Source organism: Neopelma chrysocephalum, unplaced genomic scaffold, assembly GCF_003984885.1.
Source record: "Neopelma chrysocephalum unplaced genomic scaffold, ASM398488v2 Primary Assembly neopelma1_44, whole genome shotgun sequence".
Lineage (NCBI taxonomy): Eukaryota > Metazoa > Chordata > Aves > Passeriformes > Pipridae > Neopelma > Neopelma chrysocephalum.
In genome coordinates this window covers 15,493,249-15,565,337 of record NW_020897703.1, presented here as the reverse complement: position 1 = coordinate 15,565,337, position 72,089 = coordinate 15,493,249, and the positions used below count along the sequence as shown (strand labels likewise).

The following is a 72,089-nucleotide window of genomic DNA, read 5'->3' as shown; positions in this document are numbered from 1 at the left end:
AAGGCCATATAAGATACAAATGAACAAAACAAATTAGCCACTCATCTTCCCCAAAAGAATTATTTATTTTCTAAAAAAAAGATAACTTTGAAGTATTTCCACTGTGCCCACCTATTAATATCAAAATGCCACGTTCTAAGGAGATAGTGCTCAATTTACTCGCAGAGTATTGAATATTGTGTTCATGACCATGGTCATGGCTCCCCTTGGTATTACAGTTCATAATGAAGTGTAAGGTGCAGCCTTATTCCTGAGACTTGTGGGACACCTTTAAAGATGAATTAGATGTACATTATCAAAAACACACACAAAACTAATTTTCTCACTTTCATCTCATGGATCAGATTTCTCTTCAGTTGGATCACAATTGACTACATATCCATATCATCCCAATGACAGTGGGGATTCTCCATTCTATCCTTGACATTCATTTTCCTGGAGCTTAATTTAGGTTAATGTCATATCTTGTGTATCTGGTTTCATGTCCCTTAATGTACAGTTGGAAATGTACGGTCCCTACACTGTTCAGTTGGAAAAAAAAGCCTGACAGCAGCAGCATTCTGCCTGGGAATTTATTCACTGTCTGATCTCCATCCTTTTCTATTCTATACATAAAAGGTGAGCAAGATAACTCAGTTTTGCAGCCATAAACGCAGATTTCATCTAAGTTAATCCTGACCTGAACTGACAGTCTTTGTAACTAACTGCACAAATAGACAGGATTTAGGATGTTAATTAGGTGTCATACTGCAATGCTTAACTCCTAATTCCACAATCAATGGACTTCAGTGAAAATCTGGCTTAAGAGGTTCCCACTTTTCCTTTGAAGCAGTATAACCGTTTGTGAAATTCTGCTGTAAACCATGTCATGAACTGATCCAGGTTAAAAATAAGCCTCCAGAAATACTGTTTCCCCGAATTAGTACGCCTATGCCAGTATATATTTCAACCAATACAGATGGGAGCTGTCTTTTACTACATTAAGGCAGGACCACATGGTCATGGGTGATCAAACCAGCCTCAGCACCAGAGGCCCTATGTCCTGACTTTTAGCCCCAGAGCAGGGGCTTGTCCACCTTACCACCTTGTAAGAGAAGCTTTTGGCTCCATATTTTCAAAAGCAGGCTGCTCACATAAGAATGGAGGGGGGCGGAAGGTCAGCTTCCAGCTTCTATCATCAAATCACATTTTTGGTAAACTGTTGAAGATATTGCCAGAAAAGAATTCTGGAATATGGCATTAGGTCATTCCAGTGTATCTCAATGTGGACCTGAAGTACTGATATAAATTTAAAACAAACAATGGCATGGACTGCACCATGTAGATCCCAATCATGTGCATTTTGCAAGTGACTGGGGTTAAAATGGCAATGGGGGGGTTAAGCTAAACTAAAGAACAAAGTTTGTTCTTGAAAGACTTCCATATTACTTAAATAAGATGATTTTTTCTATGGGCATAAGAGGGAAGATAAAACATATGTTTTGCCTACTCCTACTTATCTGTCAAATATCAAGCATCAGCATTTTTTTAACTTAAAAAGAAAAATCTTGTTACTGCAGTGCACAGAAAAGATGAGGTTTGGAGGATGAAAGCCAGCTGTGGAGAGAACGGCCTTGATGTTTGTAATCCCACTTTCCTTTGCTACAGAAATGAAAGGAGGCCTAGTTCTTATGCTTAAGAAATTAGAGCGGAGAACTGAATTTCCTTCTTAGTTCTGCCACTGATTCCTGCATGAACTGAGGCATATTGCTTCAGTCAAAACTGCTGTGCATTCTGAGCACTCAGTGTGACACACAAAGGCTTCAGTTTGCAGAAGTTTTAAGAATTCATAGGTACAAGTGAAGTAAATTGACTTGCCAGTTTTAAAAACTACAGCTCTAGACAAATATTAAAAATTGTGTTCTTTGAGAAATAAGGTAACAATTATTTCGCATTAGTCATCCAAACTGCTTTTGAGGATATATTACTGTGCCACAGTACCACATTGTAAAACAGAAATAATAACGAACACTCATTTCACAAGAGTATTATAAAATGGAGACAGTAATGTTTGTAGTTTCAATGGAGCCCATCACTCTTTGAGGAAATCAATCGTGTCATATTCAGAGAAATATTTGAATGCTGCAGTGGGCCAGGGGGCCACAAACTGAATGAAGTGCATTTATAAATGACGTTTGCAAACTGCCTATTAAATGAGTACTATCCATCTTTCGACCTGAATGAGGCAGGCAGGGAAAGAGTTGGAGAAGAATAGTGTGCTCTCACATAATTGAAGTCTGCACCATAATACAAACCCACATTTTAGCCCAAATATTTTAAAAGTTTGGCTAAGCTCCTAGCAACTGAATGAAAACTCTTACAATGATAATGAGAAGTTCTGGGAAGTGTAAATATAGCCTTGTTTCCTGTCTCACATCTAACATACACTTATTACAAAAATTCTCATAAAACTAATTAAACACTTTTGCAAACTAACACAAGAACAGTTTGGAATAGCATTCCAACGGTGGAAGATTAAATCTGTCAAAAGGCTTTGTTTTATGTTTTAAGAACTTTAAGAAGAAATTCTCATTGAATGCGAACTTCTTAGTTATTTTTATGCAAGACAAGAATTAGGAATGAAAAAAATCTTATATGGATAAGATCAGTTCATGAATTGAGTCTAGTTATAACCACTCAGATTATGATCTCAGAGTTGGTGTCATTTAATTAGTATTTAAGTGCATGTACTATAGCTACATTTGATTACATTCCCAGATTCCTATCTTTTATCTGACAGATGATTGCTACTATTTGGCATTGAAACAGCTTCTGAAAAATAGAAAGTGAAAAACCTAATATGAATAACAATTAGTGCTCCAACATGCTGTTACACATAACAAGCCTACGATAAATGCTAGATCTCACACACACACAAAAAACTTATTCACCAAAGTACTGAAGTATTAAAGCAAAAGAAGGCCCTCAACTAAGGTTTTATCTTCTTTCTTGAGTGGTGTTTTTTATTTTCTCTTTGTTTAGATTATGATCTCACGTTTCAGTTCTACACATTACAAGCTTGTGTGGTAGTGCCCATGAGACCTTAATATCACAGATAAATCTGAAATCAGAACCGTCAGATACACATTTCTAAGGATAAACCTGAGCACTGCATCCATACTGATACTATACAATATACTGTATGCTGTCAGGCTTTGCAATACATTATGTTATTGCCTGCACTGGTAAAATTGAAGAAAGCCATTAATTCAACTGATATCGAAGACAGGGACAGTAATGTTTGCAATTAAAAAGTGGTATTGCAGTTGAATTATTCTTGCCTCCAATTTAACATACGTACATTTTTTCATATTTTAAGGAACTCTCTCCCCAGTTCCTCCAGTTCATTTTGTCCACACAGGGACCAGGCTCAGGGGGGAAGTATGAATAATGCATAGTAGAGCCTGCTAAATTTATTTGCATTTAAAATTGTGCTTTAAGATAAGTTTCTGAATACCTTCAAGGTAGTTTGTTAAGTAAAATAACAACTGAACCACTAAAAAGAAAGGCCAATATTCGCAGAGATACACTGATATAATGGGCCATGCTCCCATGCCTCATAGGAATATCACAGAAATATCTTCAAAAGCAACATCCTTATCTGTCCCACTGCCCCTGCTCTCTCCATTTGTGCCACTACAGTGTTCAGTATGTATATTAAAACTGATCAGCAGCAGCTATCTAACAGAACCTATAAATACTGCGTCATTCTTTTCATTCCCTTAGCAGGGAAAGTAATTTTGGTCTCTCCTCTACTTGTGCTGATGGTTTTCACAAAGTGTCTGTAGGATCTTTAGGAAATCTATGATTCTTTCAAATTTGTCTGAATTTAGTAGGAAAAAAATTGGTTAGATATTTTTTAAGCATGCGATTAAGAGTTAAAAAGAGAGAGATAATGTGACTGCATAAGACTCATTTTTTCAAAGGGTCGATATAAATTGAAGGCTGAATTCTGCTGTTGTCCATAATCATTGGGAAGCAGTTTGAGGAAAAACTATTGAATCAGGTCAGTAAGCAACAAAAGCAATTGTGTTGGAGTAAGGCAGAGGTACAGGTTTTCAATAGAAAGAAAGAGTTTGCTAGGGAAGAATCTTATATTTTCCAACTTATTAAAATGAATTATAAACAATCCTAATGTACAGAAATAAACACTTTGGCAAGGGTCTTTCTGCTGACTGGCACTTCTTGGTTTTAAAACCACCAGCTGCTATACCTGCAGTTTCAAAATCAAGTGTAAAAAGGTGGCAAATGTACGTGACTATGAAAGCCATATACCAAAATTGTATGTTCCAGGCAGATTTCAGCTTTTTAACAGGACTAAGATTAATGCTGCACACATGGAATAACGTGAAAAAGTATTTAAAGGGTCAGAATGTGGGAAGACCAAACAAAGGTGGACAATTAGTTCAGTTCATGGACTTAAATGACCAAAAGCTCCCTTCTTCACCTGCAACACTAATGCTAAAATCACAGCAAAGTTTAATAATATGAAAATCTTGATATAGCCTATGCACACAAAGACCTTTTATTTTCATCTATCTAAATGCTTCCCTTTGTTGACAGGATTATACTCCTGTGCATTAGAAGTGAACACAAGATAAGACTGAACTGCTTTTTTACTTAGGACATTTCTCTGTTTAGGGCTTCTGCCAGAATTTTGTTTAAAATTTACTTATTCATTGATTATTTTGTTATTTTACCAACAGAAAAGCAGTGAGCAGTACAGTTCAATTAAAAGCCCCGTGTCATTTCATTGGTTCTTTCAACAGATCATAGCTACAGCATCCATCAGTGATATTGTTGTAAAACAAAATTCCATAGGATTTTCCCTAACATCTGGAAGAGGAAATAAAAAAGGACAAATAGACAAGAATCAGACTCATACCCCTAAAGGTCTGATTGTTACCACTTGAGGGCATGTTGATTTACCTCACTGTTAAGAATTTGTTTGTTTTCTTTTTCTCCATCCTCTCACATATGAGATTATCTATTTTTAATGTTGACGTTTACATTTTAAAACAACCCAGACGCTCAGCTTCACTTATATATCTTGCTACACAAGAATAAAATTCAAACTGAAATACCTCAGCTATTTCTGCTGACACCCAAGTTATCTACTCCTTTCCATTATTTCTCCATAACTCTTTACTTGGATTTATAAATCCTGGCACTTCTTTAGTGTAACAGACTGTATTATCTCCATAATTTGTGATTCTGTTAAAAATCCCACAATATTTTACAAGGTATTTTTCTTAGGTTTTCAGATCCTTCAACCAAAAGTGTTTACAAGGAAGTCTTAATGTCTTTTGGTTGGAAATTAGAACTGGACTTTTTGGTGTTACAGGGCTTACAGGTTATTTTTTAAGGCCAAAATACCTGAAGTTATATAAAACCTGAATGCATAAACAGCATTAACAGGGATTGACAGACTACTTTATGACAATAACCTGAAGTGTTAAGTTTAGGCTCATACAGAAATTGTCATCAAAGTCTCTGCTCAACTTCCCTTTTTGTTTAACAGATGAGAGATCTAGTTAAGATGATTCTAAGTCAAGAACTGGACGGATCATGGAATGCTAGAGCTTCAGAAATATGAGTACTGCCTGTAAAGAAGATAAGTGAGCAAAACCCAGAGAGGGATTGCACTGCAAGTGGGTGCTCTAGGAGTAAGAGCAGGACTAAACAGCAGGGATAATATGCAAGCCACAAGGACAAGGTACAGTCGTACACTCCTATGCCGTAGGAGTAAAAACAAAAGCAACCTGTTGAGTGTCCTAGAGCAATTAGTGCAATTTGCTCCCATGGCTGATGGGCAGGCAGCTGGCTATACTACCAGTCTTCAAAAATACTACCAGTCTTCAACCCTGGTAGACCAGTTACACCCAGGTGACTGGCTGTAGTTGAATCCTGAAGAAAGACTGCATGAATGTCTATCTGAATCTTAGAAATATAGGACAATCTTGATGCACAAATATAACCTGGACACTTAAAATGTATTAGATACTGCTATGTAGTAAGTGGCTTCATAAGATCATTGAGAGCTTTGAGTTGGCAGTTTTCAGAGACAGATTTTAGGGAGATCCACAACTTTCCCCCAGATGTAGACATATTGCTTGAAAGAAGTACTTTATATGTGTGAAAGCAAATGTACGTGGATGTAGACAGTTTATTTTATATGCTAGAGCAGAAAAATTGTCTGTAATGTCTATGTGAACTCATCATCACAGAGGTAGAAGAGGTATAACACTTCATCTGCAGCTGAAAATCCTGTCAATTGACAGAAGAGGAGAAGAGGGATGCAGGAAATACAGACAGGTAATGGATATAGAGACAGAAGTTAAATAGCAAGTATACCAGAAAAAAAAGGTATGAAATACATTTGATACAGGTGAAAGATGTCAGCTTATTGCTTTTTATTTATAGACCTGCCTAGATGTGTATAGTGCTTTGTCATACAAAAATTAAATTGATGCAGATAGCTCAAAGAGTAGAGATGTGACATCAGAATTGGTATGAAGAGAGTATTAGAATGAACTAAAAGGATGTCTTCTCAAAGACCAATCTTTTCTACAAACTACAGAAAAGATACAATACAAACAGAACTTCTTATGAAGTGCAAAAGAAGCACCAGTTAATTTCTGCTCCCAAAAAACACCGTAAAGGTATCAGAATCCAGAAATGTTGTCCCAGAATACAACTTTCATATTTGCTCACACTTAATTGTTCTGAGTGATGCAAGAATATTTTATTTACTTCATTAATATTTGAATTCTAGAAGGGAATTGAATGTTGTAAGGATTCAAAGATTCAAGAGCGATTGAAGGGACTGATTGAGAGATAAATCTACAATAATGCATATCTAGCAGAGTTTCTCACATTCAGACCCAAAAATGGGAGTGCATTGTAATAGTTATGACTACCCAACAAGCAAGTGCTATTTGGGTTGCCACTACCTATGATCTATTATAGAAAGGAAGTACGTCCTGTGAAGATTGAAGTAACAGAATGAATCTGATAATTTTCTGTGAAGTTAATTATACCACCATTACTTGTTTACTTTGTTTTTCTGTAAAGTGAGCACAAGGCTTGTGTGAGTGTAATGGATACATGTATTGTACTATATGTAGAAATTCTTTTTCATATTGTATAAACCACTGTAGCAATGCTTTGAAGTTAACGAGCCTTCTCAGTTCATTACAGATAAAAATATGAAGTTTCCACCTTCAATATGAAATGAATGAACTATTAGCTGTGTAAACAACTTCTGAATTTAATTTCTGGTACCACAGAAGCAGCAACAGCAATTTCTTTTTATACATTTGAGATGTATAAAGACAGGCAGCAAACACTAACTCTTGAAAAACTCCCCAAACTGTTTTTAATTACTTTGTAAATTTTTTTAATTGAAGACTTAAGACAGTAACACAGTTATTACCAGAGACTATTTTTACTTCCAGCACTGTGAAACAGTAGTGATTTATTTGTACTTGATAGGAGGATGCATGTTATTTACAATTCTAAGTGATTCTGAATTTTGAAAGTCTCTGATTCAATTTCACAAAGCAGCAAAATGTTTTAGATTGGATGCATAAGCGAATAAGAACTTGTAAAACAGACAACTTGAGAATATTTCTAATGGGAACAGTTTCAGCTGATAGAAAGAATAAAATATATTTTCCTAAAGGACAAGGAGTTAATTTTACCTGTTTTTATTCTTATATAATCATAAAGGAAAAGAAAAATACTTTAAGATAATGAAGTCCAACCATTAATCTAACACTGCCAAGTCCACCACTAAACTTTGTCCTTAAGTGCCAGGTCTACACATCTTTTAAATACCTCCATGGATGGTGACTCAACCACTTCATTGTTCCAGTGCTGGATAACCCTTTCGGTGAATAAATTTTTCCTAATATCCAACCTAAACCTCCCCTGGCACAACTTGAGACTATTTTTTCTTTCAAACAGCATTGATTAAATGCAAATTCTGATACTCCGCACAACACACCTTCCACATAACAAAAAACGTATCAAACACTTCCCATTTGCTGTTGTCTTTTTAACATAAAAATTTATGAACTGTCTCTGAGAATAGCTCACTAGGTCACATTTACATGGAAAACTCAGTCTGCATGGGCTAAGTAAGACTGAATTAATGAACATACTGTTGCTTCACATACTAAATGTCTGTCACTAAATGATAATCTGCAAATGCAGAAGCAAGGACTGGGAGATGCACTGGCTGCAGCCACTGATGGCTCCCTCCACTGTAGTCTCAAGAAGCTAATCTTGCTCAGTTCGGAGGTGATGCCAGCTCAGCTGGTGCTGCGAAAAAAAACTCAGGAGCCGAAAGCTGGGGTGAGATAAGAAAGGGTTTAATTATGCCAAGGCATATAAAACTTGTAAGGTAGAAAAATAAGAAAATCATTATGGGCTTAAGGCATCAGAGGGCTTCATTCATGTTCCTGGGAATGACTCAGGACATGAGGAACAAGATAGCATGTGTCCACATTTAGGGTTTTATTTCTACTCTGCCCTGATTTCCTTCCCAGAAATGCTGTGCTTGTAAAAGGCATAGTGTGACACCCTAAGAGACTTGTATCTTCTCTGCACAGACAGACACGGTCTGGGTGACAGCAAAGCAAAAGCTTCCCTAGGGCATACACTAGGATTATCAACAAGGGAGGACTACTTCTGGATTAAAGCTTTGGCCCACTGTCATCTATGGCAAAACTCCCACTGAAGTCAGAGCAGCCCAGATTTCATGTGTGTTGCAGCAATTTTGACTCCCTGCCTGTTCTGCCTTGGGACTTCCAGCCAGCACAATAAGGGTCTTAATGGTGCCAGAAGCTTTTGTGTTATAAACTGCAGCAAAAGTCCTAAAGCCCTTCATATAAACCAAATACTCATCAGCTATTTAAGAAAAACTGTAGGGGATTCAAACCTGCATCCACAAGTATAATGTTTCAAATTGGCACACCACGCTAAAACAAACCTTATCCTGTTTAAGTGCTTCCTTTTTTTCTTTTTATAGAAGTGCTACAGCAGAGAATTCATGTTTTGATTGAATGCAGAGCAGGCAGCAAGCTAAATTACATACTCAATACAAATCTCATGCAATAATGATGAAATAAGTGTAAAATGGCTGTAACAAAAGCAGACACTTTATAAAGTAACGTCTCCTCTAAATTTCGTATGTGTAGGCAAAATAGAGAAAATGGAAATGCATTAAAAAAAGATGAAATTGTAGATCAGACTGGCCAAAAGTTTTAATGAGACTGTAAAATATTTTGATAAGCCTCTGTTTAAAATATATGTGGCCTTTGTCACTGTGCATAAAACAGATAGAAACTTAGCGAGTGTCAGGAATATAATTAGAAGTCAAGCTGGCATGGAATTACAGTGCTCAACAAACACAAAAAGCCAGTTCTGAGTCCCTGACCTGTGATAAGTTCTGCTGACTTCAGCACAAAGCAAAAATAACTCAAATAATTGTAGGGTGCAGGACTAAACCTTGGTCATTATTTAATCTAAACACAGTAGAGCTCCAGTTTATAAGGGTGGCATGAACTTTGCAATGAACAGCTATTTAAAAAAGAGATCAAAATTCTGCTGCTACTAATTGAAGAAGCAACCACTTCATCTCAGGCAGCATAGAGATGCCCCATTTATGATCTACAGCAGTCATGACAAAAGAAATGGATATTTATAGTTGCATATATTAGCCTTACATTGCCATATACAGACAAACACATACCCAATATGCTATTAGATTAGTTTAGATTAACTTACAATGTTGGGGGTTTTTCCCTGAGCCCATATTTTAACATAAACATTTCAGAAAGGTTTTAAGTTTAGAATTAGGTGTATTTAGAATTCCATTCAGTTTTTCAAGGAAAAAATTTGCGTGAAAGGGTTTCAATTCAAGTTCTTCTAGGAATAAAATTTCTCCTGAAATACATGACATTTCCAAATGGAAATGCCACCAGAATAAACCAAAACTTGAGATTCAATTCTAGGTTTACAGAACCAGCTACAGAAAGTAAGAACACCACCACAATTAATTCTAAAAAGTACAAGTTTAAGCACAACCAGTGGTTTCTAGTTCTTCATCAATAGTTCATCAGTCGTTAGCTTGAAGTACAGTAATTATGATAGTAGTCATAACTATTTTCTGTTTGCTTAAAAATGTTAGTGCTGAAGCTTACTGAACTACTCTGCTTGATTAAATGCATGGCAAATATCAAGCATTAGCCTACTTTCCAATGCAAGGGCGTACAATGGCATGTGATCCTGCACCTCCACCTCCTGGATGGAGTCAAAGGAATAAGGTCATACAAATAAGGTCATCTGCGAAAGTCAGTTGGCATAAAACCAGTCATACACCAGACATCATCCTTTGCAGAAATAAATTCTTTAGTGAGCTGGATGTCTAGGGGGAAAAAAGGGATGTGGAAAATGAATGTGCCTTAAACATGATCTTCATTGTTCTGATGAGTTATTTAGTTATACGTCCCTCTCCAATTGCTAAGTAGGAGGATATATCATGATAGCCATTCTGCAGAACATTCATCATCAGAAAATCAGCTTCCTCACACAAGCTTGTCTGCTTAACACCTTCTTATTTGTGTATGCACACAGTATTTTGTACTTGTAGGAGATTTTATATATATAGAAATTTTAAAAGGAAAAACAACATAACCTATTATACTGCTAATATGGTTGTCAAGAGGGAGAAGAAAGTATTGTCAGAAATTCAGAAATGGATATTTTAAAAATCATGTCGTTCACAGGTAATCCTATAATAACCATATACAGACAAGAAGGTGCTTTGATTCTTGTTTCTACCGCTCAAAATTATTAACACTTGATTGTTAGAGCTAAATATTAAAAAAACTATCCTCAGACTCCCTCCCCATCCTATTTCTTCTTCAATGTTCTTGAAATCATTTTGGATACTGCACCTACTTTTCCCTCTTCACCCAAAACACTTGACATTCCATGTTTCCTGATTAATCACTGCAATTTTTATGTGACTATTTAGTGAGAAAATAAAAAAAAAACAACAAAACCTGAACAAAAAAAAAGGTGTGGAGGATTACAGAGTCAGTCTGGAACAAAAAATATCAGACAGGTGTTATCTTCAGAAAACCTTTCTCTTTTTAGTCCCAATCCTTTTACACTTGCACTGTCTCTGATTTTTGGAGATTTTTTTGCTTTGTGCTCCTTTGTTTTTTGCTATGCTATATATAATAATCACTGTTCTCTCTACAGTCTAAGTTTCTCTATATCTTAATTTACACTTTTCTTCATCATATTCTTGTTTGCCTGTGTTTATTTTTCATTCTATGTCCAAACCACCTCCTCTGAGCTTGTCCCTGTGTTCACTCAAGCCCATGCCAAGGGATCTAAACTGGCTTTAGCTGTGGCTTGAAAATTTTAAAACTTGCCTCAAGCCTTTATACCTCCATCTTTCCCCTCACACAGAAGAGGTTGCAGTTCCAATAATTTCAACAAGAAGAACCAGTGTCAGGAGAAAAAGCGCTTGCCAGGGGCCTTTTTATTTTTTAAAGTATTTTGGAATAAGTAAGTAAGAGTAGTAAGCAAGAATCCCAAAGATACAACAGAAATAGTATTAACAACCACCAAATACATTGAGATTTAAGTTTCATTTTTAATCTACCACTTAACAGTGAGACAGCAAAGCAGAACCAGACTGAAGTAATTTATTTGAAAGGTTTTTCATTATCTGAAAATTTGATACTGACAGTTTAAGTGTAAGATTCTAATTTTATATACAGAATGGAATCTGCTGTTTGGTTGAACTTACTAACTAGTCCATTAGACTAATTCATATATATTGCATATGCATGGAGAACAGAATTCATTTGTTTCAACTGGCAGATTAGATGATGCTCAACTCATTTGTAAATGATCGGATGTCTGACAAAAATACAGGAAGAAACAACTCTTTGGTAAGAGTAATTTCCTTTATGGGAATCTTACTGGACACTCAACTCTTGACAGATGCTTCAAAAGCAGCAAATACACTGGGCATTTATTCCCATTTGTACTTTTAAGAAGATCGTGACCTTTCTTTTGACATGTATGCCCCACAGCTCTTTCACAGTCATCTTACGTTACCCTAATAAGCCAATGCCTGTGGACTCCCACTCTAAGAACAGTATAACCAGACCCACAGGGATGATAGCTCAAGGAAACACTTAAACTAGCGTCCCAGCTTTTGTAGTGGGTAAAAACAAGACCAAGCACTTGAGCTTTGACCACTTTAGAGAGTTTTTCCTCTTTGCTGCAACTTAGATTAGCCTTAGTCCTTGAGTAACCAACCTTCAGCATGTAACAGCTGAGGACTGCCAGAATATCTTTAACCAAGAGCCCTCTCCTCTGCAGTGCATACACATAATTTGTCCCTACACATCAGGGCAAGAAGCCCCAAATTTAGTCATCAGCAAGAGCGTCATACAAGATTGCTGTCTTTTCTAAAAGCATTCCTCCAAGGAATTAAAAATGATCAGACAGTTTGAGAAAGGGCAATCTCAGCCTGCGCTGAATACAAATCAAATATATAAATGAAATCGCACATCACTTAAACTTACTGCTGAGAAGCATTGAGAGCAGCATGGCCTTTTCCCTTTCCCCGGACTCTTCGAGTCTAACTTATATAGTTAGACTGCTCTTCCCTACCAGTACCCAAAATGCTCCTGACACTACATGCTGCAAGATTTCAATGGGCTGAAGGGTCATCTATTAGGGCAGACTTATTAGTGACTATTACATTTAATAGAGATTTAAGAGTCACTACTTTGTGTGTTGCAAGGTTGTTTGTTTTTCAAATAATTATAGCAGCAAATAGTAAATTCCAATCTCAGTTTAATTTCTAAATCAATTCTATGCTTTTAAAATTATTGTTATAATTACTTTCCATTACTTTAAACTATAAAAATCAGAAATAGTTTTTCACTCTTTGAACCTTGGTCAAGATTTTAAACGGTCTCCTTCAGATCAATGGCTTAAGAATGCTGTGTAGTTTACAGTTTATCTCCTACCTACTGAAAGGAAATACTTCACATTTCTTTTATTCCAAACTCAGACTGGAAAAGAAGTGATTGGTGGGGGAGCAAAAGTAGCTCAGTTACTGTGGGCAGGCAGAATTTTGTAAGAAGCCTCAGTGAAAACAAATAATGACAACTGTGTTTATGTTTCTACAACTCAAAAATTGTAATTAAAAACTAGTGTATTTGCATCTGCATAAATAGAGCCATTCTGCAAATGGATTCAGATTGCTCATATTTCCTAGCTGGAGGAAACGGATCAATGACTTCTCTTCCACTTCCGTTATGAAACCAAGGCAAACTATTTTGCTTCTTATTTATCCCATCACACCCCTCCTCAACTATTTGCCTGATTTATAAGCTACATCCCCATCCAACAGAGATTTCCTTAAAGGTAGGAGGAGAAGATGATGCATTTTGAACAGGATTTGTTGATGGCTGAAGACTGTAACCCAGCCTTTAGCACTGACAATAGCCAGCACTACAATGCTCACCTTGAATGAGACAGTATTGGGGAGGTAATCTCCAAACACCTAACAAAGGTAAAAACTTGTGTTTGCCACATTATGCTCTAAATTGCATTTAATAGATTGAGAGATAAAGTCTAACCAATCTTTTTACATATGACAACATAACACCATATTTGATTTATTACAAAAGTAGTCAGTCTAACCCCTAATTTTTTTTAATTAGAAAATTATTCAGAAAAAAAATAAAATCAAGAAAACTGTGGGTTTTCATTCAAAATATTCATAGAAAAATTTAAAAGGAACTGTGATAAAATCTAACAAAAAAATCAATTCCAAGGTACTCGAGTTACAGACTTTTTCATACTTTTGCCTTTGCTGCACCAAAATATAGTGGCAATTCATGCAGTACCTCTAGGCATAAAATTTCCTGATATAAATTCAACAAGAAAGAGAGCAATTACATATTCTAACCTGTGTTTCTTCATTTCTCAAATATTCTTAATACAAGGGTGATTTCTATTTGCACTCTACAATTTTGCAAGTCCACTAATTGCAAGACATCCTAAAATGAGTGTAAATTTTCTTGATGAACACCATTCAATTTCTAAAGGACAGGTGCTCATACAAAAATTCAACAGTATCAGCAACAAGCTAGCAGGAACTGGTGGGGTGAGGGGTAGTAAGAAATTATTTGGCTCACAGCTGAACTTCCTATTTAACCACAGGGATGATCAAATTAAGTCAAGGTCAAGTATGTGACAGAGCAGCTGTGCCACGCAGCAAATGAGGACTACTGGTGTGTATATATATAGCAATGCTGTTTTGATTTTCTAACTCACCATTCATGTCTTGCAATTCAAAGCTGCTGCAGGAGAGAGAAAGTGGCCTCCTGCACTCTCAGCCTTTACTTTGAGTTCTACAGGTTCAGCTCCTTCCCAGGCTGCTTGAAGCCCTCATGGTGGAGCAGCCCCTTAGCACTCACTACATCACTTCAGCCCAACTCTTGTCTACAAGGAAAATTTTGCAGCTGTCCAACACGGCAACTGCTAACCAACTAACCTTCCCCCCACTGAAAGAGAGATATTTAAATCTCCCTAACAGAATAAATGACTGGACCTGAAATAATGTTCTTGCCCACAGAAAACTTTATTCTCAGATGTCACTCATCTAGAACTCTTACTAACAAACAGATGCTTTCAACATAGAGTGGTTTGTAATGCTTTGGCTTAATAATCTTGATTTTCCTGTTTCAGTAAATGAAAATAAATTGATTTACAACAGTTAATGCACAGGTACTGAAAACAGTGGCTGTAATTTTTTTGATACCCATCTGTCCTCCTCTTATTCCATCTGTTTCCTTCACTCATTGCACTGGAATCCAGCTTCACAAAATGAAATCCAAGCTCTTTCATGTAGCACAGTGTAAGTTACCTAGTTACCCAGCTGAAAGACATTTCAAAATAAATCACTCTCCTTATACTCTGTGGAAGGCAACAGACAGATTTTTTTGGTTAATGTATGTCTGAGCAATCTTTCTTTCAACAAAATATAAAACTGTCAGTAAATTTCTTCTGATTTCAGATGGTGCATTTCAAAATAATAGCGTAACGGCTCACCATTTTAATCAATTATTGAGTACGCCTTGGGGATTTTCCACCAATTCCACTTGATGCTGCTTTTAAAATGGTAAGTACCTACATAACTGTATGATTTATAGACTGGCTTAGATCTTTATAGCTAATACAACAGTATAAGTGCACACAATCATATGATTTAATTGGATTATATAGCCTTTATTAAACTGTGTTGACTGACTTTTTTATTCTTCAACAGTTCTTTGGCCTGTTAGTGATTAAAGATTTGGATTTGAGTCTTTACACTAGATGTAAGTGTTTAACAGGAAAAGAAAACCTAAGAAAGCCCTCCTCTCTTACAATCAAAAATCGAAGATACAATATAAGGGCTGAAAATAACTTTTCGAGAAATTTTGCATAGCACAAATACAAAAGCCACTACTAAAACCCATATGTTCTATGGAATACTATAAACAAAGGATATTTCCGCTATTATCTAATCTTTAAGGCAGTGTGGTAAGTGAGGTCATTCAAAGGTCAAGAATGGGGGGGCTCTGTTGCTCTATAAGAGGGCTCACACTTTAAATATGTCAGTGTTCATGGTGCCTTTAATTTCTACACTAATGATATCTAGAATACCTACATGCCTTTAGTTTATGCATTTACCACTTCTTTATTAGCATCACATTAAAAGGGAATAGTTACATTTTATTTGTGCTACAAAGGTCTTTTAACTGATATTGATTTTATACAGAATAGAATATTCAAGAATACTAGCATACAGAATACAGTTCACAGGAACATGCATTTAAACACCCAACTTTGTTATTAGGGTGATAGTAACTCTACTTATCACTTCTTTTTTTAATTCAATGCATTATTTTATTAAAATTTCAGTAGCATAACTGCCTGAAAGAATTTTATTTAGTCAAAAGCAATCTCTCTCTTGAGATATAGAAGTGTTTATAATGTAGGGGAACTTAGAAATATGTAGTGAGAACTTAAGTTGGAAACAAAATATTTTTTCAAGACGAAAAATGGAAACAAGCCCTGGTAAGAGCACTTTTGTAAAACAGAACTTTCATATTACAGATCCATTATTGTGACATAGGTGACTAAAAAAATGAGGTTTGCAATTCTTTTAATCTTCATATAAGCCCATTTTTCCTTTCTGTAGCTGAGTTTGAAGCACTTACAAATGAAAGCAAAAAACAAATGACTGGTGTTAATCATACAGAAAAAAATAAGAGTCTATATGCCTCCTGTAGTCCTTTAAAAAGCATTAATATTTGCATAAAGCTAAAGGACAAAAACTCTTACATGCGAAAACATGTATCTTTCAGACATCTGCTAGCTACTTACCTTGGTCTGCTCCATAAATAGAAACTAATTATGGAGAGACTAAAAATGCCCTAGGAAATAAGGGGCAATCACTCAAAATGGTGTGAGTAAATCTGTATCATACAGATACATATTTAACACATAAATCTCTTTAGTATAATCTTCCTCCTTTTACAAGCAATAGTTAAACTTCCACTAACTACATCAAAGCAGAATCAGCGTTGATGCATTTGTTCACTAGTAATATTTCCGGCCCTGTAAAGTATCAATATCAACTGTGAATGGCAGAACTGTAAAGATTCTAGTGAAAAAAGTATTCAGTCCTGTAAATTAATGCCTGAGCTCTGACTTTTAAGTGAAGACAGAGATCAGCAAGTCAGCTGCTGCTTATATTGCTTTCTTTTTCATAATCAAAAAACCAGAGGCTTGGGGAGTGCTTAGTAACCTAATCCTTTTCAGGAATTTGATATGTTTTCTTTTAACGTATATTTATAACAAAAGTAGGAAAATAAAATTAACTTTAGAAACAAGCTATATTTGAAACGTCAACACTGATACAATATAGGGGTCAGCAGTGAGGTTGAAATCTCAAATTGATATGCTGAGTCGATTCCACCAAGGTGGGTGTTAGGGCTCCTCAGTTTCAAAGGGTACCTCAGCTGTTGGTTTTGGACAGTAATGTTTCACAGACTTACTGCAGAAGTGCATATCAAGCAGTTTCTTAGAGCAAATAGCAACGTCTATATATATTGGCAAAAGGAGGCTGGCGAAGGACAAAACAGAAGGCACTTCACCCAGTCAGAGCTGGAGAGCATCATTAGAGGGACTGAAATGGACCTGGGTCAGGAAAGTTATTTTCCTTGAGAAAGGGAAGGAAGAGGTGGCTGGATGGAGCCACTGAAGTCAGCCAAATTAAAAGCTGCATGCTGGATTTCACAAAGTTAAACAAACTGTGTCCTTCATTTTTAGGCATCTGCATTAAAGGAAGGGAGATTAAGAAGCCTGAAATGATTATCCTTCACAAGCAGAGTCACTCAGGAATCTGATCTGTATGATTGCAGACACTTGTGAACATTAATTCACCAGGATACAGCACTGAGCTATAATTCACATAGTTTTAGCACCACGCAGCAACCCAGCAGTCAAAAAATGTGTCCCATTAGAACAGTGTACAAACTGCCAATTTGCTATGCTGCTTTACAAAATCATAATGGGAGGAAATATCTTTAGGTTTGCCTCAACCTACCATCTGCCTACAGAAAAAGGCAAAATGCATTAATTTACTTACAACATTTTGCCAGCCAAGTAGCAGCCATTAAGTGTTATCCCTTCACCTTAAAAGGGACCATTCTATATCCCTTCAGTGTTGGCATATACATTTTCTGTGACCAAAGCAACTGACTATTTATCAGTGTGCAAAAAAGCACAGCCTAGGGTGGAATACACAACCCAGTGCCCATACTCCCTGTTTGCTATATACTGCTATCCTGATGTGCAGAATATTTGCACAAATACAGGGAACCCTCAATGGCACAGGAGGCAGCACTTGCAGCCTAGAGCAGTCCTAGTCTGTGCCTTCAGAGGCCTATTTCACAGCAGCTGGATGTTAACCTAAATAGCATTTACCTGAGTTTCAAATAAATTACACATTCTTAGTCGTAACTTCCTGATTCAGAGCACAACAGCACTATCACTTTGGTGTATCCTAAAGCGAGGGCAAAATGAGTTGTGTAAGGAAGTCTAAGTGATGCACTGGGAATGCTAAATGAGAAACACAGATAATCGTTTAAAGAAAAAGCAGTTAGATCACAGAGAATGCATTTAAGTAGTTACAGCAGCAATTATTTAATTTCCAGCTACTCAAGACTATGAGACCACAACTTGAAAATTTATTCAATTACTTTTGGTTTGTAGACAGGTGCTGAACTACAGGATTTTATTTTTCCATGGTTAACTGATCAGAACATGCTTTTCATTCATTCTTGATTTTTAGATTTTACTGTTAATGCAGGAAATCTGCATAATACTGAAAGCTGAAGGGGCAGTGTCAAATAAATGGAACTTAACATCAAAATAGCAGGGCCTGTTGCAGTTTTTGGTATCTTTTTATATTTAATTACCTGAAAACTTCACTTCAGAATATTAATTCACTGACAAATAACATATTCATTAACACAAAATTATGATTGTCTGTGGTGTTTCATATTCTTCCAGAAGGCTAACTTCAAAAACATAGAAACTTTGGAGGGGGAGGGTGGCAAGAAGGAAACAAACTGAAAAAACCTTAGCTTACCTTACCAAAAGCAAAATTCCCTGTTCAAACTCAAACTGAATGGCATCTTGAAGGCAAGAATAGAACAGGGATTACATGAAGCAAATTGTGTGAATGATGACTTGAGGAACATGGCAAAGAAAAAGAGGAGAATCCTCAAGGTGGGAGATACAAACGAACCAAATATCTGCATTAATTCAAAGAAAACATGGAAAATGTTGACAATGTGTTTACATAGCCTTTTCAAAGAAAGACAAATAAATAGAATCTATGAATCATCAAAGGGATATGCCTTTTTCTTTTCTCCCCACCTTCTGCATCATCAAGTTCAGCGTTATCAGTAGGATATATTTTACTTTCTCAAATAAAGTTAAGAACAGCAGCCCTGATGCCATGAGCATGGCAATACCGCTCAGCTGTGCCTGGTCTCTCTGCTACTGAATAATCTATTGTAGTCAATGTATTAAAGAACAAACCCAATACCGTTTTCATGATGGCAACCTGAGGAGCTATACTAAAATTACATTTAATTATGTATGTGTATGCAGGGGTTAGCCCTCTGTAGAGGGCGGCATGAAATTGCTCTTCAGTTTGCTAGGCAGACAAAACCAAACTGCAGCTAATCATAATGGTGATGTCTCCAGTGCAAAGCAAAAAGGTGAAATTTCGTTTTACTCAAGCATCATATCTCATAGAAAGAAAGAGCTTTTCCTCGTTTTACTTACACAAGTTTAAATGACGCTGATATCCATCCATACAAAAATGAGCACTGAATGCTGTCATGTTACAGGAGAAATGCAGAAGTGTGCGAGAAACATATATAGGCCCAGTTCTCCATAATGTCAAGCTTGCTTATTGCTCCATGATAACCGCTGGATGTATAATGAAATGCACCTTGCTAATGGCCACTCTATTGCTTTCTTTACTGTGCCAAAGCACTTATAGTTAAGGCACAACTCGGTAGCTCAGACAGGAACTTTTGTTCTCTTCTGGTCAGGCTACTACAGCCACCTATTTTCTATGTATTGGATTAATTCTTTGCCTGTTGACTTTCTCCCTTCTTTTCAGACACTGTAAAAGGTTTTGGCTGGGACAGAGCTAGTTTTCTTCATAGCAGTTTGTATGGTGCTGTATTTTGTACTTGTGGCCAGAACAGTGTTGACAGCATCCAAGCCACCTCTGTTTCTCACGCCGCCCCACCACTGAGTAGACTGAGGGTGCTTGAGGAATTGGGTGGGGGACACAGCCAGGGGAGCTAAACCCAAATGAGCAGAGGAATATCCCACACACACCACATTACATCAAGCTGATCAATAAAGCTGGGGGAAAGAAAGGGGAAGGAGGGAAGGTCTGAGTAAGAGTGTTTGTCTTCCCCAGTAACTGTTATGAACAATGACACCCTACTTTCCTTGAAATGGATAAATAGCTGCCTACCAGGGTTAACCCACAACTGACACAAAATACCCAGTTATTAGATTTAGTAGGAGTAGATTTATGCCTCTATTGTCCTTTTTGCACACCTTTTTTCTTCACTTATTAACAGAAAACTGAATGCATTTAATAAGAGTTAGAACTAAAAAAAAGCAAATGTCAGGCTTCTATAAGGTCATAAAATATGTTTAGCTCTGGCAAGTTTGTGTAGAGAAAACATACCATGAATAGAAGAGGTCTGGACTGTATCATCTATCTAAGTTCATTTACACTTCTGCCTCCATTTCATTCCTACAGACCATGTCATCTAATTACTCTGTTTTACAAGTTTCTTGAAATATATTTCTATAGCCAGGAGTATTAGTTGTGCTTATTTTGTCTGTTACAACAAAAAGGACAAAAATCACACAAAAAGATATGCACAGAAGCAAATAACTCTTAGTTTCAATCACGTCCTAAAAGACAAAAGCTAATCCACTGCACTGATAGAATAAGAATGGTTTAGACTCACATATATGATAAAAATCATCTCAATAATATTTCATTATTGAACAAACCCAAATTAAAAAAATACATTACATATTTTGACACAGAAATATAATGGTTAAAATTGCATAAGCCTAACTAGGTCTGAACTCCCACTGATTTCCATATGAAGTTGTGGAGTTTTGTACTTTTGTCTCTGAAAATATACACCTATTGGAAATAAGGTATTTTGCAAAATGTTTTTTGATTCCCTAACTTTATTTTCTTAAGACTATGTTAATTTTGTGTCCAAAAGACTGTTCTAGGACATCAAGAAAATATGCACAAAGATAAATTTATTCTGTTCTTGAATTTAATCAGTTAATATTAAGTGCCATATTAGTGAATAACAAACATTTTGTGTAGACCAAAACCCATTTTTCTGTTAGAATTGCATTAGAGACACAATGTTAGATTTTGCTAATGCATCAAGAGTTAAGCTCAGGGAAAGATCAATAATGTATTATTGATTGCAAAATTAAAATATTTTTTCACACTTTCATTAAGCCAATATAAGACCTCTGGAATTTATCTTTGCAGATGGCCAGCCTGTCTTCTGTAACAACATAATTTTGCAGAGAAGAATCATTTGATGAATGATTAAAACACCGAAGCAAAAAGTCATTAAGAGAGAGGTAGCAAATGTTTTGTGCTTCTGTCAATTTATTTTTTCTCCAGGAGTAAAAAACACTTCACAAAACAAATTTAAATCTCTGGAGAGTAAAATATGCTAGTAAAAAAAAACCAAACAATCCTGCGGATGTAAAATTATAGTATACGGACATGACTTCTTCAGAGGCAAAGCAGACAAGCTGACTAGATGACACATGTGGCACAATGTCAGTGCAGAAATAAATTGAAAAAAAAAAACAAACAACTCTAACTCACCATTTGAACTACATTCCAGCTTGAAAACTGCTGGCAGACATAAGCATTTTGCCTCTGAATTTGATCAAGTGGACTTCAAATACAAGAAAAGTATGACATCATTAGGAAGTCTAGTGTTTCTTTTCAATTTATAGCTCTTAAGTTTTGTTCTTAGCAATTCTAGCACATTTTTAGGTTCAAATAGAAAGAAAAACCTGCCTTTGCAAAACTTCAGTCCTATAGGAACACCAAAATACTTCTGAAAATGAACTTGCCTTTGAAACAACTTTGGATCTTTAAGGTGAAACACACAATGTCTGTCTTGCACATTAGTATCTGCTCAGTTTAGGGAAAAAACAGCAGCCAGAACATTATGAGCTAAGAAAGCTGTTTGCAACTTTAATAATGCACTAGTACTTTGATCTTCATAATATATTAATTTATCTATTTGTGTTTGAAGTTATAGATGAATGAATATATTAGATTTTTTTTGCATGTATGTGGATTATCTTGACAATCAATTCACAAAAAAAGGAAGCTTGGGACCTAAGGGGTACATTTTCAAAGCTTAATACAGGAGGTACACTCATTGATCCTATTAATGAATAATAGGATAAGTGTACACACCACTTATAAGTGGCTTTTTAAAAGTTCCAAATTTAGACTAAACTTAGGAAACAGATGAAATTTTAAAAAATGCTAGTAACATGTCAACCAGTGATTATTCCTTTCTATTCATGTATAAGCTGCTCAGGAGTACTTTTATGTCTTTGTTAGAATTACCGCTTCTGGGAAGTGGTAATTCTAAGGCGGATTTTATTGTTTTGGCTACTAACATAGAAAAGTTCCTGTCCTGCTGACTCTTCTATTTCTTCTTTCCATGTTGTAAAAATCAGCACCCTGATATCCCCATAAAAGATACAACACAGCATAACTGTGTCCTCTATATTAAAGAGGACATACAAGTTAATGAAACATAGGATCAGCATTTCTCTGACTGCCTGCACATCTTCTGGTTGCCGAGCTACAAAATACATTCAAACTTTTTGGGTTTTCATATATGAAAATAGCTTTCAGGGAAAATGTCCAAACAAATATCTGTGGATGAGAATTTTTTGTTTGTTTACAGAACAGACACTACATCATGAAGATCAAACTTTTTCACTTCATCTCTCACTGGCAATCTAAACTCCACATGTTCAGTTGCCTGAGGACCTGCCTTTCTTATCTCTTTAATCTTGACAAAAGGACCATAAAATGCATCAGGTAAAGGCAGTTTTCACAGTTACTGTGCAAGGCCACCTTATTAGGAAACAAATCAAAACCACACGTTCATTCCGCACAAACTGCAAAACAGTTTCCATACAAAATTGATTTTAGCCCAAGTAAAGTAACACCAAAAAAAGATTCTGTCAAGAAAAAAAAAAGTCAGCTATGAATCAGCTCAGATATAAACTAGCTGACATTCCTTCCGGGTGTCTTGTGTACCCATCATACCCTGTAGAATACTTTCAGGCTGAGATATCTTGAACCATTAACTGTTTTCACCTAGAAGAATATGCATTAGCAATATCTGATAAAAGCCTTTGAAGAAAAATAATCGAAGCAAAAGTTGGACACATGATTAATTCTCCTTTTATCTTGGACAAAGTACGATGGTGACATTACTGCACAGGACTAATGCTGCTATTTTTCAGCAAAGCATGAGCATTTCTACCACCACCAGTAAATATTCTCAAATCCAAACACAGGGACTTTACATGAAAACCAACTATTTCCCAACATACATGATAGAAATCCTATTTACAGAAAAACTCCAGAAAAAATGAGAGAGAAAATTTAAACCAATTCAACACTGACAGAAAAAGGCACATTTTCGATGTAGTAGTAACTGCACATCCTTCAAGCTTTTCAGTTTTAGAGATAAAAGTGCAATTGAATGTTTTTAATTCTATGCAGGTGATTATTTTTATTCCTGTAAAACTAGCACAAAAATTACCTAAACTGTCACATAACTTGTATCTTCTTGTTTATGCCATAATTTTCTATGCATTGTAAAGGGGCAAGACCATCACTTATGATTTCTATTGACAGGTATGAAATTAATCTTAATCACAGTGTTCTGAATGTCTCCTACTACGCAAGCTCAAAGCTGAAGTCTGAAGCCTAGTTATTTTGGACACTACAAGACAATGATACTGAAACACAAAAGTAAACTGAGTTTGGATTAATACCTACCCAATTACACAACAGTCTTTGTGAAATACCATCAAAAGATATGTCCTCCCCCAGAATAATAGCAAATGCTCTGGGAAATTGAGAAGTGTTTAACAATTCTGTTTTTCTTCTTGGTGCACCTGGTGTAGTTCTGAATGTACAATGTATCTAGAGCATCTGTGGGTGAAACAACCAAACGGCAGAACAACGACGAACCCAGGGAGTCACCCAAGCAGAGCCCTGTGTCACACTTCCACCCAGGCAGCAAAGTGACTACACAGCGGCCAGGGATGGGCCATTCACCAATTATACCCTCAGTTTCAAGCACCCTTTAATTAATAATTAATAACATTCAGAGCCCAAACCTTGCTTATTCCCAGCTTGCAATGAGAGTTATCTTGTTGTTTCCATCTATTCAAAACACTGAAGCTACAAAGATGAAACATTGGCTCATATCAGGCCTTCTTGCCAATATATGGAAATGGCTTAAGCTCATATCCCAGATCTAATATTTCTGAAGAAAACAGAATCGGACGTATTAGCTTTAAGGGGACAGACTATAACCATAGAATTAAAATAGCATCAGAGCATGATAGGCAAGTAAGGAAAACATTTCCCACCACAGTGACTGAACATGCTGAAGGTGCTGCTGAGACACCTTTGTGAGCAGGGGGATTAGGAATGGGAACATTTAACATCTTTAATCTTTCTTGATTTGCCTGATTACCTTGTTTTGGGGGTTTTTTTGCTATTTTCTAATAATTTTAAACTTATAATGCTACTTCATGTCTCCATAGAGCCAATATTCCTGTTTTGCACAGATTATTAGTTGTTCAGAAAGGTGTTTGAAACTGTCTGCACAGGCTCCTTGATGCAAAAAGTTGGGTTAGTATCACACAAGTCACTAATGGAACAGTGACTCAGAATAAAAGTATTGATTAAAAATAGCTTGATAACATTGTGGTTAACCATAATGTATATGTCCTACCTCACGGAAGCTTCTGGCAGATGCTTGGTCATGTTTACTGGAAAAGTTTTAAATTTTATATAGTTAGGTATATTTCTATTTTGCAAACAGACAGGATAAGAGATGAAGGAAATTCCTTGATAAAGGAAGATAAACTAAATAGAATTAAAATTCAGAGGAAGGTAATCTGTAAGTTACTTAAATGCACACTAGTCAATACTTGCAATTATAATAATAATCTTTTAATTTACTTCAGAGTTATGTCAATATTAGGTTTCATTTTACTGCACGTGTACGCCGTTAAAAATAGCAAAATATCCATAACAGTCTTTGTACACGTTATTAGAGAAAAGGTCTTTCTTTTCCTTCCATATGTAGTATCAAGGTATTAATATGAGCTCTGTATGTCATCACATAGCACATTTATTGTACCTCTAGCTACATATATAGTGCATAAGTAGCTCATACAAATCAGATAAATGGTTCCAGGGATCAAACTTCACCCACTGCATGCTAGGATTCTGTCAATCAAGGTGCTAAGAATCAGCCATTATAAATCTATTCTATTAAAATGTAAACCACAAAGAACTTCAATGTTCTGTATGTATTTCAGGAGGATCATAGCATCCAAAAGAATTAAACGATAAGGCAAGAGGTACCAACATGCAAGTGACTTGATGTTTAGGCTACTCAATGAGCTGCAATTTTTGAGCATTTGCTACTCTTATCAGTCATCAAGTTTGTCTAAATGCACAGATTAGAAATTGCATTACCCAAATTATGCTGTAATGCACCTCAAAGACATTTGCTTCACTGTGAAGGAATGCAGAAGGTATTTGAAAAAGGCTTTTAGTTGACTTAGCAAACATGACAAAGGCATGGTGAGGTTACAGGGTAGCTGGTCAAGGCTGTTACAAGGAGTTAGACAAAGGTCTGTTCTAACATCCTTAAGAAGTCCATGAAAAGCAAAATATGGCCTCACACACAAGCAGTAGTTGAGAAGCATGACCAGGTATAGCTAGGTACTCTAGCTCAACTATAAATTGAGATTGTCAAGAGAAATAAGTGGCATATCTGATTTATAATGCATAAATGAGAAAGGGAGGAGTAAAAGGCAATGGACAACTGCTAACACTGCATAGCCAAAAGACACTATAAACACAATAAAAATGTATATTAGAACAGTCTGGGATACAAGAAAAAGAGATTAAAATATTGTTGCACTCTTTTTTTCATGTGAGGGTTTCACAATTGCAGTAGCTGAGCACTAGGTTATACAAGATTCCTACTGACTTCAACGGTTTCAATTTGGGCAATGTTCTTTCTGGAATTTTTGTGGCATTTTACAGTCCACTGTAAGATGCTGAGTTACCTTTATTGTTTCTCTTCTTGGTTTTTACTTAAATAAAGCCACTCATTTAGTTAAATCCAAGCATTTCAACGGTCGTTATGACTCTCTTAAGACACTGGAGTGCTGTTTTTGCTATCATTAAAACCCCAACTATTTATTTGGAATTTAAAAATAATAATTAAAAACCCCAACACAACTCAACAATTCTCTCCTGCTATCAATATGTGGCTAATATTTCTCAGATCCTTGCAAATATGTACATACAAATTTTACTTTTTAGAGAATAATAATTCAGGATATTTCTTACAACATGCAAAAAATAAATTGGCTTAATTAGAATTGTGCTTTTCCATTGATGAGGATTTTTCTCACTGGTCTGAACCATGTACTGTGAAGAATTATGCATGTCAAGATAAGAGTTTATGTAATTACCTATGAGTATTTATATGGTTGGAAGTTTATATAAATACCTATGCTGAAACTGATAACCATGGAGTTTTCTGGACATCACCATGGCATCACACAACCATCCAGTTTTGCAGAACATTCAGAGTATGTCAGAAAACTTCTGATAAGTGGAAAGCTTTGATATTAGACATTCCTGGTTAATAGTTGCCTAATAGTTCACATAAATATGAAGCTATGTGTCTCTAACTATAGCATTCAAAAGCTAATAATTATCTAGTCTTGTCAAAGTTAGAAAGACCCTGGTAAAAGGCAAGGAAATAGATTTTTACATCCCACACAGAACTTCCCATCCTAGAGCACCTAAAACCACACAACCACACCTATGACTGTATCACCATACAGTTAAAAAGGAATTGGGAAATTCTGTCATGTGACAATCATATATATGTAGTAAGGTGGAAAGAAAAGACAGCTCATGTCAGTCAAACTATGCACAAAGTAAAACTTCTCGAGCAGGTATTTGTGTAACCAATGCTTCTACTTAAATGTAAGAAGGGCTAAGGCTTGAACTAAAGCAAATGCATATTTCAGTTCATTTCAAGTTGCAGAAAAAGTTGAGATAAAGAACATCTGTTGGGGTCACGGAACCAGAAAAAGATGTCCTCAGTAATATCCCAGTCTTAGAGCAACTGCAATACTCATTGCACCATTAAACCCACATTTTAAAAGATCACTGACGATAATTAAAAGCAAAACCGAGGATCTCATTTTTTAGATGCCTGGAGCACCATTCACTCAAGATAGTAACAACCATGGTACTCTGCAACTGAGCTGGTCTGAATTTTTCATACTAGTCACAACAAAATTAGACCAAAAGTCAGACTTTAATTTTCTAGAAGTCTCCTTCACTAAAGGTTATGTATAGCTGCGAGCAGCTCAGTGTGAAATAGAACTTATGTAGAACTGGGTAAGCAACTACTGTTTATTTTGAGAAATTGAAAATTTTGTCCTAAAAAAAATTCAACCTAGCGTATTCCTATTTAAAAAAAAAGTCACAATTCAAGCTATTACAAATGTTTAGTTTGAGCACTAATTCTTTTCATGCTGAGGACTGAATTTTAAAAATCAATAAAAAAGCTTATTTTCTACTCTAAGATGTAATTTTGAACTTAGAAACAAGAATATCCTGTATGAAGAATTTTAAATCAAAGCCAAATCATTCTCAGAAAAATACACATTGCACACATAAATAAAATAGAACATCTTAATGAAATATTTATTTGGGAAAAAAAATTCAGTGAGATAAAAGTGATTACATTTGTGGTAGCTTCACACAACATTCGTTTCTGAATAAAAGGATGGAGAGGCAGTATTGTCTGGTGAGTGGTTAATGGTATTATCTTTCTATATACCCAATCTTTATCTATACCTACTTATCTTTACTCTTAATGAATACAAAATATTTGTAAACTTAGTTTGGCATTTTCCTAGTGCAAATATTTCAGCACTGATTCAGCATTGCCCAAATTTGTCACCTCTGTTGTTTTCTATAGAACAATTGATGGCCAGAAACCTCAAAATCTTAATAACCCTACTACGAACAAAGCTGTAGCATTCATAGCTTCTTAGTATTTTATAATCCCGTTCAGGTATATAACTGCTTATTATTTGACTGTAATGAAATTATGGAATGACAGGTCCTTTTACAGATAATGAGAATGAATAATTCTCTGAATAAAAGGTTTGCAACACACTCAGACTTTGTATTTAGTAATGCTTAGCCCAAAAACAATCAACAAAAATATTGATCCATAGCTAAATGTCATTGAGAATGTCAGAGGAGCCTTTGTACAGCAAAAGCACAATCTGCCTTATGTATTTGAAATCCCAGGCAGGACTGAAAAAACATAACACAAGAGTTTTTCATCTTCTTGTGAAAGTTCCAGCACATTTAAAACAATCACTCGTAACAGTAAATCAAAATCTTTCAGTATTGCTTGTTGAAACTGACTTTCAAGAGAGAGGGTGAACAAAAAGACCTTTTAAAATAAGTTTTAGGGAATATATAAATTGTCTGAACACTGCCACGGACAATCAGTTTTAACAGCATATGCCCAACAGCCTAGTATGGTTACTTGCTGTTCTGGGAGCCTGCCAAAGGAAGAGATCCATCCAGAAATTACGAGGGGAAAAAACCTCCAGAGGAAATGGGCAACAACACATAACTAACATACATCTCTATCTATTTTAAAGCCTTCATTCAGCATCCATCATCATAAAATCAGTGTTCCTGATGCATCTTCATTTTAATAGAGAAATATTTTTTTAAAAGCCTGAAATTCCCTGTCTATTGACAAACTGTACAGAAACGCATATAAGATTTATCCTACTATGCAACTTTCAGAGGAGCATCTGAGAATTATTAATTACATAAGCATCACTGAACCATTGAATGATATAAGACCACCTAAGTTTTTTAGATAGAGAAGAGCAGAGGCCATAAACCAAATCAGCAGGAAAGCCTACAGCACAATTCATGTCTCCTAAAATATACTCCTGTTTTAGCTTTTAGGAAGTGTTTCATTGGCGAATAATATTTGTTAAAGCAGCAGCTATGTCCCTTTTTCAGATTAATATTTCTGACAGACATTGGCAAATCTGGTTACCAAGGTTCAGTTTACTATTTAATAAAGAGCTTTCGTGAGACGAGCTTGAGCAGTACCTACCCAGACTCTTTGTAAATAAAGCTGTGTCTGCCCTGACAGAGCCCGGCATGGGTGTGTGCAATAAGCAGGGTTCTGGTTCAGCCACTAAGAGGAAATCTTCAATACCTAAAAACAGCAGGCCACAATGGCATTTCAGGTGCTCAGCCCAGAACCAAAGAATCCAGCATGCAGCTGGCAGACAGCTTAGTTTTCATGGGACTCACAAGTTGGTCTCTTCTCTTCCTACTCCCACACCTTCACCACTCCTCACATCATGAAATGCAGCCCTATGGCTTTTCACTGTAACCAACAGTGAGAGGAGCAGGATCCTTATGGCAAAGGCAGATGCCGTGCCCAAGAGGCCAGAGGAGGCTGTGGCACACCAATGCACTGTGCTCCACAGCTCTCTGGCACACATGTAAGCTGGGCCTGACCTTTGTGATCAGTGCTGTGCCCTCACCCATCAGCCCAGTCCAGCCCACCAGCGTGGAGATTAAGCTTGGTCCAGAAGTGTGCTTTTCCAAAGTGAAACGCATCTGAGTGAGCCTAAATCCAGGTCTGTCCGCAATATCACATGGTCACAGTGCCCATCTGGCCAGTTAAAGCTCTTGCACACTCTCCAGAGAGATTTATGGATCTGGAGGAAGGCAAGGAGGAGTTTTGCAGCTTAAGAGCTCTAAGACAGGGAGCTCTAATTTTTACTTCCAGGACTATTCATTTCTTTTGTATTCCGAATAGAAAGGCTCAGATGAGTACCTTCATATGGTAGGGCTCAAACAAACACCTATGAGGTCTGCACCTTTCCTTCGGTGCAGTGTCTCCTACTTTACCAGTCTGAGACAGACCCTCAACCAGCACTGTGAAGCACTGAATTCAGAGCACGAGCCTGAAGATGATGACAATTTGGGATACCACACTACACAGCAGTAGACTGAAACTTTCCTTATTTGTAGCTGAGCACACCCCTTAACTGAATCTACCTGTGTGTCCAACTTAGGACTGCAACTAAAGCTGAGACTGAGGAAGCATCTGAGGTTCTTAGAAAAGGAGAATTTATGAAGGAATTTTAAATATATTTTGATGTATTCTGAAACAGAAATCAACTTGCCTCTCACAGGACCTAAATATTTAGGATACTCTTCTTTCTTGGCCTTTTTGATGGACTTCTGATTTTTTTTATTCTTTATTGATGTCTACAGTGCAACATTTTCAGGAACAATAGCATGTGAAATTTTAAACTTTATTTCCTCTAACATAATACTTCTAGTATTCTAACCTATGCTGTTTTTCTACTAGAGCTGAACACTCTAATTTCCTTTACACACCTCTTTTCGGATTTTCTAGTTGTCAGTGGTTGCAATCATCTAAAAAGTGCATTGCAAATATCTGCAACAGTAGGAGAGGTTCTGCAAAAACATACAGGAATACTGAAGTGTCACTTAAAAATAACATTAGTTTCTGGACAGATGTGAAAGAGCTTACTTTCATATTAGTCCATGTAAGCCTACATAATCTCCTAACAATCCAGAATCTAAAATACATGCTTTGTGCATCACTGCATACTCATTTGACAGAAACTTTGATAACATGCTTTGGTTTGCTATGGATGACTGAAATTCTGAAGAAACTGTGTGCCACAACAAGCTTGCAGGAATGTACAATTTATGGTGAGATTTGACAACTGCTCTGTACTTGTCTGAGTGCTATTGTAGCACAGGGAATATCAGCATAGTGAACATGAGTGGTAAAATGCCTGCTCATTTTAATAAAATCCAGCTCATACAAATGATGGATGCATGGAAACTCCAACCCTCGCTAGGTACCAGCCCCTCTAGGCACTGTCATTTCCTAGTCTTCTCTGCACTTTCAGTTGTAAAAGCACCATAAAACGAAGTGTTTATCTTTTAGTTTTCATAAATTATGCTTTCACCAGTCCAGATACTCAAGTCTACATTAATTCAGCCCTGTTTTTATGTAGCAGATGGTTCAATGGAACTGACCTTCTCAGTCTGCCTAATGCCTCCCCTTAAGCCAAAGGTTCATTTATAAATGTCCGCTATCACATACTTTACTATCAAGCAGATTGAACAGAGGCACGCCTCTCTAAAGGACAGAGAAGTGGTAAAACATCTCGGTAAATGAAAGAAGTTACTGTGAACTTCCAGGGAATAGGAGACATTTTGCATCCTTTCAAATTACCAATGTCGTTATTTATAGAAGCTACCTTGATGTTAAAGAGTTTTCAAGACTGATACAGTCTGGTCTGGCAGAAGGATGTGCACTTTATGCAGAGCTTGGAATCTGGTCCTAAGTTACAATGAAGCTGGAATGACTTGAAGCTTCATCATTTATATTTAATAGAACAATGACAGTTTGCAATATTAAAAAAGAAAAAAATCTTAAAAGAACATTAGCTTCTATAAGCCACGCCAAAAAGCAAAATTCTAGTAAAATTGTAGCTATCTCCATGCTACCTCTGCATCTCTTATTCTCCCTGCCTAACATAAATAATATTAAATACAAAATACTTGGCCGAATGGAGCAATATTTCCTTTTTGCCATGATTGTCCAGTGCTAAAGCTGAATATGAAACATTTCATTACTTTAACACACACTTTAGGCTTCAAAAACCACTGAATTTAAAATAAACCTTTAGTGAAGCTTTATTCCATGTCTCAGCAGTAACAAAGTCTATTACAATAACATGCATGAGATCTAGAGGTTCAGTACAAAGATGAGTGTATCTTTTATATCCACAGCAGGGAGATAGCTATTTCCTCTCCTGTCAGGGTGATTTATTCAATAAATGGAGACAATACAAATTTTAAAATGCACTGATTTTTTTTTCTGCATCTCAAGGAACAGCAGATATCTTAGGAAATTAAGAAAATGGATTCCATCACAGATATTACACCACTAGGCATTTTGGAACAACAAACTGAATCTCTGGGAAAAAAAATATTGCAAAACCTTTTATACTTTGAGTGGTTAAATCAAGAAAGTCTGTCCTCTCTGTTCTATATGGTTTTGTTCTCCTAACCCAATCTTTTTTCCTTTATCTACTTTCCTTTTACAGAGAAGTTCATTAAATGTTCTGTATAGACAAGTATTGACATAGCTTATATCCAAAGACATAAATTCAATCTACTTTTGGTACATTAGTTAGCAGAAAAAATTATCTACAGGGAATTTTAAAGGCTGAAGTTAAAGTAGGAGGGGTTTGAAAGCATGAAGTACCAGGTATAAAGAAGGAAAAGACAGACAAGATTAAAAAAGAATTAGGTCATTCTCTGTATTATGCTTTTTCATAAGCTATAGTGAACAGCAGGAGCAGTGCCAGCAATAGAAAAGAGTCTACCTATAAGGGTTGACACTCTCTTCCATGAGCTCAGAGACAAAATTTTTGGTTTTCATTCTCATCTGATACCTTACCTGAATCACTTCTCAATCTCTTGAGTATATTTTCCTAAATCATTACAAGAAAAATGGAAGTAGTGTAAAATTTAGCATGAAATCTTAAACTTTCCCTAGAAAGTTTGGTGGTCTTAGTTTCAGGAAATGTCGTTACAGCAGGAAAGGAACAGAAGAGAAAGAATTGGAGCTTAGCCTCTGCCAGCTTCATAGAGCCAACAGTACTGTGGCATCTAGTACTGACACTGTGAATATTTCCAGTATTCACAGTTTTCATTTACTGTAAAATTTTGCAGCAATACTGGAAGACAGCAAACAACAGTGTAAGGAGAGGTCACAGTAACTACGTGCTCTCCAATGAAGTTTTGTTCCATGGTATAAAACCAGGAAATCTAGCAAAGCAGAACTCACATAAAAGACTATGTAACTCTCACTTTATTGTGAGTAACTCTCACTTTATTGTTTGCATCTTCTAAACTGGATTTTTTTAAAAAGAAACTTTGACAGCATCAGGAAAAACAACACTGCAACGAAATCCATAGCACAGACTGTGAGCAGATGTCATGACAAGATGAGAACAGAGCCTTGCAACAAAGGAAAGCGACCACACACAGTGATAGCTTGTGAGAATGAAGCAAGCATCACTAAGAACAAAAAAACAATGAAACCATAAAATTATCCTATTTTCTCATCCAAATTTCTCAACAGCTTCATTCACAGCCCCTTCTAATAAGCTGGTAATTAGGAACATTTTAATTATACAATTTAAGATGAAGGCAACCATGATAATAAGAATCACACGGGCAAGCTTAGACGACATAGCTTCTATTAATATGGGATGTATTTACTTGCTGATTTTAAACAGAGTTCTTTTCACTTTACCCTGAACCAATATGGATTTAAGATCTCTATAATCACATTTAGCAAAGCACTGTGTTCAAAGTAATAAAAGCAGTTATTCAATAGGGTTTACAAGGCATACAAGGTCACATCTGGTTGACTTTTTTGTTTTTTGGTGTTTAGCTCAACTTTATAGACCTATTCATAAGCACATTTAAAAGCACATTCTCTATACTGCTGGAATGCCCAGCATACATCCTCACTTTTCCCCTCTCTTCATATATATGCATCTCATAATCTATGCTCCATGTTTCTACAAAGATAAATAGATGCACGAATTCAATTATCTTCCATCAGCTCTATTTATTCATGGTCATCAAAAAGAAGTCTCTGATCCCCGTATCTGACAGAACAGTACTCTTCTTCCATTATCATTTATTATTACATGCAGGCAACGAACACATGTTCAGACACTGAGCTTAGGCATGATCCTATAAGTTATAAATACATTCTGGGGAGCCATTAAAAGGAAATCAGAAAGGTGCATTACCCAATAAAGTGAGAACAATCATAATACCATACACTTTAGTCACTTCAAAGAAATGAATGTATTTCCCCAGACTCCTTTTGTAAAATCCCAATAATCCAAATAAATTATCTGTGAAATAAACCTCTATCTAAATTAGTCCATAACCTTCAAGTCTTTCTCCTGCCAAAATTTTGCAAGTCTTTAACGTGACTACATCTCTCTCAAAAACCAATTCTTCAAGAAACATATCACAGAGAAAAAGTAGAATTTCCCCTTTATTTACTTTAAGTTTAGAAAAAACGTTACAGGAATGTCCCAACCTCATTCTACTTCAGCAACTGCTAAATTATTGGTACCATAATGTGAAGTTGCTCAAGTTTATAAGGGATGTTTCAGAGACCCAACTGATAAATTACAAAATCAGAAAAAAATATGAAAACATCCTCCCCTAAAAATAAAAATCAACGGTCAAGGGATTAAAAGCAGTAGAATCACCCTTGACTCAAGAGAAAATTTATAATAAGTGCATAAAATGCGTTCAATACTCTGTTCAATTTGTAACGGTTACATTAATTGATCCTTCATTCAATTCACATTTTCTGAATAATTTCCGTAATTTCTTCACTTTTAATGCTAATTAGAAGATGACTAAATAAATTCCTGGTCTCCAGTATTATTATCCCACTTTTTTCCCCATAATTTCACAAAAAAAGTACCAGTTCTTTATTTTAGATTCTAAATCACCTACTTGATTTTCTCCAGACTCCTTAGCATTTTCTTTTTAGAATATTCAGGTACTTGTTGGCACAAACAGAAGAAAAAATTTCAAAACTGAAGGTATGAGAATTCATAGACATAAAATAGTAAATTCAGACTCACAAACCTGTTCTAGAAACACTTGAAAATTTATCCAATGATTAAAATAAAGCTCTACTGTTTTGTTTAACCAAACGGGCACAATTAAATATCACAGCATAATTTTTTTTAAATTGCAGTCCTCTGAGATAAAAGCTCAGAAGACATTTAGGTAAATAAACATGAACACCATTAGGAAATTATGATGCATTATTGATATTGCACAAACAGAAAAAAAGGTCACACTAATCATTCTACAAGTTACAGACACAACTATCCAGGAATTTTACCTTACTAATTTTTAGGCAAAGTAAAATATCTGGGTTTAGCATTTATATGTGATTCCATGTAATGCTATGACTCAAAAAACTTCATAACTTTAAAAGTAGTCATCACCACTAAGAAAAGAAGATTTGCTACCAGTTAGTACCCCAAAATTATTAAGATAACAGGGAGCAAACCTACTAATAATTTAGCAAATAATATATTTCTATATGTCAACATTTGCATGGTATCCATCTCACTTTAAAAAAGTGACATGGAGGCACAAGCAGTGTCTGTCCTTACTTATAAAGTCCCTGCAGCAAGTCAATACATGAACTGGTTTCCTTTTGAGCTTAAAAGTTCATTTGTTTCATGTGTATGAGTCGGGCGGTTCACAAAAGAAATAAAAAGACAGCCACATAGATCCAATTCAAAAAACGGGCCACAGCAATAACTTTTCAACTACCTGAAAGGCATTTTGAGGCATTGGGCAAGTGCATACCACACACATATATACCGAGTCCAACATATGATTGTTGCACAGGTGGGGCAAACAGCTGCCGGAGCAGATCTCCCTGCACGTGGGCAGGATGTGTGCAGGATGGCACAGCTCACAGCTCTCGCTCCATCTCGCGTGCCCAGCAACAGACTCACTGTGCCAGGGCTGACAAGCTGAGAAGGGGGGTGAAAAAGGGAAGGATGCTTTCTTGCATGTAAATTCTTTTTTTGAAAGTGGCACATCATTATATCTGGTTAATCTGATTTTTCTCTGCTTTAAAATGTCACTGTGGACCATTACCTTACCTGTTCTTCAGCACTGGCTCTGTACAGCCCCGGTCTTCAGCTCTGGGCATTACATCAGGCTGGGTGAGAAGGAGGAGACAGCAGTGTCATATAACCTGTATTTAGGTGAACCCCTAATCACAAACTTCCATTCAGAGATGAATTTTTATGTAAGAATGCAAATCCACAGATCTTCTCCATAAATACAGGAGAATTACTTTAATGGGGCAGCAAAAACTTTGTATCAGCTGAAGTCCTGTCCTGTAACTCCTACAGGGTTTATAGGATTAAATTCATAGTGTCTTTTTAAAGTCTCACTGCCATATAATTCTCTACTTTTAAGCCTCTTTTTCACCATCTTTCAGTCACAGAAGTTCCCTCAAACCATGCAAATACATTTTTGAAACACAGATTAGGTCTCCCATGTTTAATAAAATGTCTACTTAAATTATTTCTCAGCTTTGTTATCACTGAATATTGTGAAGTCTTCCAATGAACTGAACATATCTCTATTCTGTTCAAACAAATCCACTCCAATGTTAACATTTTAAGGATTTATGTAGAATATAACCAATACACATATTGCACACCCAGACTTTGTTCCACAGTAGCAAAGCGAAACAGGACCTTTTGATATATTCCCTGTGGCATTGCAAATCAGAAACGTACTTCAGTTCCTTCATTGGGTTTTGCATAATATTATCCATAACACTTTCACTACAGGATTACTACAGGCAGGCTTTACTCCAATCTAGAATCAACGTGTTTCATGGGACAACTTCTCTGCCTATAGAAAGGGCTGAATAACTCAAAGGACTCTGAGCCCCATTTCCATTCCTAAACTTGAATCACAAACTTGGAAACAATTTCATGATCAAGTTACTTTATAAACCTTTATAATTTGATTAAACCTGATGAGATGGGGCTCACTGTGCTGGTGACCAAGCAAGGGCCCTTGTGTGGTTGCCCCAGCCCCAGCACTTGGCTGGACTCCCAAAGAAGGCACCAGCGCCACCTCCCGTTGGAGCACTCGCCTTCCTGGCAGTGGCCTGACAGACTTCCAGAGAGGTGACAGGCAGAGCTCACACCAGATTGGCTGGAGATGCTGTGGAGGATCCATCACAGACAAAAGCTGAACTTCTCCTGAGAGCAGCTCCACACTGGGGAGCCACCTGAACTCAAGGCAATGCCATCAAGACTAAAATATCTCCTTCCCACCCTCTGCCCCCCTCTGTGTGTGTGCTGTGCTAACAGCCTTTCAAATTATCCCTCCCTTTGGTCCCAAATTCACTTTTGACAGGCAGGCCACTCGTGTCATATTTAGTCAGCACAGAACTACAGCATTAAATGATTTCTAGTTAACATCACACCCTAGTTCTAGTTTTATTTCCAGTTCTGTCGTCAGAGAGATCTTACATTCTAATCAACCTGCTTTGATGGGATTTTATTTTAAATTCAGGGATATATTCTTATTTGCTCTTATAAACATTTTCCACTTTTTCTACCTACACAGTCTATATTTTGAGCCTTAAATACTTAACTATGATCCTATTAGAACAAACAAATCTATAATCATTTACAGATTTGTTAGAAAAAATAAAACACCTTGCAGTTCTGCACTGCTAAAACGTGTGTACAGTTACACATCTTCTCTCTGTCTCTCAAAAAATTGATTTTCGGGGCTTTGCCATGAGCCTTTGCAGTGCTTAAGACAAATGGATTGTATTACTGAACCCAGCCCTCAGGAATCTTACCTCAAAATAAATCAAAACCAGAACCATTCTTTCCTGTAGTTGCACTACAAACCTGCACAGAAAAATAATTAACAACTTCACAAAACCAAAATAAGGTCTAAACTTAATATTAATAAAACAGTGTATAGAACACTAATAGCACTATTAAATGGAAAATGCAGATAACAGAAAAATACTAATAACCCACAGGTACAAGGACAGTCATCTCCAAGTAGACAAAATTAACAATAAATTATTGTGCAAAGTTGTCATTTAATATGTAGCTGTCAGCTGCTTCAGTTTCATTTTGTCCAACGTCTGGAAAATGAGGTCAAGACCAGTTTCTGACAATTAATTCAGAGAAAACTGCTGTAATAATCACAGACTTTCTGAAAAGTGAGCATTTCCTGGGGGCTTATTAAAATCCTAGTTAGAAAAAAAGACATCAATTTCAAATACAAAATAAGGGGTTACATCATTCAGCCATAGCAAACCAGCTGTATTTATATACTTATAGAGAGGTCTCTCTATAGGTACATAGATATACAAATATGTTATACAAGTGATAACCCATAGATTGAGTCACTCATGTTGTTCTCCCACACACACCTATGGGTAATTAATATACATGAGCTAATCCTTTACTCTCTTAAACTTGTGCAGTTTACAAGCTGGGGTCAGTACAGCTGGGTCTTCCCTCCCTTGTGTCACAGATCTACTACTGTGCAAAGCAGTAACCTGTCAGAGGAAACCTGAGGCTGCCGACCCCTTGGGAGCTGACATTTCTGAGGCTCCCCTACAGCAACACCACCAGTGGGTGGGCCCTGATCTCCTGCCCCACCTCTTGAACATTAAAGCTGTTTGCACTGATGTGTTCCAGGTGGCTGTGGTCCTCCCACGAGGGCATAAATGGAGATTGTAACTCATCATACACAAAACCACTCTGCTCACCTTCCCGAGCCCCATGTCCAATATAATGTTTACTAGCAACTGCAAGAGGCAGCTGCATCGTTTTCTGCCTGCCAGGGGAATCCTGGTGGGGACTTGAATCTGAGCACTTGTAGGAAAATATATAAACATTAGCATGGAAAGGAGAGACAAAATGGGCATACTTGGTATTATGAGTTGATTTTAGATTTTTCTTTATATCACCAACAGTGTTCTGGGTTGCTCTTAGTGCATAAAGAATATATTGTTCAGCTTCCTCTGCAGAATGCATCTGAAAGAATGTAAGAGCTTTTCCTGAAAACTGCAACTTTAACCCATGATATCCTCTATTTCTAATGTATAGGAAGATGTGGCTGGTTTTGTTGTTGTTGCTTCACGTGTCCTCACAAATTGACATTGATTTCAACTAACAATGGCCAACAAATCAGTTCAGGACCCTAATTTGACCTATGAGCCTGCCAGATTTGGCAGCTGGGTGGAGGGGTCAGCTAAGAAAGCCAGTGAAAGACACAGAGATTTTGTTTGCATTGAGCAGGGTTTCCTAGCAAAACTGCTGTTCGTGGAAAATATAACTATAGTGGTTTGGCCTATCTATCAGCCTGGGAATGAACATGGCCTCTGAGCATAGAAAGATTGGCCCTCCACAGCTTCAGCTATTCACATTTGTCTCTAAATTCAGTTTTAACTCAAACCTCTGAGGCTCCTGAGTTGTTTTAGCCATGTTAGATCAGATTTCCTGCCTCTACTGTAAATCACATTCCGTTTTCATCCAAGCAGGTGTCCCTGAGCTCCTCTTGACCCAATCAATTAGAGGACTTATTTTTCTTGTGGCCAAGCTACAAGAAAAAGCTACATTTTCCTTTGATCCATTTAACCAGCCTACATTAGCTCTCTGTGAGGTGAAAAGCAGAGCCATAGCTGGGGGCATTTATTTGCTCTATGACTTTCTGAAAGGAACTAAGTTGCTCATGTAAAACTATACTTCTCTAGCGTGCATTCAGAAAGGCCCAGACAGCTTCTGAGAGTGCAAGAGAGAGCAATCGGAGCCAAGGGTGCCATGTTCCACTTTTTGCACATGCAACACCTGGGTCAGTGCTACACACCCACCCACTCACTGAAAGGTTCCGCAGTGTGGTATTAAAAGTAGCTGCTTAAGTAGGGGTGAGTCAACGCAGTTGATGTGTCCAATTTTTTTCTCTAGATAATATTCACTTTTGCAGAAATATTACTGATATTTAAAACTAGATGTTTTTTTCTATATAAAACTAAACACGAGGAAGCATGCCTTTCTATTGAGAATCAGCATTCATCCCTGTAACTTTTGGTACACCAATTCATCTTTATACCTCTGTTTGTTTTACTGTAAGTTATACCTTAGACCAAATTCCCTGGATTTCTGAGATTGGCACAAAATCCTTTTTACACCACTGGCCTCACATGCCCCAGAGCATTATGTGTGCCACCCTACCAAGCACTGCTGTTGAGAGACTGTCTAAGCCTTCCTGACTTAATTATAAGGACACTGTGTTCACTGCCCCCATGCAGCATCTATCCCACTGAACTGAAAATTCAGCAATAGTCCAAGATTCAGCTCCGAGCCAGGACAGGCAAGTCTAGTGGATTTAAGAAACCAGTCTCTTCTTTGGAGTGCCTGATAAATCACAAATGCTGCCAGGGCTCTGTACTTCTGGATAAAAAAAGGTAGTAGGTATCCTACAAGCTGGTCTTTAAAGCATATATGTAGGTGATTTTTCACACTCGGATTGGGTGTTGGAATCTGAGGATATAATCTTCCATTTCATTCCATGTGTAAGAGCAGAGAATACCATAGTATGAACAGAAAAGGCTAAGGTAGGAAAAGTCATGTCTTGCTTGCACATCTGATGCAAATGAATGTGTGTACTGACTTGTGCAAACCTCAACCCTTTTCATTCATGTTTCAAATAATGATGATGATGAAGATAAAGTCACTGTTCTGGTATTTTATTATGAAATTTTGTTAACTTCAGCCCATATCTGTGTTCAAAAAAGAAACACTTTTACAAAAATAATTTTATTCCCTTCAACTAATTTTTTTAAATTCTTTCTGGTAAAATTGAGACCAACACTTTCACTTTTGTCATTAGACAAAAACTACTTTCCTCTTTTGCAAGGAGCTATACCAGATCTCAAATTCTGTAATAAGCTGTAATGAGATGGTGAAAATGCAATGAAGAAACAGGCCCAAAATTCAACATTAGTCACTCCAGTCTGTAAAATTCCTGAGCACTCAAAGTTTCCCATTTCAGATCAATGCAGAAATTATACTTTAATTTTATTGCGACTTTCACTATGTTCCCAGAAGCACTCAGAGCTGTAATTTGCCATTTTAATCTAAATGAAAGGAGTGCATTTTGCTCTCACTTAACCACAGAACCTCACTGACTTCAGTGAAACAAGAAGCATGAGACCAAATCAAGCCTAAGTGCAATTATAGTATGTATACAGAATGCTGTATGTGCTATTTACAATACAATGATATTTTGAAGTGAGAGGTAAGACTGATCCTATTACATTAGAGCAAAAAGATAAATTTTGTCAAAGGAGCAGCGATAGTATATGATGTGTTAGTGCATTCTGCTTTAGTGTTTTTCATTTGTTAGCCTTCCCATTTGGTATGGACAAAACTATCAAGTTAACAAAAAATAATAACATACCATAGTGCTGTGCTGTAAGGTTTAAAGACAGCTACAGCATGTTAAGGTTCTCCTGTTTAATTTAAATCAGTAAATGGAAAAGGAAAACTTACAAACTTTTTTGGAAATACTTTCTATATAGAGAGGTTGTATAAAGGCATGCTATATAATTAACCAATAAAACAGTGTTTCAAAGCATATGTTAGACTATTAAATAATGAATACAATTTAGGCTTGCTGCAACTCCAGGGAAAGGATAAACTGCTCCAAGCTCTTCAGGCAATCTTTAGAGGTTGAATTTTCACATTCCTGCACCCATGTTCTGAAGAGCTGCTCAGCAGCCATTTCATCTCCTCCTCACCAGTCCTAGGTCCTGTTCTGAGAGGCTTGACGCTGCCGTGACAGCATATCATGGGTCACATTCATATCAAAGCATTCATGATACAATGGCTTCATAAAATCACCCAGAATTCACAAGTTTCATCTTTACAAAGTTCCCAACTGCCAGACAATACTGTAAATGTATAAGAGTATCCACACAGGCATTTTGCATTACAACTTGGCAACAGAAAATTACAGTAATTATTTATAATGAAGTCCCTGTCAGGCTTCAGTGATAGGAAATCTGAAAAAAAAGACACTCAAAGGGAACATTCCTCTTCCTTCCCCAACAGACATCTGTTTACTGCTGCTTTCCAAAAAGGACAGAGCCTGAGAGTGAGGATAAACAAAAAGTAGCTGTTCCACCCACCACTCTTTGCAGTCACTGCAGAGTGCAGATCCCTTTGGGAACCAAATTTTAGGAGGGGCTCAAAGCAAAGGTAACTTCTGCTCTGTGAGCCAACAGCAGCAGTGCAGAGGACAACTGCAGATTTGACAGCTCCTGCTGCTGCAGCATGCAAAAGGCAAGTACTGTAATTGAGGATCTACAGCTTTGGGGGATGCTACATCACTGATGCAAATCCACATGGAGATTTAGATTACTTTGTTCTTTCCTCTGTGCTTTCTATTAAACCATGTTTGCAAAGGATTAAAACCGGCTGATAAGTAAAGCTCCAATGATAATGTGAAACAAACATTCGAAGTGCTTCAGATAATATATGCAGAATTTAGACCCATTTTCCTCAAGCAGAATGAGAGGAATAAAGCAGGTCACAGTAAGGACAAGTCAACTTGCAGACACAACCTCAATCGGTTAAGGCAAAATAGTATTTTTCTGGCAAAATTTCAGCTTTCCCTATCCATTGTCTGTGTTGGAGCCACATGGTTGTGGTTGGACTTCTGGAAACACAAGTCCAGATCATACGCCTCAGCTTCCACAAGTCTCCAATTTTGCAGCCTTCACCAAAAAACAAGCGTAGTATTATATTCTGAAAAGTAACAACACTTTCTTACTGGCAAGTTAGAAAGCAAAAGCAAGGAACTATATAACAATACCCTCCTATCTCTCCATCCTGCAAAATTGCCTGGCAATGAAGAAGGCGTCAAAGATTTTAAAAATATGAAAACTTTCAAAGTATGAAAAGTTACATCTCAAGCCTGGACTTTAAATAATGTTGTATGCTGAAATGTCATTATTTCTTTATCAGAAGGCTTAAAAGAAACAGGTACCCAGTGGCTTAGTGGCTTAAGGAAGAACATTTGGTGAGGATTGCTCATGGAATTTTGCTCCAGCATAGTTCTGATTGGTTTGAGGTGCAAAAACAGGTTGCAATTTGATAGAGTAGGTTTCCAATTTTGGGAAAATGAACGTTGTTCTATCCCCCCTTGACAGAGATAGCAAACATCACCAGCACAGTTGTAAGAAGAGCATAGAATGTCCTGGTGTCACCCTTCCAAAATTCATGACCAAATTGTAAAAGCAATCAAAAAATTGTAGGAGGAGGAAATGCCTGTCAGTTCGCTCACTACAACAAACTGCAAATGCATGATAAATTACATTTTCTGATATTTTCCCAGACTAGCTTTAAAATCCTGAAATTATTGGATGTAATCTATGATTGAATAACAACATGAGCATCATTAGAGAAGTGTATTTCAGAAAACTGAAAGGTTTAAATAGCACAGCTACTGCATAGAATTTGTACTACTTTATTTGGCAGTTTGTGTGCAGATATGTCACTTGTACAGCTGTCCCCAGTAGGGTCCGTTCTATAGCAAGCGTATGGTGCCTTATGCTTGAGGATGGTACAAAGTTTGCAATAGCACTCCAAAAACATTCCACATTATAAAATCACTGAGCTGAGTGATTTACTTGCTATGTGAGATGATTGGATAGTCTGCTCTGAAAAGCTCAATTTCACTTCTATTGATATGCCTTGGCTTTCAAAGTGCTTAATCTTATTTCTAGTATGGAAGATGCATCATCTGGTTTGTCATTAATGTTCTGGAGAGGGTAGAACTTCTTTTCTCTTTAATCATCATCATAAAGTTCACAAAATCATTTGTTTCAAACTACTTTAACTTTGGGATTCTAAACTAAAACTTGATGACAGAAATGTCAGCACTCTGTTTAGACTGAAGAAGGACATCTGAACTCTAGGGAACATTGAATAGATGTCCTATTACACCTGTCCTATGTCGAGTTCATCAAATTAGTAGCACATAGCAATTAAAACCACTCTGATTGACTTTTAGCTGGTGACACATTTCCCCTTGACCCCCTGGCAGCAGCAGAACTTTCAATGCTTAACTTCACAGGCTGGATGAGCAGGAGAACAAAGAATACAAAGAGAACTTTTAGATCAAAATACAAAATTTGGAATAAAATCCTCAAAATAAGTACTGGAGACATATTTGCATTAATAAACATTTATGGACAATTATTTCTACTATTTATGTCCTGTACTACCTGCTGGCATGTTATTAAATCAGATCCTATTAAATCAAGTTATATCCCTGAATTTAAAAGCTCACAATCTAATGAAAAAAAAAACAAAGTCAAGCAAAGCAAATTACATAAAACTATAAGTAGAGAGGAAAATATGCAAAGTAGAAGGATAATGGAAACTAATTAATGTAGTCTCTAAGTTAGACTGAATTTATAGGGAGAAGTAGCAGTGTTTGTGAGATGATATTATATAGCAGACAAAAGAACAGACATGGTTTTAGGTATGAAACACCAGCAAGGGCTGAAAAAGAAACAACAGACTTCAGCCTAAGGGCAGCTTGCAAACAAATCTCCATGCTTAAATTAATTATGGTAATCATTTATTAAATTTGAAAGAAAAAGCACCTTTGGAGAAGGGAGTGCTAGCAAAACGGGAGATGATTAGGTCCTGTGGGATAAGCTTGACAGATCACCAATTAATTATTTTCCTTGGAACATTGAGGGTGTCTTACACAGAAAACTGCAATGTGCCATAAAAACAGTATGTATTGAATTTGCATCCAAGAGTGCTAAGAAACTTCTTTTCCAAGCTCATCTTCCTTGACAAGTTGATATTAGAGATGAAGCTGTATTCTCACAATTATACACTTTTGTCTGTTCTCACATACTTTAATAAATTCACTCAGTGCACGGGGGTTACTTAATTTTCTCTAAAGAGTTTCATCAGGGACATCTGATGCACTGGATGAAGTTTGTTGCACCCTGGAAATCCTATGTGTATGGGCCACTTCATGATAGGGATCATTTATTGTACTGGCTTTTGCAATTATTTCTTGGCTAATGTATGCTTTCTTTAGTATATTTTAGTCTGCAAGAACTTTCTGATGTCAACAGTGACAAGAAACAGCAGGTTGTTAAAGGCAGGGGGAGGGATCTCTGGAAAAATTATTTCACCATATGACCTACTGGCAGGAGAAATTATAGTTTAAATATACTCAGCATCTAGTTAATTTGCTGTTTTATACAAATGTAAAAGTCAAATGTATGCTGTTCCTGTTAATGGACTCGCTTGAAATAGATTGTGTTAAAATACAGACACTTATACACCACAATACATGCAGAATATATCTAAGGTTTTCTTTTCTCGAAGTTTTTCAGGGAACTTTTAAAAGGAAGTATTCCTTGGGACACAAATATTCATTTTCTTTGATACAGAGATTTTTTTCCCTCTATTTTTGTTCTCTTAAAAAAAAAAAAGAATGAATAGGTTTTTGGAAAAAAAGAAAACTAGGCAATAGTTTAGCCACAATAAAGGAGAAGTGGAATGGAAGATACAGCAAAGTAGAAGTGTAACAATGAGCCTCCTGGAAATGTCAATGTCTCATTTAAACCCATACTAGTCACAGAAGCAAAGTTCAGGATGATTCCAATGAGAGTTGTGTCTATATGAGGATAATGAGACCAGAACTGCCTTTGAATAAAAAATAGCCCAAATTTTTGATAATTACTGATACCAGAGCTTTTAAGAGAGAAATGAGGCATTTTTTGTAAGTTTTAAAAATATTGAAAATCTAAAACTGTATCTATCAATGTAAGCAATGTTCTGTTTATTTTATCTCTAAGCTCTGTTATCAAGAAACCAAACAAAAAGCAATTTTGGTCAGAATTGCCTGATAAACTTGATCTCGCATTTTTAAACATGGATCTTTGAAATCTACGTTCAAATTTCCCACTTTATTGATATTTCTTTTTGAAAAGGGGAGGAAAAATGGTTCCCAGAAAGATAACTTTTCCAAGAGAAATGTAAAGTGAGTGATGACAAGACCTTCATTCTCATATCCAGTGACTATTGCCCGAGCAACAGCCAATGGCAAGGAGACCATATTAGCCATCTTTCATTTTAAGTGTCTGGATAAAGCATTAAAAAAAATAAATCTGTATTCCTCAATTCAATTAGGAAAAATACTAATAGCAATTCAAGATGATTGAACATATTATGTAAAATACAGAAAAAGGATTCTATGTTCATAATTACCCATAATGAATGGGCTCTTCTGACAGCATCACAGGTTGAAGGAGGCAATGCTTCCTGGTGGTGTGGCTTTGGGGAGGCTGGAGAGTGCTAGAAAAGTTGTGCAAATGCACTGACTAGTTCACAGCAGGAGTCAACTTCAGCATGTATCGTGTCTATGGTTTTCAAACCTGGTCTGCAAAACCCTGTGTGGGAAGCATGTGAAGCTTAGCCCAAATAATTGCCTGGAGTTTAGAAACAGAGTGGTTTGGATTGGAAGGCACTTTAGAGTGCCCTTGAGAATTCTGTCCAGGATTATGTCCTTCAAAATATCCTTCCATATTTTTAGTTTTTAACATGGTTATTACTGAAAACAAATAAGCAAAATAAATAGCTTTTATAGGCTGTTTTTTTCTAATTTACTTTTCAAGTAAGTGGAAACAAATTGTTATTCAGAACTCAGACAAGCTGCTAGAGAAATCTGACAGGGAAACTTTTGTATTAAAGAGCAGGGCAAGAACCGTGGCTGTGTGACTGACAATATGATCAAGGCTTCTACTTTTCATAATGTGTGCCAGCATCATCAGCATTAGATCACCAATGCAGGTGATCTTCTGACAGACAAATAGCATTGTCATGAGCAAGTGCACTGGGCAACTGCTGGCACGTTTGTTTTGATAACTTCAGCAGTGTCTGTAATCTTAATTTTAAAATCTGGAACTGTCATTTGTCAGAGGGGTGTTTAGGCTTGCTTTAAAACTTTTAATGCTAACCTGCTGGTGCTACGAAGCAGTTCCTCCAAATGTTTTATTCAACAAGACTTAAGAGAGTTTTGTCAGATGTGCTCCCTATCATTCTCTATTACACTAGATCTTTTGATATTTAGCAGAAAAGCTAGAAATAAGGATGAAGGTCAGTGAGGTGTAAGGAATATAAAACTTTTCTTTCACTATTCCTGTTTTCATTTGTCCATTAAAACCACATTAGAAAATGTCAGATAACACATTTCATTTTTATTTTAATTGCTTAACTGTATGATACTATAATAATTCAATGGTTATGCAGCAGATTTATGATGAGGAACAGACATTATAGTCTGACAAATCTGTTCATTATACAGGAAATTCAGTGCTAATTATGCAGGTTTTGTGATCTGATATTTTCAAAGGAATTCCTATACGTCAGAAGACAAAACCAAATATTTAAAGCTTTGAAGCTCAGATGAGCAACTCAGTTTCTGGACCTGCAATAGTGAGCTGTAAATCTCAAGTGAACAGGCACTCTTTCTCCAGTTATCTGGTGTTTACATTTCTACTTATGATAAGAAATAAAAAATAAGATATATTTAAGTATTTTGAAGCTTTTAAAATACTTAATTTTAAAAATTAAAACAGCATCAGCACCAGTCCATAAGCATTTAAAACCAACTGTTTGCCTCGTAATCTGCTTGGGTTTTGTCTTTTTGTTTTTCTAGTGCAGAGTCAAGACTCTATAGGCTTTATGTATTTTGAAAATAATTGTGTTTATATTAAAATGCTTGAGAACATTACAGACTTTCTCTGGGCACAGCCCAGTTCCTATCTGCCATTTGCTGTTAAGTTTAGCTACTGTGACAACAAAAGAATAAGACAGCATCTTGCTCCAAAAAAAGGTGTTAGGGAAGTGATAAGCAGACATGCTGGACATGGACAAGGCTTAGGTGGTGAAGGGACAGAGGTGATAATGAGAATTCTAAAAGTAGTAACATTGTACAGTAGAATGCACAATGGTGAGTTGAAAAGCACAGGTCCTCTTTGAGTTAGCCACCACTTTCAGTATTTACTAGATGACGGAATCACAGAACATACCGAGCTGGAAGGGACTCATGAGGATCATTGAGTCCAGCTACTGGCCCTGCACAAGACATTGACAAAGTATACAGGGAATATAAAATTCCCATCTGGTATTTAAAATCCCAGAAGCCTGACCAGCTTTTTAAACATTAGCACATGTTAAAATAGGAAAAGCCAGATGTTACATTTGCAAAGTCAATGCGCTGCCTCTTCTCAAAATCCAAGAGCTACCACTGCTAAATCTAGCCTGTTGGCACTGGTTAATTAATCAGTTAAACAGTGTAACCTTTACCACAGAAATGAATGAGATGCAAACAGCCATGCACTGCCCAGGCCAGTTATAGACAGAGGAGACAGAAAACCAGGCATCAGCAGGACTTTCAAATGACCTTGGTAAATTAGCCTTTCCGCAGAAGACATTCTGGATTTCCCTTGTTTGAAATCTATGGCGGTGCAGTTGCTGCTGATCAGACATTGCTACACGTCCCTGGTAAGAAGCTGCTGATGTTTAGTAGTTCAGTAGCCTGCCATGGAGCAAGACAGGGGTCACAGTAAGAGCTCTACTTCTTCAAACTGTGTCTAACATGCCAATCTAGATTCTATTCAAAATACTTTAAAAAAAAATAACAGACCTGAAAACATACTAGAAACATATTGTGGAGGCATTTCAGAAGTATTTAATACTTAATCTCTTCAAGAAGAGACTAAGAAACAAAAAGCTTGCAAATGTCAAAAGACCCATCCCACTAAAGATGAAACAGATGACAGCAACAGCAGTAGCACAAGAAGCTCGAGAGACATTTATAAATTTAGGAGTTAAAACTGTAACTGTAAGCTGTATCTGTATGTGCATGTGCTCTTGGAGCAGCGAGAATGAGCAGCAGAAAGGAAGAATCTCCTCAAATAACTTCTGCCAACACTGGTTGTGTAAATGCTGTTTATACTGGGAGGCCCAGGCAGACTGCAATAACCCCACAAAAGCAAGAAGACAGCCACAGTCTTGGCCAAACCCTCTTTCTTTAGCCACTGAGAAAGCACTGTGCTCAAAGCTCATGCAAGCTGTGAGTCCTTTTAGGTGACTTCAGCAATAGATACCTGGGCTGGGTTTGCTCCCTGAAGGTCTTTTCTTATGCACAAGAACATAATTCAGGCAAACCCTCAGGCAAACTCTTTGCTATAACGTTCAATACAAGATGCATCGGTTCAGGGCAGCAGAGAAAAACTCCAGATGACACTGTCAGGCATCTGCCGTAAACCAAAGAACTCCTCCCAGATGTGATGCCTATAATTAAATGCACCATTTAATCAGAATAAAGAGCAGCAAAAAGAGCTGCATGCTCTATTTTAGCTGGCCAAGAGTACTTCTGCAACCACTTTGTTCTTATTCATCAAGTCATTAAATTGCTTAATATCCAGTGGACATCAAGAAAAAGCTTCCATTAAGCAGGAGAGCAGAAAGTGTATTATTAGGCTGCACACAATCAGAATTACATAAACACCTCATGAGCACCTCTTCTACCATTCGTTGCCCTTGAAAGTTTGGGATTGTTTCAGACTGTGAAAAAGCACTGAAAAAGTTTTGACTTACATGTGTGCCCTACCACTTCTAAAAGTGAGACACAGTATTGGAAAATGTTATTTTATGAAGCACACGAAAATATAATGCTATCTGCATTCATGCTACACTAAACCTGTAGCAACCAAAATCATTACTGACTTTTTAGCACAACTATTGTCCTACAATTGCTTCCATCATTATTTAAATACTTCATCCACCACTGAGAACAAGCACTTGGCTGTTCATGGGGACCTGTGAAGATACCACTCTGGACTAGCTTTACATGACCAGTTTGGAAGTAATGGACAAGCTACAATAAGAAAGAACAGGGAGGAAAGAATTGCGATGACACACCTGAAACAAACAGTACCATGGATGGTGTTCTCCAATATCTTCAGTCCAACAAGACAGACCTACATATTATGTGAAACAGATGCAAGCTGCAGTGGCCCATTACAGAGCAGATAACAGTAAAAGGTGTAGTTTATTCTGAAATAAGAATCATTCAAGTCCATAGTGTTGGGGATAATGATAGGAAGAATATGTTTTCTGTAAATGCTTTGTTTGATTAAGTCTGCAAAAGAATCTGATCACACAGCGGCAGTTTTAAGATATAAAATAAAGTGAGTCTTAATTTTGGAATAGTTCTGATGAAAATTCTTTCACTGAGATGAATTGAGCTCTAAATTTATGTCAATATAACACATGGCATGTAAATCACTCTGAAGTCTTCACTAAATCCATAATATCTGTTAATTACTTTAGCTCTGTCCTTTACTATCATAATTTCAGAGACAGTACCAAATATTTAAAAGCAATTCTAAGATGCATTGGAACAAAATATTCTGTCTACTGAGTTAAAATAGAGCTTACAGGGTTTTACATTGCTGACAGCTGAAAATATTGAAAAATAGTGATTTGTGTGGTACATCTTTATTTTGCCAATAGCTCCCAAATCCAGTATGAACTTTCCATGGACTGTCCTAGTTTTTTGGTAGGAAGATACAGAACTAGGTTCCCAGGCCTTAACACAGATGTGCTGGGATACCGCCCCAGAACAAACACAAGAGGTAAAACCTCTAGGCATTGGCTCTCCATCACATCTCCTCACACAAGGCTTTTGGGCTCACCCTGTGTACAGGGCAGTCCAGGTGGGCACTCTCAGCTCAGCCTCTAAAGCATCCCAGGTCTCCAGCCTCCATCTTTTTCAGACTGAATGACAACTGGGGGGATGAGAATACAATATGCAAAGCATCATCTTAGCACTGAAAAAATCTTTTGCTGTAGCGTTGTAGTGCCAAGATTCACCCCTGCTTTGGTAAAGGAGTTGTCCTGTTTTGTAGCTTATCGGATGAGAGGAGATAAGTGAGCACTGCAAAGAGGAAAAAGACAGTGCCAAGCATTCACAGCTCCCATTAAGTTCAGTTGCATTAACACTGCCGAATTTTGTACAAACCTTGTAATAAAGGGACAGTAGCTGTGCTAATCAGAAATGTTTTTCTTAGGTAGGAAGAAATGATGGAATAACACACTACAGCAGGCTGTTACAGTCTTAAGGTCCTGACAATGTTGTATTGGAACAAAAAGTCATAGCCCTTAAAAAAAAAAATCTTTCATACCCTGGCATTTAATCTCAAATGTCAATAGCAAAGTTATAGCAAAATGAGTTTAATAGGCTCTGTGGGCACTCAAGATCAACTGCCAAACAAAGAAGAAAGACAGAATTGAAATGCCCCTCTATATTCCTTTTCTGCTTGTATCAGTAAAGTTATAGCTAAAGAATTTCTAAAAAATATTGCAAAAGGAACTTCACTTCTTTCAGTGGGTTTTTAAAGACTTAAAGGAGATCCACCAACAGAGATTATTTAATTGGTTCAGTAACTATTTTTCAGATTGGTTTCTTACGAGGACTGTAAAATGCTTAATCCATCCTACAGACGATTGCTCACATCCTCTGAAGGGCAGTTTTTAAGCAGCAGATGCCTAGGGGCACTGTTATTTGATAGGGTCCTAATTTATGGATGGCATTCGAGGCTACAGATGTCAGCTGTATAAAGACAACTCTCTGCAATCTCTCTCTCCCTCCAGAGCTTGAGATGCTGGAGCATGCTGAAATTTAAGACCTTCTTTGATGTCTCTAGAGGTGCACAGAGAGAGAGGTAGATGCCTTAGAATACGTAATCTTGTGCTGCAATCTCTGGATTGTGGTACAGAGCAAACTTTTTTGTCTTCCATTTTATTTTATCTACGGGGGTGGCTGACAAATGACCTACCTCTCAATCCAATATATGTACTTTTGGAAACTTGCAGTGTAGTTCTTGTCACTGCTGGTTTCATCATTTCTCAAATTAAAAGATGATGTGTCTAAACTTTTAGTTACTCGACCAAGGCAACCAATTTTTCATGTATGATACTGTCTGATGGCTTTTCTTCCATATGTGCTGGATATAGATATAATTTGCAGGTTGTTTCCTGCCAGTCAGGATAATAATCTGCTATTGCTTGAGGAAGAAAATCCTTTTGGTGGTCCAAATACAGTGTATAGGGCACCTAAATAAAGATTGTAGACTTTGTCTGTTGTCATATCACTAAGATGCTTAAAATCTCATCCATGTTCTGTCCAAACAGCCTAAATTAGCATGCATCCTCTTATTTAGCTTGTCAAATCACTTTTAAAGACTAATCTTGGGGGTTTTTTATGATTTTTTCCTATGTTTTAGCACTCATGGCAAAGCAATTCTTCTTACATGTGTTTGTCATACAGGCATTCTGAAGTATTTAAGAAATATTATACAACACCGAGTACCCTGCCCTCTTCTGCTACATGGCAGAGACTATTTTTAGTGGTTTATTAAAAATATAACATATCAGCATATTAAAATTGCTTTTATTATCATAAATATCAGTGCAGTAATTTTAAGTTACCACCACTTTGGCTACCTTGGATTGCTGTGAGACTGAGTGAACACAGTCCCTAGAACAAGACCTGTTTATGAAAAATGAAGAAGTTATAGCTGAAAGATGATGAAGATGATTGACTTTCCCCAAATGTTTTTGTCACTAACCCTCTCTATTGAAAGCTGCCTCAAGTACAGTGACTAAATAGGGTGTACACACTACTCTCAAGGGTGCAGAAGGTGCAATTGCATTACCCAATGAAGTTAATATCAGGTTTATTTTGAAGACACATCAGCAGGAGGAAGACTCATAAATCAATCCAGTGAAAAACTGTTCTAATTTTTATCTCTATTTATTAGTATAACTTCATTTGAGTGCAAGAAATTATTTTTTAAAAGTTAAAAAACTCAATGTGTTTCAAACCACAACCATAAATCATTTGTGACACCAAATACTTCTTGCTTTTACTTTAGGTGTACTATAGAGAAAAATCACAAGCAAACCCAAAGCATTATTATCTTTAGCTGAGCTGAGGGATTTAGTGATTTAGGTTTGAGGTACAGAATTTTAAAAAGGATCTGCTGCATATTGGCTCTTACCTTCCTAGCAGTGGACACTGTAGTCAACATTTGGAAAGAAAACATACCAAATTTCATCGCTCTCAAAACATTTGGATGAAACTTGTTAATAGGCTTGGCCTAATGACAAAGGTTTGACCCTACAAGCAAGAAGTATAGGAACCTGATGAGTAAGTGATTGATATGCTACCTTCAAAACTGCAGCTTGGGATTGCATTTTACCACAATATTATACAATCCTTGGCAAGCAACAAGCAGTCTAGCCCTCATTACACCATCTGGAGAAAAAAAACAACAGCAAAAAAAAGCCCCGGCACGCACTCTCTTTTGGCAAATGCATGTGTGGGAGAATAGCCTACCTGAGCCAAAAGCTGTCTTTGGCTTCTAAGAAGAATCTGGCTGATTCAGAGGCTTGTGACAGCCTCTCACTGTTTTCATTTTATGTCAAAATCAGAAAATCACATCAATCTTCAAAATAGCAGCACATTCTCAAATACTACACTACTCATGCCCTTCAAAGCTGCTATATCCAGTAAAGTTTCCAGTTTAAATTCAAAGTCATCTCAGGAGAGTCAAAGGATACAAAGGATCATTTGGTATTGTGAAAACAAATGAAAAAAAATTTTTAAAGGAGAGTATTATTTTTTTAATTCTCAAAAAGTGCTTGACTGGTTTTCCAAAACTTTCCAGTAATCACTGAAATATAAACCTAAATATTTAAAAGGCAGGCAAAGGCTTTTTGATTCTTTACTTGTTTTCAATTGCTACAAGAGGAAGAAAGGAGCTGTGTTCCTGGTCTTATTTTTATAAAAGGAAATCTTTGGGCTACTACTACAGTCCCCGGAAGAATAAGGGGAGACCTCAGCTCTCTGATAATCATTTAAGATGGGACTGAGGTTGTGAAAACAGATCTGTCCCATTTTGCCCCATCTGCTTCAGGCTGATGATGCCCTTTAGCTGTGCTGATCAAGGCTTTTGTGTGACTATGAGGCACATCTGATTGGGGAAGTGATCAGAATAAAAATAATCATAAATTATTAACGAATGCATGGATATTTTTGTGGCACTGCCAGCTTAAACACACACAGACACACACCATGGCTCTAATTTCCTAGATGCAAAGAAATGTTTTCCATCTTGATCTCATGTAGTATTTTTCTCAGCTCCTGAAAGTACTTGTCTCCAATGACAAGGCACAAACAGTTGAGGAGAGGCAAGATGACCCCCTTTCTCCTCCTCTCACTCCCTCTGTCTGCAGGCAGGGACCTTTATTCCCCCTTATCCACTAAGGGGTTCCTGACTGCTGGGAGGGCCATGCTCTGGCCAGAGGTGACAACTTGGGGTGGCCTGAGGACAGGCAGCCTTGGCCCTGTCATGTGCCCAGCAGCACCCTCCACCTCTCCCCTGTCTTCTGCAAGAGGCATATGTAGCAAGGGGCTGAGAGGGCAAGAAAATGATCTGGAATAAGGGTTGGAAAAAGTAAAAAATTATTCGACATAATCTCAAAAATTTGATCTATGGAATTTAATTGATCCAGCCACTGAACAGGAGGAGGAATGGAAATGGAGTTCTTTTACCCAGCGTATTTTTCACAGAATGAATTAATGCCTCGCTGAAAAAGTGATTTGCAGTTGACATTTCGGGCAGCCTTACTGCCTGGCTCTGGAATTATTCCCATTGTTGTTCACACAAAGGGAAAATAAACTCAACCACTTGGTTTCCTTTTCCCTGAAATATATGTCTAAGATCACAGCTTAGAAAGAAAACTAAATGGCAGATGGCAGCATCTTTGCAAAGTGTGTGCACTCTGAGCTATACAGACAGGGAAATTAATTTGTTCAAAGAAAAAGACAAAGGAAAAGCAAGAAAGAATAACAAAACAGTGAAATTCTCATTAAAAGTTCTGGGGCAGCTTTTAGTTATCCTGTTACCACATAGCCAAAAGAAACAATCAAGAAATCCCTTTGCTTTGCGGCATTACTCTTCATTGCATCAGTAGCAAGAAAGGTTTTTAAAGAATAAATTGAAATTTTGTGCATTTGGATCATTTGTCTTCCTCTCACCTTGAACCACATTGGAGGCTTCACTCCACAAATCCCAGGCAGGATTGTCTGTCCTCCTCTGTATACCCAGCAGGGTTTAGATAGACGCCCTCCGCCTCTCCAGCAGCTCTTATCCTTCTTTGCTGAGAGTGTCAAGAAATCAATCCTTTTCTCCTGAGCATCAGGAGGAAGCATTACTGATGTTTGCATCAACCCTCATGTTTCCCAGCTTTTTCTACATGAGTAGAATGAGTCAGAGCACACCTTCCTTGCTAGACACAGAGCGCCAGTGGAGACACTGGCTGTGTCATCTAACAGACCCCACATCAAGCGTTTGGTCACAGAGCAGAGCAGTGTTCCTTTCATGGCCTCTGCGATCCCACAACAGTTGGCCCCACAGCTGCTTTGCCACATTTCATTTCATTTTTGCTTCATGCTGCCTTTGACATCAGAATAGCTGGGAAATAAATGGAACCAAAGACTGCAGACTGCATTAAAATCTCTTTTGTTCAAGAGATCTCTCAGACTAAAATAGTGTTGAAAGGAGACTGATAAAAGTGAGAAAAGGGTTTAGGATGTTGAGGGAGACCCACAGAGAGTTAAAACATGGTCAGGAGAATCCCTGTTGTTTCCAGCCACCCTATAAGCCAAACAACTTCCTCCAGAGAGGGTCTGAGTTCATGTTATTTATACAGCAATCTCTTCTGATTCTGCTCAAAGACTAAGTACCTCCGAAATCTGGAAAATGATCAAAAGGGAAGTTTGATCTTATGCTGCTTCTGTAAGAAAAACTCTCCCAGAAGAATGTCTTTCTGTGAAACCACTCTATTAAATTTTTACAACCCTGAGGTACAAATCAAGATTTGAACCCTTAACTTGCTTGGCAGACTTTATTACTGTATTATCTACCTCCTTGGGGTATACAGATGCTCAGTGAGCTTGTGTTTATAAAGCTCTTGAAGGTCCACAGATGGAGAGCAAAGAGAAGCAATCTATATTTTTACACTGGATATTCATGTACCCTCTTCTTCTTTAAGGCTTGGCCTTGAACACATGGATAACTAAGGTATGATATGATTCCCCTTGGGCACAGTGACAGAACATATTTACTGCTTATTGCTTCACAAAGTTGATTTCTATCAGAAGTGCATTACATTCCTATCCAAGCAGGAGCCAACACATTCCAAAGAAATGTGGGTGATAAAAAGAGAATTTTGTCTGTTGAGCCGCATCATAATCAAGGCAGCAGCCAGCCATCCTTGATGTCAGTGATGCTCACGGCACAACATGCCCGAGCAGAGCAATCTCACTGTGGTCCTCAACATCCACGAGGGGAAGCAGAGGGGCAGGCACCTCTTTACTCTCATGACCAGTGACAGGACTCAAAGGAATGACATGAAGCTGAGTCAGGGGAGGTGTAGATTGGATATCAGGAAAAGGTTTTTCACTCAGAGGTGTTTGGGCACTGGAAAGGCTCCCCAGGGAAGTGCTCACTGCCCCAAGCCTGACAGAGTTCAAAAAGTGTTTGGATAACACTCTCAGGTGTGACGTGGGGTATCCTGCACAGGGCTAAGAGTTGGACTCAATGATCCTGATGGGTCCCTTCCAACTCAGCACATCTTATGAACAGAAAGCACTGAGCAGCACTGTGTTCAAGTTGCTGCAAAATCTTCTCTGGAGAGGCACTGTAATCACATGCTTTACCTGTGCCACAGTAGAGTTTCAGTAAGAGTCAAGGAGGGGGAGGAAGACTGTTTTCCCTGCTTTTCAACTCTGAATATACTTGAGGCCATCCTTTACATAACAGTTCTCTGCCTCTCTTTTGAGAAATCCTTCAACATGGACAATGAGTCCACATTTACACCTACATCAGCCCGCTAGAGACAATGCAATTACAGGTGGAGAAGCCAGCTGGAGAGTTTCCAATTATTCTGAGAAGTTGCAATTGCAATGGTTATGCTTCCCTAGTCACAATAGGAAAAAGAGAAAGTAAAATGTGCTAGCAGCATAATGAGCCCATAGAAATGGCCCCTGTTATGTTTAGTGAAAAGACAGACAAACACACCTGCACACACATTAGAAAGAATTTTGCTTAGCTATTTTGCTAGTTACCAGTCACTGCAAATACCCCTAATTAAGAATGCTCACAGACAAAAGATGTAAGAAATCAGAGTTAGTATTCCTGACTACTCACATAGATCTTTGGGATTTGAAATTTATGCTCCCTAGTGAAAGCTTTAAAAGTACACATGAAGGACATCTCTAATGACATAAGTGATAAAAGTGAGTTGAAACCAGACTTCAGATTTACTCTTTACCAGAATGCAGCTCTTCCTGCAGCTTTATCAGATATCCAAGACTGTCAGCCATATTCTTCCCGGCTGGCAGATAAGAGTTATTAACAGAGAAATTCTCACAAAATGTTCATCAATAACAGTTTGTGAGAAACCTTCCTCTATTTTTGCCTTTAAGGATTCCCATAGGGCTCAAGTTAAAAGCTGATCTGAGCAAAAATGGACAAGCTATTAACTGGTTGCTTTCTCCAGAGACACCCAGGTTTCTTTCATTGACATTAATAGAAAATGTTCACAATTTTCATAAAGGAAATAAAGTGGAAAAATAAAGAAACAATTTTTTGGGAAAGAAGGCGGACTAGGTAGGCACAGCTGATAATCCAGAACAGGTTTACAGTGTAGCTAAGGAGGCAGCAACCCATTTATGTACCCAAACAGTATTTTTCAAACTCGTGTCTCAGCCGAGGACACAATTTGCTGCACTTTTGAAATATCGTAGAAGAAAGAGGACAGTTTTACTCCTGTGGATTCACCAGGATATGTATTTACCAGTTTACTATAGCATGCTCTCCTTTATTTGATGCATCCAAAAAACTCCAGTTATTTTAAGCCCATTTTTAAATCTTGCCACAAGAGAAATGGCCTCCTGTGTTGAGTGAATCCCTAAGTGTAACAATGTGCAGCAGTCCTTTCAACCGCAAGCTTCAGAAAACTAAATGCTGACAAATAGTCTGGGTTCACATCTGTGAAATGATCCATATGTGCCAACTGAAACAGTTTGACTCTAGCTTGCTCTCAAATATTAACAGCTTTGCAAAAAATGCCCTCTCTTCTGCAGCTGAAATTTTTCTTGTTCAACCCCCAATATAAGCAGGTTTTTGTTTAAGTTCAAGCAAAACCCCATCTATCATTTAGTTATGACAAAGTGAAAAGCAACATGTTTTCCATCTTCGTCGTAAGGCAGTGATACAGAGATAACAGCCAGAAGTGCTGGCCCTCAGCTGCCCTGAGGTCAGCTGGTGGTCACACCAACACTTGTGTGGAATTTATTTAAGGAATATTTAAGGAAATTGTATTTAATTAATTAAGTAATTAAGTAATTAAAGAATATTTAAGGAAATTGTATTTAAGGAAAACATCCAAGCCAATAAAATGTCATTCCATCTCTTTTCAGTGTAAAGAGCAGGCAAATCTCACTTTCCCAACAGGACTATCCTTCTCTGCAAGGTAACTTGCTTGGGAAGCTCAGCTGGCACTGCAGGTGCTTGGTGTGGCAGCTGGAGAGGTGTGGGAGGGAGCCTCCCAGGAATACCGACCAGCTGGAGGGGAAGGGGCACAGCCAGCTGCAGGCAGCCACTGCCTGCCTGTGGGAGAGCTCCAGCTATTTGTCTCTGCCAGATTTAAGGCAATGCTTTCGGAAAACCCTGCACAGGAAAGCCCCTATAAAATGGGGAATCGCAATCAAGACTAACCAATTACCAAAAAAGAAAAAAAGAAAAAAGTGTATATCTAGGAAATGTGTTTCACATATCTGAGAATAAGTTATCTGGCTGATGTGTGGGCCATATCTTCCAAGTTGAAGACAAAAGTCATTTGTTTGGTTCTGAGGTTTTTTAAGTTACAGTGCTGTGAGAGACATGCAATTTTGAAAGCATCAGCTTGTGTTAAATGTATCTCAACTGCTTCACAAAGGGAATTAGAAACCTGAAGCTTGAATTATAAACAGCTCACAGGGACAAATGCTTCACAACATAGATTCACATTAATTACTGTAATGCAAACATGGAAAAAATTGTATTGCAACCAGTTCCTGCATGGACAGGTCGGGGCTCTGGGACCTTCTCAACATGAGGAATATTTCCAGGGAAAAGAAAGGAAGAAAAACGCCCATATAGACACAGTGTCACAGCATCCAACAGTTTCCTTGGACATCTGATAATATATAACATTTTTCTTAAGCACAAGAAGTTGGAACTATGCTATTATACAATCAACTAAATTCACTGTTACAAAATTTTCTAGCCTCACTGCTGTGGAAGAAATGAGAAAATAACATGAATTCTAGCTATTTTTCAGGTCTTAAAAAAAATATATCTCCAACATTCTCATGTTAAGGTACATAACAATTACAATAAATACAGGTATCATACAGATATGCCTGAGATACTGCAGAATCCTTCCAGTTACTGTCTAACAATAACAATTGTGCTCTGAGATTATAACAATGCCTTTATACATAGCTGTTTTCAGCCCCAAGCATCCCCAGTTTTGATGAGCTCAAAACCATAGTTCCTCAAGCACCATGACTGATACCTTGATGGGCAGGTTCAAAACTATTTTAGAATTCTTTCCAGTAAATAAAAAAGTTTTAATTGTATTTTTCTTTCAATGCCCCCAGTAGCATGTGGATTATGGGAAATAGATTCATTATCCAGTTTGATGAGTTATCATCACTACAGACACTGTGATTTCAGATGTTCCAGTCCTCACATAATTGTTACTCCTTCTTTTTTGACAAAGATTAATTGAGGATAGCAGTATCACTAGGGTAGGCATCTATATAATCAAGGCCACTGTCATCTATTCTTGGTGTCATAACCCAAACTACAGTTTCACAGTCACTGATGTGAATACAAAAGAAATCTAATAGTGAAATTTAAGAAAGTTAAGACAGGAACAGCAGTGTACTTTATTTCAAACACTATTACTTGAAAATAATTTAAGCTATGAACTCTGGTAATAGAGTATGTGAAGTTGTTTCATGAGTAATAAAGATTCTGTTAAAGCAGTTCTAAAGGTTTTCTCCTTGAATTTTTTTTAAGAACTCGACTTTTTTTTGTTTTGGTCCTAAACTTTCATTAGATGAAACCAGTTTGGTGGTGACATGAGCTAAGGAACCTTGCTGTGAGATTTCACACTAGAATACAGCAGAATAACCAAAAAAAAGTACAGAAATAATAGTTGTGACTCTGGTAGCCCAAAGTGAAATATGTTATTTGCATCAGTTTATAACCATATAACCATGAGATGCAATTTACACGTTACTGATGTAAAAGGACATGATTGATGTAGTCACAATGACCTATCATAACAGGTAGTCACAAAGTGTTTTTTAAATTTGTTTCTGAAAAGCATTCATGGAGAAAAATGCACAGACCTGGCCCTTGACATCTCATGGGTGACTTTAAAAGAACAGAAAAAAGAGAAGAAAAAGATTTCTGCTTAAAAATATTCTGCTCTATCATTTTATGTTTTCCATTTCTTTTCTCCCCCTCTTAGTTAGTGTAAATGATACGTGTTTAAAATGCCTTCTACTAAAGACAGCACCAAAACTCCAGTTAACAGCAGCATGCACTGGCTTCAGGTAAATCACTTGTAATCAGCAATCAACAAGACAGAACTGCTGATTGGCATGTCCCGAGTTGTAATATTATTTTGAGTAAGATCTAGCTTATAACCATTCTAGATTAATATCTGACAAAGCATAGCTGGTTTGCTAAAATTTTAGATACCTATCCATTGTACAGGCAGTCCTCAGGGTCTGTCTGGTCCGTCCTTTCATCTCCTTCCACATGTAATGAGCTGTGTGATACCATTGTTGACTAGGTGGTCATAATCATTGTATGTGACAGAGACTTGTTTTTAAAAAATGACCAAAACAGTAACAGAGCTGTTGAAAATGTAATGCCGAGATGTGCCAAATGGGATAAAAACCCATTTCAATGTCATATGAATACCAAATTTTACAAACCCATACCTTCTTTTCTGGTTAGCAAACCTGCTGTCAATGTTTTACTTCTATGAAATATTCAAATGCAGTGTCCAGTTTAGGCAAGTTTGAATCTTGATCATTCACTGCTTTGTCCTCCACCACCAGTAAAGGGGTTCTCCAAGACCAGTTTTATTCAGAATCATGCCTATGAGAAAAAAAAATGCAGCTAGAGAAGATCCATGTAGCCACATCTGGTGCATACTGGGCTCCTGGTCACCGTGAAAGAAGGCAGCTGCCTCCCAGACACACTGAGGCCAATTGCTATTGCCCAACTCCCCGAGGAGTTCTCTGTGTGAAAACCACTGAACAGTGTGTGGCCCACCTAGCAGCTCCCAATTCTCTGCTAGGAACCCCCTAAATAGAGGAATTTATTTTTTTGAAAAACATGGACCTGAAATGAATGCTTGTTCTTTCCTCCCTTCAGCCTAAGACTGTGGCTCCTACATCTATTTCATTCCCTCTCCACAATGTTCCAGAGAGGAAGGTCTTTCTTTGCAGCACTGATTTGGTTCAGGTCCATTACTCCCAGGCACAGCAAAACCATTTAGAATACTTAAGAAACATTCAAATGAAGTTGCCAGAGAGGAGTTTGCAATCTCCTGTTGAATCACCTATGCCATCTGTCCAGAATTTCCTCAAGAAATTACTATGAAAACATGCAGCCAAGAACATAATAGCATCCCTAGATTTCTTTGTAGATGTGTTCTTAATGTTCAGGATAATTATCTTCTCAACAAGATTTGGTAATTTAAGGGCTTCATAAATGTTGAAGACATTTCAGCGTCTTGGTCTATATACAGATGAAAGCCATGATCATAGAAAACTTACAAAAACATCTTTTTGAGGTAAATGAGAAGAATTTGCTATATTTACTAAATAATTTAGCAGCTGCATTCTGTCTTTTTTTTCAAATTATATTCTGGCAGAGATGCAAAGTGTTAATTTGACTCAGTTGTGCTCTGCCTAATAGACTCCTGGGTGTCTGGATGAGCAGCTGTGATCTCCCTCAACTTCTCACCCGTGGTCATCCTCCAGATTCAGTATCTTGACTGCCTCCACTCAGCACCTGCCTCAGCAGTAGTGACACAGTATGGATTACAACTGTGGCAACAAGCCAGGCTTCAAGAGCTGTGGTTTCTATCATGTGCATCCACCAAGATCTAGATACATTAATGCTGTTGCACTTACATAGGTTGGGCTTTCTTGAAAGAAAGATCAACAGCCTCTCAGCAGAGACAGCAACGTTCCACAATGTTGGCAAAATATTGCAGTTGACAGTAATGTTTGCTGAACTCTTTTGATGTCTGCCTGAAAATTGCCCATGAACAGTTAGCAAGACTCTCAAATGTGCTCATTATCTGGAGGATTATCCTTGATGTGCAGTCAGTTCATAAAAGGTTTGCTGCAAATCCTCACAGTCCTCATCAAGACAATTACTCACAGAAGTTACACAGTACAGCTTTCTGTGCTCTGGCTGGGTGGCTTCTCTGGCTTTCACAGCATGAGCTGTGAATAGTGCAATTAAGTGCTCAACTTCATGTCACAGTACGGAAATATGATTCTAAACATTTGCTTTTTGCAATCATCTACCCTAGCAAAGCTTGAGCCTTTGATTACTTACAGTGTGACAAACAGGTTGGGAAAAAGGACAGATTGAATGAAAATATTTTTCAAAACAAGGATCCAAGAGCTTAAAGCATTGCTACTGCCCTGCTAAAAAGCTTTCTTTCGCTCCACTTGAGAAAGGAAAGGAGGTGTCCCTTCCCTTTGCCTGTGTGTGTCTCCAAATGTTACACAGCCTATTCCAACAGACAAATTCCAAAGCTCATAAAAGCTTTTCACTCTCCCTGTGATAACCCATATCCTCCCATTACAGGATCTTCAAATTTCAATACCAAATTCAAGATGATCATGGCAAAACTGAAAAAAACCCCAGTCATCCTTAAGTGACAACATACTGAATCCCGTATCAGGACTAAAACACAATATATTAATTCGCTACACACTTTAATATTGAAGGCAGCTTTAGAAATATGTACTGTTGACTAGGTTAAATATGTTCTGAACAGCTTCTGGGCAAACTGCAAAATGAACCACAGTAACATGTGGCCAATTGAAGCACTTTCAGTTGTTATTTAGATCATAGCGATCTTAGTTCACATACGTTATTCTTCCTCTTTTCCAAATGAGGAATTAACACAACAGTTTTAACTTACTATAATTTGAGTACATTAATTTTAGACTCTGATTTCAGTCTGTGTAATTCACATTTTTGATAACCCACATATAGCTGAAAATTTTATTTTCAAGTCACAACACATGACAACAAAAAGGTTTGCTATCACAGACTTTGATGCTGTGAATAATTTTTCAAGGTTCCAAGGATTATTCCTGTGTTGAAGGTAAGCCTGAGTTAGGTGCTTATTTAGGTCTTTGATTAATTAACATTGTCTTTAATAATAGAATTTGGCAACCTCGTAAATTCTTGACTAAATCATCACAAACTATTTCACTGCTTAGTTCATATTTCCCTACCTAATCAAGCTATGTATTTTCTTACTTGTGCAAGATAAACATAATTGAAGTTCCTGTGCAGAAACAACATTACCAGAAATAATTTGTAGGAGCATTTGACCTGTGGCCAAAAAAAATACATGACATAGCTACTTATCCAACCCTCTTTGTGATACTACAAAGAGGGAGAGAGATCAGTCCTGGAGGCAACAATAATCTCACCTAAATTACAGACCAAGACTCCTCAGCTAATTTAGTATTGTATTTACAGTATTGGCCAACTTTGCTTATACTATTTTCTGTCAAATCTCTTCCCCACAGACAGCAAAAAGCTCAAGTAAAGCAGGAACGTGAACTTTAATTTTTACATCTTTACCTCACAACAGAGTAGGGATAGCAGAGAGACCCATCACAGGAAAGCATAAAGCTCTCTTTTTGTTTTTCCCCCTCAATCTTCCTAAAAAGTAATTAAATTTAAAACCTCACTCATCAGGAAAACTACAGCCAGTTCACTCTTAACCACTTTACCTGCGCTTTGCTCAAAAGTTACCAGAGGGATGGCGTAAAACACTCCAAGCCAAGGTATACCATCTGAACTCTTATTTTTCTTTTAGAAAAGCAAAACAAACAAAACCCCCCCAACAAAATACACAACAGAAAAAGATAAACTTGTTTCAAGAGACAGCAATTGAAGGGCCAACATAATAAACATTCATCCCACACAGTTATCTGAGAAAATAACTGAGAAAACTCTCATAACTGAGAAAAAAAAATCCCTACAATACCTTGGGATCTTTCTTCAAAATGGAGTACGGTTTTTGTTGTTTCTAATCCTTTCAGAGCACACAAGATTGGATATCACAGCCATGACATTGCCAGACTGAAAAGCTATTTTATGTAATTTTGCAGTTTGTAAGAGGCAGTGGTTGCAATTTTCCTTTCCCTCAGATATCTGCACAGTGTTCATGGTAACTAATGCACCTGCCTTTATGAAAGAAAAGATGTGGAACACCATACACATTTAGACAATACAATATATAGTTTCCTAAAATAATACATCATATGCAGAATATTATACTTATTTGTGAGATCTTAATGCTGGAGTCCATTATATACACTGACCTACCTAACTCTCATTCTATATCTCTAATCCATGACTTCTGTATTTCTTCCTTTATTAACAGAGTTTTCTAGACTTTACACTCTTAGGTGTTCATTCCATTATGGCATTTCACACTTGGTGCTTTTCCTCGCTTGCATTGCCAGTGGTTTGCAGAGCTCAAAAACAAAGCCAGAAACAAACCCAACCCACCAGATCAGGGATGTGTTTTGCCTTTCTCAGAACTGTATCACAGTGGGTTGTTACAGCACTATAGATCCCCTCTCCAGACATTACAATAGCATTTGTATATATCGCTACTGTTTTTATTCATAAGGATGTACATGTGCCTGCCATGCCAAGATCCTTGTGCTCTGCAGCCCTATGGAGAAATTAAAAGTCTCACTTAAATACACTGCTCCCAAACGTTTGCTGGTACTGCTTGGTGGGAAAATATAAACCCTGAGTCTTGGGACAAGTGATGAAGGAGATCACAGTCAACTTCTACTTCATTAAATTCCCTGTTACAGGGCAAAACCAATTGAAACTGATGGAGCTCTGGAAGAGGTGAAAAATTCACATTACCCTGTTTTGTGGAAGGGGAGAGCAGTATGTGGGTTCTGGTCATTAAATAACTAAAAGTGCATGTAATTAAGACTAGCAGGACAGTGCTAGTTATAAGAATTTATAAGAAGATTACAGTCTGTACGGATTTAGCAAATGTTCAGATTGTTTCTCTTCTGTTTTTAAACCTGAGTGTGAAATAGTGACAGAGGATAACAGTCCTTCCCCTTTGATGGCCTGCCTAGGGGGAGGGTCTGTGTCAAAGCAGTGTGATATCGAAAAGGACGTTTCTAAGACAGAGTTTCTATCTTTCTATCCAAATCCATATATTTTTTGTTCTATCCAAAGTAAATGTTAAATATTTCAAAGACTCTTGCAAAAAGCTCCTCTGTTGCATGCTTCTGCTGTCCTTTGGCTCTGAAGTAACACAATGGTAAAACCCAGGAAGGTGGAGCCTGCAGGCAGTTTCCAGCTGCTGGTGTTCCTTGGAGGAGTCAGCTCTGACCTGGCAGGCTTGAGGCAGCCTGTCTAATATCCACAAAATTATGATAAACAGAACTGGTTCCCAGCAAACTTGCTAAGAGCAGAGGAAGCTCCAGGGCTTGCACGCTCCCTGGATCCAGGAAAGCCTCAAAAGCTACCCGGTGCTGGAGGCAGGACTGGAACAGCAGCAGGATAGGGCTGCAGGAACCCCAGCCAGGCTGGCAAGTGCTCTGCACGTCAGCCACCAAGGCAATACCATTACTGAGCTGCCATCACGGTTTATCTTACATGGTACACAAATGATGTTTGCTCATGAAAAAAACGGTTTGGGGGGAGAGGAGAAACAAGCCAACAAAAATAACTGAACTGTATTAATTTATTTCTAGACTTTTACGGACTCTACTCCAGCGCTGATCTTTACATGGGTAAGACAGCATACACATCTCTCTCTCTCCCTCTCCCGTACCTTTACCACTCAGTCCCATTCTCTCTGATTTCCACCAAAGCGTGCTCTTCTTAGCAGGACAGACATTAACAACATTAAGACCAAATCAGATTTGTAGGTATTCATGTGCATAGCTGCCACAGATGCTGTTGATCCTAAGTTAAAGTACATTATTTTTCATTCTTTAAATAATTTTAAAATGTTCCACAGCACATTTTGAAAGATTGTCCAGAAAAAATCTAGGAAGCAAGAAAACGCCAGAAACCAGAAAATTATTTTCACACACCTTTTAAATTATCTAAATAACAACATGCTATGCATGGTTAATGTTTTTTATATAAAACCATCTATGAGAAATTACCAATCATAAAACCATTAGTTTAGTTACACTGCTCTATTCTAGTACACTATCTTGCCTTGTGGTACCTCATGAGAAAAAAAGGAATATCTGAGAAATGCATTAAGACACTTAGCTTATTAATGGCCAGCCATATATAAGCTCATTTTTCTTGCCCCAGGCTTTTATGATCTAGCAATGGAAAACTTTTCTTCATATTTTTCAGAAATAACAGAAAATTCCAAGAAATGGAAGCCGCTGCTAGTAAAAGAAGAAAAGCTGAGTATCATCAGGGTTAATAGCTCCTATTTGAGATCCATGAATGATTACAGAGTTACTTTTCTATATCGAACTTTCAAGTTTCATTAATAATATGCTGCCTCTCCAGGACATAGGTGCGCTCCTCGTACAAAGGCTATTTATTCATCACATGGAATAGAAGAGCTAGACGAACAATGGCTTCAAAAGTCTCGTGCTTATACATTTTGACAGTTGTTTGTTGGGCAAGTGCTCTTTGGTACTTAAGTATAACTCGTCCTACTTCTTCCTACACTGGCCACAGACAGGTCAGTAGCATATCCATAGCCAGAAAAAATGTTTCCTTTGGCAACATAAGAACTCGACCTATAAATCCACATTCCTTTGACTTTCTTATCAATGAACCCAACAAATGTGAGAAGAGCATCCCTTTCTTGGTCATTCTTATCAGCACGACTCACAAAGAGTTTGATGCAAGGCAAGCCATTCGAGAAACATGGGGAGACGAAAACAACTTTAAAGGAATTAAAATCGCCACACTATTTCTTCTTGGAAAAAATACAGATCCTGTGTTAAATCAAATGGTAGAGCAAGAAAGCCAAATTTTTCATGACATTATCGTGGAGGATTTTATCGACTCTTACCATAACCTCACTCTGAAAACGTTGATGGGGATGAGGTGGGTAGCAACATTTTGTTCAAAAGCAAAGTACGTTATGAAGACAGACAGTGATATTTTTGTAAATATGGACAATCTTATTTATAAGCTGCTCAAACCTAACACCAAGCCAAGGAGAAGGTACTTCACTGGTTACGTTATAAACGGAGGACCAATAAGAGATGTTCGCAGTAAGTGGTACATGCCGAGAGATTTGTATCCCGACAGCAACTACCCACCCTTCTGTTCAGGCACTGGCTACATTTTTTCAGCTGACGTAGCAGAACTGATTTACAAAACCTCCCTTCATACCAGACTTCTTCATCTTGAAGATGTGTACGTTGGACTTTGCCTTCGGAAGCTGGGCATTCACCCCTTCCAAAACAGTGGCTTCAATCACTGGAAAATGGCCTACAGCTTGTGCAGGTACCGCAGGGTGATCACAGTACACCAGATAACACCAGAAGAAATGCACAGAATTTGGAATGACATGTCCAGCAAGAAACATCTTAGATGTTAAGATTTTTACAGATGTAAATACCTTTTTTTTTTAATTTTGATTTAGTCTGGTTATTTTTTGACAAAGTGATCTGCTGATTTACAAGTTAAACTGTGGGATATTAACTGTGAGAAGATTTTTATGACTGATTTTTCATTCTCGCTTTGACTACTGGTTTACAAACTTCAGGCTCTTTTTGGTAAGGACATTACACCAACCTAAAGGAACTCGACTCAAATCTCAGATTTTGTATATTATCATCTATCACACATATCAGCTCTTGCATCTGTGTGTAAAAGGACAGTAATAAGCTATTATGAGCTGCTTAACAGTTCATGCCCCAGCCTCTGAGATAAGACTCAGACCCTAAGAAACTTTTATTCTTTTTTGACACCCTACAACCACCTCTGTTTAGAGCTTTGTTAATAAATTAGGCAGTATACATTTGCACTGAAGTTATATACCTACCTTGACATGTATATTCTATAGTACAATGTGTGCAATTCCCAAATAGCTTACTGATGGTGTAATAGCAGAATTTAGACAGGTACAAACATCAAAGTCCCATTGGCCTTAGAAACAAACCCACACACTGAAATATATTTTCATCTACCAAATGGTATTTTTTTAATTTATTTCAGAAGACACCCCATTTCTTTACACTTTCTAAAATAGCCCATAAAAGATGTAACACAATTTAAAAATGAAGTAGAATCTGTAGGAGAAATAATACAGGGGAGATGAATGAAAAATTATCTCAAAAATACATGAGAAAAGCATGAATATCTTAACTTCTCATTTCAAAGCAAGGTAATGTCTCTCATTAGTATCAATGGATTCTCAATTAAACATCTGGCGTAGCAATATCTAATTATATTGAATGCTAAAAGTATCAATAAGCAGCATATTTCTTTGATGTCAGTCAGTGCCATATTTACCTAAAAAAAGTTACACAAAAGCAGCTTTTTACAAGTAAACTCTACTTTTTGCTACAGTACATACAGGAATGAGATTCTACCAGATTTTTAATGGTGTAGAAAGTAAGAATTTAGTCCAATAAAAGAATGCAATCAATTTTCTGTTGTAGCAGAGTATATAAGAGTTATGTACAAATTTCACACCAAAATAGAGGGCTTTTAAGAAGCATTTAGTAAAAGAACCCCAACAACAACAAAATATTCTAGCCTTTTTTAAAAACCTGTTAAAGCTCTCAGGTTACTTATCACAGAGCCAACACTCACTGAGGTGCCACTCCGGAGATCCCCTGAGCATGCAACAGAAATCAAATACACGAGATTTTATTCAAGTTGTATAACGTGCTTATATGTGTTTTGAATGTAAATGCTTATGAAATGTCATGAAAACTCTTTGATAAATCAAGCTCTCTCTATTCAGCACCATCTTATAACAAAGAAGTAAAAAACGATATCACTCAGCCAATAACTTGGAATGAAGAACTCACAGACAAGTTACAAAGATACAAAACTCACCAAATATATTATTAGCAGTAGATTACCCGCACCGTCCACAGCACACACAAAAGCCTCATTCATTTCACTTAGCATTATGTGCAACATATGCAAAACTGTTATGTCTGTATGTTATTCAGAATGTCTATAAAGTTGTCAGAAATTAATTGAGAAGAATTTAAAGGAAAACTCTGACCTGATTTTGCCATAGGTGTACACAGCACTTTACAACAGTAACAGAGGAATGAAGATGCTACCCTAAAAGGTTTGCAGTTTCATGTCATATTGTTAGTCTTATTCACAGGTGCAGCACTGTCATTTTGAAAGAAACTACTTGTAAGTAAGGTAAAGTGTGCCTGGCCTTCAAGTCACTAGCAGGAGCCATCTCAAACAAATCTATTTCAGATCTAAAGCTGAAGCTATACAACAGCCTAGGAGTTACCATTAATCAACAGGAGCTTCTGTACCCTGCATAAATAAAAAAAAAATTAAAAATTCAGTAACTTTTATAAAAATAATCATGCTGCAAGAGATTCAGTAAGATTTATCCTTCCCTAGTTGATCTAGTCCTTGTTAAAGTTGCTCTTGCTTCCTGTCAAACTCAGAACTCCAGCTAAACAAGGTACAACTAATTGCATAAGTGAATATATAACACAGTGATTGCATTAAGTTCAGCTTTTCTTACCCGAGCCCCAGGATATGCTTGTTTATGAACAGAAAGGAGGCTGGAATTCATCCCCAGCCCTCGGGTGAGTCAGACAGCATAGATGCCACCCTATCAGGAACACACTTTGTAATAATTCGAACCCACAGGCTGCAATCACTTCTGCTATCCCTCTGCACTGTGCAGTAATTTGGGGTTTCTAAATCCACAACCGAATGGATTTGGTTGCCTTACTTCTGCTGATGCTTCTGGGGCCTTGGGTTAATAACCAAGAGGACAGCAAGGCTCCCAGTCCAGATACCTCAGGGCTCAAGTAGCATGGTAGCCTTGAATTTCTCCTACTACAAGTAGACTGCATTAATGACTGCAAGGTACACCTTGAAAATAGTATCTGGAAAAGTGTATTTCCTGCCATTTATAAATAGATCTTCAACAGAAATGTAAATGTTCATCTTGAAACTGATGTACATAGTTCTAAGGCATTTTTTTCTGTATGCAGCTGTATATATGTGTAAGTCTGCTTGCTATGTAGCATTCTGTTATGCATGGAGCTGAGTGAGGCATATTTGTCCAGTGTTTCAAGAGCCTTAAGCATGTGTGCCCTAACTTTTGAATGTACAAGATATTTTTTCTTTTGCTGTCAAGTGAATTTAATGCAACACAACAGTAGCCTAATTTTCTACTTCTATTAATTTTCTGATATTAAATTTCACTAGTTTGTTACACTTCAGATTTATTATTTTCTCTTTGCTCAAAAATTTCAGTACTGCAACCTGCAGACAGAAAAGGAGCAATACATCTACTCACAGGGACAGCTGTCCTTCCACTCAGTAGTATTTTTGCCACATGGAATACTGTTAACAAACAAATATTTGCAATAGACTTCCTTTAATCAAAGAAATATTTACGTTACCTTAAAGGTCATTTTGTTTCACTGAGCATGGGACAAATGACAACTTGGTTAGACATGCTGGCTTCCAGTCACATCAAAAGTGTGACTATAATCACATTTTGATTCCAAAATGTACATGAACAAGGCACATTGAGCAAAGCAGGTTGATGGGGAAGTGCCTCTCTTTAGGAGGAGTTTTTCCACAAAAGCTTTTCTTCTTTTTTTTGCTAAACCCATGAGAGTATTTGAACAGAAGTCTCAAGGTTCATTTTCCATCTTTCCTAACAATAATAAGTATCAATTTTGATTCCTTATTGGGATTTCTTTTTTGTCTTTCCAATGTAGATGGCAATGGCAATTTGTAAATGAAGAGTGTAATTAACTAGAAAAGCTTGTCAACAGTAACCAAACTTTAGGTGTATCATTATATATGACTGGCTGTACTTATGTATTTATTTGTCTAAATTGTATATATTGTTTTATCTATAGTGTCTGTAGGAGTGTATTCTTTTAGATTAATGTATTATTTACAGTTTTGTGGGGTTGCCAGCAAAGCTGCTAATCAAGATACTATTTTTTGTATCAATGTCAAAAATAAAAAAAAATTTAACAAACACAAAATGACAAAATCAAGTGAAAAATTAAAGATGTCCTGTAAGTTTTCTTCTTCGCTTCTTTCTAGAAATGTAAATGGTATTATCTGAAAACACAGTATCAGTGAATAGGCTCATTTGTCATAAGGAAGAATATTGTGCTGTAAAAGCAGATTTTAAAATAATAATTGAAAAAATAAAAACCCCAAAATACTACTTTTATTCATCATTTGTGCAACAACTTCATTAAGCTGATGTCCACATGGATCAGGTGTACTACTTCCTTTGAAGCCAAAGACATAATATTAAAGTAGCCATGGCAATACCTGACAAAGTAGCAGATGGGTTCATCCTCTGCTTTGCCCTGTTTAGCTGGTTTGGCATCCCCAGACAATAAGACCAAGGTCTGGCTGTTCTAAAGTGGTGAAGCTTTCTTACTCCCTTGGCCCTACAACATGGTTCTTTTGCTGCCTCCATGGTGTCTTAACATGTGTGCCTGCAGCCATCAAAAACTACACACA

The 72,089-nt window shown here is 37.2% G+C and overlaps 1 protein-coding gene across 1 annotated transcript; it reads left to right on the top strand.

Moving 5' to 3' along the window:
- The first annotated feature begins 15,047 nt into the window (after positions 1–15,047).
- B3GALT1 (beta-1,3-galactosyltransferase 1) lies at positions 15,048–71,784 on the top strand. Its single transcript, XM_027678675.1, has 3 exons — positions 15,048–15,268; positions 66,140–66,178; positions 66,762–71,784. Exon 3 carries the CDS (start codon positions 66,991–66,993, stop codon positions 67,969–67,971), a length of 981 nt encoding a protein of 326 aa, XP_027534476.1. The 5' UTR covers positions 15,048–15,268; positions 66,140–66,178; positions 66,762–66,990; the 3' UTR covers positions 67,972–71,784.
- Positions 71,785–72,089: the final 305 nt, after the last annotated feature.

Excerpts from the sequence above, each read along its gene's own strand:
- B3GALT1 (XM_027678675.1), top strand. The coding sequence starts at position 66,991 with ATGGCTTCAAAAGTCTCGTGCTTATACATTTTGACAGTTGTTTGTTGG.